At 41.1% G+C, this 69860-nt stretch overlaps 2 non-coding genes across 2 annotated transcripts; both read right to left on the minus strand.

The window, feature by feature from the left end:
* Positions 1 to 41266: 41266 nt before the first annotated feature.
* Positions 41267 to 41339, minus strand: Trnar-acg (transfer RNA arginine (anticodon ACG)). The gene has a single exon. It is a non-coding gene; the product is annotated as a tRNA-Arg (tRNA).
* Positions 41340 to 47126: 5787 nt separating this feature from the next.
* Trnay-gua (transfer RNA tyrosine (anticodon GUA)) lies at positions 47127 to 47216 on the minus strand. Its single transcript is given in 2 exon segments — positions 47127 to 47162; positions 47180 to 47216. It is a non-coding gene; the product is annotated as a tRNA-Tyr (tRNA).
* Between the last annotated feature and the right edge of the window lie 22644 nt (positions 47217 to 69860).

The raw sequence follows: 69860 nt of genomic DNA on the forward strand, positions 1-69860 counted from the left end.
TTAATTAATTGAAGTTTTGCTTACGAAAAAATGCTTTCTACGTTGTAATTGCATAAGAGGATTTTGCCCGCGAAAATCATCTATAAAGAATGTTCTTACTGGTCATTTAGATCAACAGCCAATCCGAATTGAGAGCTTCCCAGGCGGAGGGAGGGGGTGCTGTTTCTACGAGGACACCGCCGAGGGAGTCACTTCCGAACCATTGTACCTAATATATCACGCGAATAAAGCATTCGGTCGTTTCTGTGACTTCCGTTACAAAAGTGCTCGCCATACTACTCCGTGACGAATGCGAAACATGCCACGCAGATTTTTTAAGTTCGACCAGAATATTTCAGAAGCGGTTATCTTTCATACGGAAAAGCACAAAATTAAACGTTCATTTAAATGCTTCCTGCTCAAGTCGCTTTCTATTAGCGATAACCGAACCGAATTTACGTCTCCAAATCTTAATTTTACATATTGTTTGTGAAGAGCGCAGCAGACACACTCATCACATTTTCTGTTTGAAAGTCTGCAGCTGGAACGACGACAATGAAAATGTGCTAGACCAGGAGTCGAACCCAGATTTCCCACTTTATGTAAGTGGTCGCCTTAACTGCCTTGGCTACGTATGCACGCCTCACATCCAAACAAAGACTTCCATTTGTCGTCGTCTGTGTGTCACAATCTGCACGCATATGTTACATACATTCCCATCCAGGACGGACATATTTATTGAGAGTCAATAACTGGTAGTGGTGAACAAATACGAAATTGCAGTGCCTGTGTTATTAAGAAGTATGATGCAATGTTCCTTTGGACGTTCGCTGGTCATTGGGGCTCAATTCGAAGTGAACCTCATCACTGAACAATTCTATTCCAGTCAATGAGATTCCAGGCCGAAGATGGGTCTAGAGACGCACCAGACAGTGGTGGATACCAAACTGGTTGTCCCCCGTTATATGGCCCGACAAACAGAAGTGATGGTCTGAGGTGCCACTTCTTTTCATTGCAGAGCCCCTTCGATTATTATCGGTGGCACTCTGACAGCACAGTGGTCCCTAGACGATATTCTGCACCCTTGTTTTGTTGCCTTTCATGGCAAGGTATCCTGGGCTTACATTTCAGCAAGATAATGCCCACCTACACACACACACACACACCAAGACTTTCTAAGGCTTATCTTCAGGCTTGCTGAACTATACCTTGGCCAGCTAGGTCGCTGGACTTCTCCCCAATTGAGAAACTTTGGAGCATTATGGATAGGACCCTCCACCCATCTTAAAATTTCGAAGATCTAACGCACCATTTGGACAGGATCTGGCACGATATCCCTCAGGAGGTCATCCAACAACCATTAATGAATGCAAAGCCGAATAACTGACTGTATAAGGTCCAGAGGTGGACCTACACATTACTGATTTCCTCAATTTGTGAAGCTCTGTCTCTTGAATGAGTCATCCACTTTTTCTGAAATTTTGAAGATTTGTTTGTCTATACACGTACATCATGTCTACCGATTTGCATCTCATTCAGATAACTCCTTTGTGGTGCTTTTTTGTCAGCGAAGTCAACATCAAATGAGTCGAGTCGACAGGTTTGTTTATTACGATGATGAAGCAGAAAAAATGTGTGTGGTGTTTCACCACATTGGCTGCACGCCTTTCAGAGTCTTGTGTTCTATCAGACGAAGATGACCGTGAAATTGGCGATGAGGCAGAGAGATGCGACGACATGCGAAAGAGCACCAGTCCTTGTCAGCCAAAATACCTCAGTTGAGAGATCGTTTCGTCTTAGAGTGTACTACAGAGATGTGTCATAGGGCAGATGCCACTAACATTTCCTGACCCATAACAAGTCTGAAATTTATCCATTCCAGGCCATGACGCCTTTTTGTAGAATGAATTCCCAGGGAATGTGATCCTACTATTAATGAATGCATACATATTTAGTAATTGGTATTTCTTCTTCTTCTTCTTCTTCTTCTGCTGTTACAATAATTTCTATCTGCATGCATTACATATGAGATGTTCTTGCTTCTTTCTAGGTGCTGTCAATGACAGTATGGTTATGTGGGAAGGGGTCGATGTCGCAGCTGCTGATATCCAATGGAATGATAATTCCCTGACCATGACATTTTTATCCAGCACGAGTTCGTGAGGTATGACAACTGACGATGTGAGTCCTAGTATTATTATTACATTTTTCTCTTCTGCAATAATTTTTACTCGTTTGCATGCATTAGTTTGTTTCTAGGTGCACTCGATAATATTGCAAAGAACGACTATGATCTGGAAGCACTGCTAAGACGCTGTACACCAATTGATACGTCGTCCTTGTATTTTACCAACAAGGACACTCCTGGTTTTCTATACAACTACCAAAAATTACTACTGACATCTGCAAGTGTCTATTCAGTATTGATACACATGTTGGTTATCAATACCATTTCATATACCTCCTTTCCAGAGGTATTGCAACCATCCAGAAGCAGACTTGCACAAACAATACCACATCCAGACTCATCAGTGATGTGTTCACCACGTTAGCCAACACTGCATTCACTGCCATAACCCCAACATAGTCCATCGATGATGCATTTATCGCATCCTGCGCCACTTCAGCATCGACCATCGTCTCGTCAGCATCCGCCATCGCCTCATTCTTGTCCTAGCAGCAGTCCTCTGGTCCATCCTGTTAATGAGCTGCACATCCACATTGAGCTACTGTGGTTGCTAGCGCTTTTGGGAACCAGATCTCTAATGCACACACAGGCAACTTCACGGTAGGTTACCGACACCCTGCTCCTTCACTTAACAAGTATCAGCCCGTTTTGGCAAGAGTGACCCCGGTGTTCCTCAGTTAAGTGCAGTCCAGTTCTATGCAGTGCTCATGCACCCCCAGAAAGAAGGTAGTAAAGGTGCTGAAGGAAGACCATTGTCCAACATATGGGGGGAGGGGGACGGTGACAGTGAGAAAACGCAGGGCGACTATCAGAAAAAATTGGCCATTTCTCCACAATATAGGAAAAAGGGTCCTGTAATGCACTCATCCATATACTCCACATCAAAGTGTACTCACACATCTATGATCCAGTAACTGTGGGGTCCATCTTTATCCCTCTTCCAAGACATATCGCTGCTAAAAAGCGATGTATAAGGGGAGTCAAACGAAAACAAGAGAAATGGAAAAAAGTGAACTGATTATTTCAAAAACAGTCTCCCCATATCTGATAATACATTTACCCCACTGTGACATGCGACATTCAGTGCAGACATTTTATTGGGAAGCCATTACAAATCGCCCATACAGTCCTGATCTCTCCCAAAAAGATTTCCGTGTTTCTGGAGCCACGAAGAAAGACCTTCGTGGACATCAATTTGCTTCAGAGAAAAAAGATGCATGCCTGGGTACAACCATGGTTCCACAGACAGCCACAAACATGTTTCCATGAGGGCATTAAACATCTTGTCTCACAGTTACAGCAATTAATTTTGAAATTATAAACAGTTTACTTACTTTTTCCATCTGTCTCTTATTCATTTGACAGCCCTTTATATTAACATGACCAACAGCCTTGCCGTAATAGTAACAGCAGTTCCCGTCAGATCACACAAGTTACGTGCTGTCAGGCTGAGCTAGCACTTGGATGGGTGACCATCTCGTCTTCCGAGCTTCTCCCATCTCGTGAACTTACATATAGCCAGGAGAGCAGTGTGATGACCACGTTCCCCTCCTTATCTGCTTGCGGGACACCTTTGGCCTGAGGATAACACGGCTGCCGGTCGGTACCATTGGGCCTTCATGGCCTGTTCGGACGGAATGTAGTTTTTATATTAATGTGATATTGCAGTGCCTGTGTTCAGAATTACGATGCAAAGTTCCTTCAGGTATGCATGCATCCGTTGTGGAATGCATGAAAGGTACACTGAGTGACAAAAGTCATGGGATAGCTCCTAATATCGTGTCAGACCACCTGCCCTGCGTAGTCCAGCAACTCGACATGGCATGGACTCAGCAATTCGTTGGATTTTCCTGAAGAAATACTGAGCCATACTGCTCCGTAGCCAACCACAATTGCGAAACTGTTGCCAGTGCAGGATTGCATGATTTCGTGCATGAACTCGCCTCTCATTACGTCCCAAAAATGTTCGATGTGATTGACGTGGGGTTATTTGGGAGGCCAAATCATTTGTTCAAAATGTCCAGGATGTTCTTTGCACAAACTGCTAACTATTGTGGCCCAGTGACAAGGCGAACCGTTGTTTTGGTACATGAAGAGCTGCAAATGGTCTCGAAATAGCCAAACGTAACCACTTCCAGTCAATGAGCTTTTCAGTTGGACCAGAGGACCCCGTCCATTCCATGTAAACACAGCCCACACCATTATGGAGCAACCACCAGTTTGCATAGTGTCTTGTTGACATCTTGGGTCCATGGCTTCGTGGTGTCTGCGCCACATTCGAACCCTACTATCAGCTCTTACCAACGAAAATCAGGACTCACCTGACCAGGCCTCAGTTTTCTAGTCGTCTGAGGTTCAACCGATATGGCCATGAGCCCAAGAGAGGCAATGTAGGTGATGATATGTTCTTAGCAATGGCACACTCATTGGTCATCGGTTTCCATAGCCCATTAACGCCAGATTTCGCCACACTGTCCTAGTGGATACATTCATCGTACGTCCCACATTAATTTTTGTGGTTATTTCACTTAGCGTTCTTTGTCTGTTAGCGTTGAAAATTCTACACAAACGCCGCTGCTCTTGCTTGTTAAGTGAAGGCATTTGGCCACTGTGTCGTCCGCAGTGAGATGTAATGCCTGAAATTTAGTGTTCTCGGCACACTCTTGACACTGTGGATCTCAGAATATTGAATTAACCAACAATTTCGGAAATGTAATGTCCCATGTGTCTAGCTCCAACAGCCATTCTGCATTAAAAGTTATTTCCTCTCGTGCGGCCATAATCACGTCAGTCACATGAATCGCCTGAGTATAAATGACAGCTCTGGCAATGCACAGACCTTTTATATCTTGTGTACGTGATACTACCACAAACTGTATATGTACACATCGCTATGCCATGACTTATCAACTCATTGTCTTCACATTGGCAAATATGGACAACCGTCAGCTGTATAATGGAACTACTACTTTGCGTCATCCTAATCAACTCAGGCACTGTGACATCGTATTTATCCGCCGATACCAGGCAAACAACTTTCAATTAAAATGTCTCCACTGTAGAGGAATACACATCATGGATGTAGGGGTGCAATTTGTAGACACATGGATGGCAACATATGAAAATTTGGGCCTAGCCATGAGCGTTGCTCAGATAACCTAATGGTTGGGCGACTGCTCCCAATAACTGAGAAATCGGTGTTCGACTCCCAGTCTGGCTCAAATATTCATTGTCATTCCGGTACATAGCTGATGGATGTCCATAATCGCAAATACGAATACATTTCATGTAGCTTATATCAATGTCCAAAGTACTGCCGAAGATTGATGAATTTTCCTTTGGATGGTCACTTTTAGCTTGTGATATAAATTATAATGTTCATTCTGAACATACAACTACAGTGCAACGCCTTTGGGACTGGAGAATGGGCCGGAACGCATAAAAATTGGATTATCAGAAAGTACAGAAAAATACGTATTTACATTAAAATAAATAATCTTTGAACTCTAAAATGAATACTATATGTATGTACAGTGTTCTCTGCAATAAAAACATTGCAATAAACTGCATAAACGCTGTTATTATTACAGATTGAAAAAGAGCAATACTGAGCAATACTTTACAGTATGTATTTACCGTAAATATGGTATACACTGATCAGCCAGAACATTATGACCACCTACCTAATAGCCAGTATGATCACCCTTGGCATGGAAGCAGTGAGGCCTTGATGAATCACAGATGTTTTCGATCGGGTTCACATCTGGCGAGTTGTGGGGCCGGAACATCAACTGGAACTCGTCACTGTGTTCCTCAAACTACTCCGGCACTTTCCTGGCCTTGTTGCATGGCGCATTATCTTGATGAAAAATGCCAGTGCTGTTGGGAAACATGATCGTCATGAAATGGTGTACATGCTCTGCTACCAGTGTACGATACTCCTTGGCGATCACGATGCCTTGCGCGAACTCCACTGGACCCATGGATGCCCATGTGAATGTTCCCCAGAGCATAATTGGGCCGCTGCCTGCTTGTCACTGACCCGCAGTACAGGTGTCAAGGTGCTGTTCCCCTGGAATACGACGGATTCGCGCCCTTCCATTGGCATGATGAAGAAGGTATCGGGATTCATCAGAACATGCAACGCCCTGCCACTGCACCAACGTCCAGTACCGATGGTAACGTGCTCATTTCAGTCGTAGTTGACGATGTCGTTTGCTAACATTGGGAAATGCATTAGTCGTCGGCTGCGGAGGCCCATCGTTAGGGTATTCGATGTACTGTATGTTCAGACATACTTGTACTCTTCTCAGCATTAAAGTCTTATGTTAGTTCCGCTACAGCTCGCCGCCTGTCCTGTTTACCAGTCTTCCCAGCTACGACATCCGACATCCGGATGTTGTTTCACATTGGTTTTGCTACACGTTGAAGACAGCTACCACAACACTCATCGAACACACGACAAGTCGTACAGTTTCCAAAATGCTCGTCTGGACCATCACACACTGCCATCGGTCAAACTCAAATAGATCACGCACCTTTCCCATTCTACACGCTCTGACAGCAACGCTCACTGATACTACTTGCTTTGTGCGTGTCTCTGACTAGCAGTCATTCCTCGCCAGGTGACGCTATGGCCTGGATGGGTTTATATCGATGGTAGGTTGGTGGTCATACTGTTCTGGCTGATCAGTGTGTATGTACAGTACTGTAAAAATTGAAGGTAGCCTACACACCAGTAAAAAATTACTTAAGATGGTCAGCTATAGATTTTTGTGTATCAGATGAAATTCTAGACTTACCTGCAGTGTTCCTCCATTTCTTGATCCACAAAATGCCCTTAGGTGCTGAGTTTGAATTCTGCTCGATGTACTGAAGGGCAATATCAAAAACGTTCTTGGCGTCAGGGTGTGAACTCGGGGCAGGAGGTTCGTCATGATCACCGTCCGAGTCCACATTCACAGTTTCTTCACAATTTTTTCCCAAAACAGCAGCAAAAATTTGGTTCTCATTGAGCTGTTCTCAGGTTTCACAGTCTTTTTGACACCCGCTCCTTAACTTCACTGGCAGGGACATTCGGTTACACAGTTCGCGTATGTTTAATGATTTCCGGGCTTCTTGTTGTTTTGCTCGCCTTCGATCTGATCACTTTGGGTCATAACTTCTGGTCAAAGCATATGCCATGATTTTTGCAGTGTGTCACATGTTACTTCCTCCCATGATTCAGCGATCGTATAGAAAGCATCTTTGACGTTGAGGGATTTCATAGCTTCAACACATTACAACCTTCTTGGGACTTTTCTTAAATTGAGCCGATGTACTTTCTGCAATACTGCCTCATTAACCATTATATTACTCCCTGATCCATTGGTTGGGTGACTGATAGGGCAGTTAGTGAAAGGGAGATAGCTTTGTGTCCCCTTTCTTTGAACCCTCCTCAGATAGCTGTAATGTTGCGTTTTCCAACAGCAATAGGTCATGAACAGAAATATCTTCTTGTTTCCAGGTTTTTTTTTTCAACTGATGGAACTAATCCGTCGGAAAACCAAGATTTGAAAAGATTACGGTCCATCCAATTTTTAATTGCAGTAATAAACCGGCAAGGAAGATAAGTTAGTAGTGCTTTTGAATGTCCTAGGTCTCTTACATTTGTAACCTCCCCCTCACTTACCGACCTTAATGACAGTGAAAAATGAAACCGCGTGTACCTAATGGGAGTTTTGGAAAAGCTATCGTCACCGAAGTTAACCTGTCGGTAAAGAGGGAGGAAAGGGTTACATCTAAATGAAAGGAAATGTGCTAATGAAACTGGTGGAAATTAATTTTGAAAAGGGGTAAAGTTAATAAAGAAAGCAAATGTGCAGCCGTTACGTTAACAATTAACTAGCGGTAATTAGGTATTTGAGATTTGGGGGAAATCACGGTCGCCAGTCCTAAGGACATTTACTATAGTAACTGAAAAAGAAAGGTTATTACACATATAACTAGCACTAGAAGCGTGGCAACTGAAGGTTGACACGTGTAGTGTGAAAACTGAAAGTTTGTCAGAAGTAACAAATTTCGCTACACCCTGACTTAATTTAGCAAAAGAATTAATAAAACCGGAAAATCGAAAGTTAATTTAGTGACTGAAGTTAATAGTGAACTTTCTTTCTGAAGCACATCGAAATTCAGTAAAATACGGTTAGTCTTGGACTACCTCAACAATCATTTCAAAAGCTACTTGAATCTACGCAATTTAGAAAGAAGAGATTTAACTTTGAGCCTGAATTAAATGATTCTGAACAATTAACAACAGTAAAATTTAGTACGTACCAAGCTGAGCTGCAGTCACAGGTAAGCTAAAATATGGTAACAAAACTCGCACTCTTAATTTGTGCTTGTGTAATCTGAATATTGTAGCCAGCTAACTGAACTTTGAAATTAAAGCAGTGAAATGATGTTACTTTAATGCTGGCGTCTGAATTTCAACGACACTCGGGTTCATTCCGGAAAAGGAAGGGACCCTGCTTGGTAATGCAATTGGGACAATGAGCAACAAAGGTTCATTCTAAGTTGCTGTAATTTTGCGAGGCAAATGGAACAAGATTAAAAGCTGAGGTCTGCCATACAGTTCTAAAACTTTACGTGCGTCCAGTCTTCCTTGTAGGTTGATTGAAGGTTTGAAGCCGTCGATCGAGGAGGCGGCGACAGTCACTCATTGTCGGCCGTCGCTGTTGCAGAAGCTGGATGTTGGCGCGCCTTCTTCTCGACACGGTCACCAGACGAAACGGGCTCTTGATGTGCACTAGTTAATGTTTCCCGTCCGCGACACCATGTCGGAAACTATCATCGCAAGTCGAGCGCAATTACATGCTGCCAAACCCCGAAAGCGCGGCAACTCGCGGGAGCGTCACACAACACCCCTGCTCCACTCGCTACTCCCGCCACACACCTTTTCTCAGCCCGCGCTCCACGCGGCAGAGTTCACTACCAAAGATCCTACACACTTTGATTCTTCACACGACCTATCGACGTAATCGTTCGATAGCAGTTTTCCCTAGGCAAGACCCAGCGTAAAAATACAAATAATATTTACGAAACAAACCAATTATACATCGACATAATTGTATAAATATATATATACAAACAGTAAAACAATTACAATATACAAAGAGACAGAAATGTCATATCTTGAGGTAACAAAGCAAGGAAAAAAAATAGTACAATAGATGGAAATAGGAGGCTATGCATTTCCGGCGTTACACGTGCCCCACATTGTCTGAGGATGTTCGTGTAACGTAAACAGACTCAGAAAATGTCCCAAAAAAGAAACAGCGGAAATGCATACGCTCAAAACGTCAAAAAAATTTAGCATTCGTCTAATTAATCATAAACCAATTTTTATACAATAATAATTGAGTGGAGATACTCCTAATCTTATTCCACTCTGTCATCTTGCACAAAGTAAAACAGGTTGACAACATATCAAAATTCATAAAAAACATAGAAAATGGTTTAGCTATTCCAAAATCATTAAAATTCGTAACACTATAAGAAATGGAATACTATTTGCAAAATTAATCAGAGTACATGGTCATAAAAAACAGGTATATAAAAATACGCAAACTAATGATTAATTACATAGAATACACATTTTTATGTAACCTTTTCATAATTAATTTTCTCGTCATGTCCAATTAACGCTAAACAAGAAAATAATATACAGCAGATCGAAAAAAACATAAATATTGACAGCAGAATTCTTTCACATCAGCTGTCCGGGAAGAAAAGCAACTCCACATTCCGTACTCGGGAATACAAAGAATGCCGACAGCGGCACAAGAGCCGACAGCGGCACAAGAGCCGACAGCGGCTTCGCCTCGCAAATATTGTTGCGCCCGCCTGTGCGGCACGCTTGATCTCACTCGCCCTTGTAACGGCGTTTCCAGAACGTCCGTTTCACTGAATTCTTTCGGAAAAACTCACTCCCGAGTAATCTCAAGGAGTCCATAAACACTATCACTGTGGATAACTCAACACTGTCCATCATCACACGCATGTACTAGCCTGAAACTTAAAACAGCGTCTAAGTACATCGGCAATGACTAATAAAAACACACATTCATGAAATATTACAGCAAGTTACAAAATCATATTTACATTCCTTAATCTACTGTGACTCAGCTGAAAACTTAAACTAGCAGCTTGGATTTTTCAGATGATTACTAATCAGTTACTCTTAAATCATTTAGTCAAAATTAATTACTTATTAATTACAACTTCTTTATTGACCTCTAGGTCAGGCAAAAGCATCGTAACATGGCACATCCTTAAATCTTACACTCTATATTTACATACTGTACAAATTACCCATTGTGTGGTATTAATCGATCCTAGGTTGGTACAATTTCAAGTCTACAATATTCCGTATACCTAATCGTTTTCCAGAGCTTGGATACTCTAAGCAATAAGCATTTGTGTGAGGTATACCAATGACTTTATATGGTCCATTATAAACAAACTTAAATTTAGAGATTTCATGGTCTATCTCGCTCGATTTCTCATGAGCTTTTACAAGTACTAAGTCTCCGATTGCAAACTTAGCTAAACGCGCTTTAGCGTCATGACGACGTATGCGAGCATCGGCTTTTAGCTTCATTACTTCTCGCAAACGATCTTTTTTCACACCAATATTAATGTCAATCCGTGGAGGGAATTTGATTATCTCTTCCACTAAACTTTTACTTCTGTCATCCAACAGGATTTCCTCTGGAGAAAATCCCGTCGATTCATGTCTCAAGGTGTTCATAATTCTCTCAAATACTGCTTCATATTTGCCCCATGCCCTATGATTGTGATGGCAATAGGTACGGGAAAGTCGGCCTCGTCTTTGTTCGTGTGTTACGTTTGACACACCGTCTACAATACTTTCCAATTCACTTTCTACACTATTGTCAATTCCGAGATTCCTCACATTACAGTAGTTCAAATTCATACCTACGTCAATAGCATCCAGCCAGTTAACAATGTGTATAGGCTGGTATTGCCTATGCACACCGTCTCCTGCCTCGTCAAAACTAACTACTATTGTTTTATCTTGTGACGTACATGTCAAAGTTTTACTTTCGCAATTAATCACTGCACGGTACTTTAATAGCCAATCTAACCCGATAATTACTTCCGTAGTCAAGTCTGGCACGACGACAAACTCTTGTTCAAATCGTGCCACACATATCTCGAAATTGACAAAAATCTGTTTTGTGACCGGTTTACTGGCCTTCCCAGTAGCACCGATAATTTTCACTCCTGCTACTGGCATAACTACGATGCCAGGTCTGTCTTTCAGTAACTCAAATATTTTCCCAGATACAGCACTCAATTCTGCACCGGTGTCAATCAACACGTTTAGTTGTAGGTCATGCATATTAACAGACACTACTATCTGTCTACACTTGTCCTCGGCTGTTTCTTTATTTTCCCACAGTAAATCCTCGTCTATATCCAGGTCATTCCAGAAAAAACCATCCGGCTTTGATCCTAAATCCGGCTTATCTGGCGGCTTTTTCAGCCTCTGTTCAAATACAGTTTTAATTTCAACACGTTTGTCCTGAGGCTTAGTCTGTAGCTTCGCCTCCAATACCGAAACCTTTTCCTGTAACTCGTCAACTAGTGAGTGTTGCTTTGCTATCAATTCATTAATCGTCACCTTCGTTGATTCCACTTTGGTCAGATTAATCTCATCCGCCAATCTACCTGGAGGAATGTGTCCAGTAGTTTCAGCAATTACTTCCGCTAGATCTGCGCAACCCACACTGCTATCGTCTGACCGTATAATGTCAGCTCTAACCTCATACACGTTGTAATCTATGTGCTTTTCTACCAATCGTGTCCGGCTATCACTAAAATTTTCGCAATCTTTCTCCTTAATACTCTCGCAATGTTTAAACTGGAGGTTTGCGTCGGATGGGTCGGTTACTTCTACCACTGAAACTTTTGGTAAAGTCTGCCGGTTAGGGCCAGAACTTTCCGTTACTACTTCAACATCTAACTCCTGCGGGACGAAACACGACGAATATTGCTCGTGCTCCCCCTTAACATCAACTATTTCTAGTAAAGTCTGCCGGTTAGGGCCAGAACTTTCTATAATTTCACAAACACTATCTTCCTGCGGGACGAGACGCGGAAAATCCTGCACGCGCTCCCCATAAACACTTCTCCCATACAGACCCCTATAATCTCTTAGTTCGTCGTATAAGCGACCGAACTGCCTTAACCAGACCTCATCCCTCTCTGCATCCCTTCGCTCGATGACGGACGTTTTATCCGACATCTGATCTCCTGTCAACACTTGCGAATCATTCTTAAACTCAATCTCCAGTTCCGCTGTGGGTGTTACAGCTGCCACTTTATAATCGATTTCCGGAACACTACTTAAATTGTTCTCACTGACAGTGAATGTATTTTCTACTGCCGTGTATACAGCTGATCTACTACTTGTGGGCGCACTCTTTTCTCTTAACACTGGCACACTCTCCCGCCGTTGATTATTCCACACGGAATTTTCATAACGACGACACCTGGGTTTTCTCTTGTTATTGGGCCTGCAAAATTTCTCCACGCCCGCTCGGCCCCTCACCGGCGCGGCTAATGGTTTCCCTGTCTCGTCCCAGCAGATACGCTCCCCGGATGCTGCTGAGGCGGCTGATCACACCCTCTGGCGTTATTACTATTCTGTGAAGCCCGTATCACGTTAGTATGATACTGGTTTCTGTCATTCCTGTTATTATTTGCATTGTACCGATTGTTATTACGGTCCGAACCATTATTGTTATTGCTGCGGTATGCATTATTCCCATGGTTATCATTGTTGTGGTTGCTGTGGTACTCGTTGTTGTTACCACGGCCTCTACCACTGTCGCGATTATTGCGCCAATTGTCCTCGTCCTCAACTCTTTCCAGGAAATCATTCACTGTCCTATAATTGCTTCCTACGTAGCGTTTTGTATCATCTGGAAGCTTCTTGTAGAGTTCCCAGACTATTTCGGATTCCGTGCGGCGATCACGCAAATATTCCAACTTGCGGATCCAGCCCTCACAAAACTCCTTCATCGAGCCGCGCGAATTCGCATCGAAAGGCCTCGATACGACAAATTCGCGCCAGACACTTTGCTGTTTTTGCTCTGACCAGTATTCAGCCAGAAACAAATTTTTAAACTCGTCAAAAGTCAGGTTCGTAATGTTGAGGTTTAAGCCCCAACGCTTGGCATCACCAGCCAGCACATCAATAACCGCATTAATTTTTCTCTCATTAGTCCATGATCTGGGTAAAACCCTTTCACAATTTTTAATGAAATCCGTCGCGTGTATACAGCCTTTTTTCAAGGGGTCGAACCGCTCCTTTTTCGTCAACAATTCCGAACTATGTGCACAGATTGGCACATAGCTCTGTTTTTCGTCAAGTTTCTTTTCTAATTCCGACACTCTCGTAATTACTTGGCAAGTGGTTGTCGCAAGCGTTTCCACTTCCCTCTTTTTCTCTTCGCAGGTATTAGCCTGCTCCCTCACTTTAGTGTCTACTTCGGACACTAAAGCCTTTAAAGTTTCCACATTCTGTTGATCCTCTTTTTTCACTAATTGAATTTGTTCCGTCACCTTATTCTCGATGATCGGAGCAACTGCTTCTCCTACACTTTTCTCGATTCTGCTAATTTCGGAATCAAAACGAGTATTTATGCTCGCAATTTCCGCCTGAACGCCTATCATTTCCTGTTTAAGATTACCGATTTCGGTATTAATTACAACAATATCTTCTTTGATTTTATCAACTTTTGTATTAACAACTCCAACATTGTTGTTAACAACGTTAATAGCTTTGTTCTGATTGTCTAGCATCCGTTCAATTTTTTCAGACTGAGCTTCTTGCTTGGCAGCCTGAGCTTCTTGCTTGGCAGCCCGAGCCTCTTGCTTGACAGCCTGAGCTTCTTGCTTGGCAGCCTGAGCTTCTTGCTTGGCAGCCTGATCTTCTAGCTTGGCAGACAGAGCTTTAATTTCTGCCGATTGACTCTTGATTTCGTTAATCAAAACATTCAATAAATCAGTTAAATTCCCGGAAACTACCGGTTTTACTTCCGTAGCGGCTTCCTCTTTAATTGTCCCCCCGTATTCGTCATCAAGGGGTACAGTTTTGATTTTCGCTTCCGATTCCGAAACATTTTCTAAAGTTTGGAATTCCATTTCTGCTCTTTGTTGCGTTTCGGCGGTCGCGTCTTTCATGCTAGCCGCCTGCCCCTGAACAATGGGTACCGCGGTGCGCGTTTCCCACTGTTCGACCGATTGTTCCGTATCCAAGTCTACCAAATTTTGGCAATTGTTGCCTTCACTAATTTTAATAATTTTCAATATAAATGCCAAACCTCAAATATAATTAGGATTACTCCCACTACTTATTCTCGCTGACGTAACGGCCTGTACGTAACCAGTACTTTGTTACGAGATTTGCACAATGCAAAATTCGTGTCCAGAACAACCTCAAATCCGAAGATTGTCCTGTCACCAGGTCGCCACGTGTAACCTCCCCCTCACTTACCGACCTTAATGACAGTGAAAAATGAAACCGCGTGTACCTAATGGGAGTTTTGGAAAAGCTATCGTCACCGAAGTTAACCTGTCGGTAAAGAGGGAGGAAAGGGTTACATCTAAATGAAAGGAAATGTGCTAATGAAACTGGTGGAAATTAATTTTGAAAAGGGGTAAAGTTAATAAAGAAAGCAAATGTGCAGCCGTTACGTTAACAATTAACTAGCGGTAATTAGGTATTTGAGATTTGGGGGAAATCACGGTCGCCAGTCCTAAGGACATTTACTATAGTAACTGAAAAAGAAAGGTTATTACACATATAACTAGCACTAGAAGTGTGGCAACTGAAGGTTGACACGTGTAGTGTGAAAACTGAAAGTTTGTCAGAAGTAACAAATTTCGCTACACCCTGACTTAATTTAGCAAAAGAATTAATAAAACCGGAAAATCGAAAGTTAATTTAGTGACTGAAGTTAATAGTGAACTTTCTTTCTGAAGCACATCGAAATTCAGTAAAATACGGTTAGTCTTGGACTACCTCAACAATCATTTCAAAAGCTACTTGAATCTACGCAATTTAGAAAGAAGAGATTTAACTTTGAGCCTGAATTAAATGATTCTGAACAATTAACAACAGTAAAATTTAGTACGTACCAAGCTGAGCTGCAGTCACAGGTAAGCTAAAATATGGTAACAAAACTCGCACTCTTAATTTGTGCTTGTGTAATCTGAATATTGTAGCCAGCTAACTGAACTTTGAAATTAAAGCAGTGAAATGATGTTACTTTAATGCTGGCGTCTGAATTTCAACGACACTCGGGTTCATTCCGGAAAAGGAAGGGACCCTGCTTGGTAATGCAATTGGGACAATGAGCAACAAAGGTTCATTCTAAGTTGCTGTAATTTTGCGAGGCAAATGGAACAAGATTAAAAGCTGAGGTCTGCCATACAGTTCTAAAACTTTACGTGCGTCCAGTCTTCCTTGTAGGTTGATTGAAGGTTTGAAGCCGTCGATCGAGGAGGCGGCGACAGTCACTCATTGTCGGCCGTCGCTGTTGCAGAAGCTGGATGTTGGCGCGCCTTCTTCTCGACACGGTCACCAGACGAAACGGGCTCTTGATGTGCACTAGTTAATGTTTCCCGTCCGCGACACCATGTCGGAAACTATCATCGCAAGTCGAGCGCAATTACATGCTGCCAAACCCCGAAAGCGCGGCAACTCGCGGGAGCGTCACACAACACCCCTGCTCCACTCGCTACTCCCGCCACACACCTTTTCTCAGCCCGCGCTCCACGCGGCAGAGTTCACTACCAAAGATCCTACACACTTTGATTCTTCACACGACCTATCGACGTAATCGTTCGATAGCAGTTTTCCCTAGGCAAGACCCAGCGTAAAAATACAAATAATATTTACGAAACAAACCAATTATACATCGACATAATTGTATAAATATATATATACAAACAGTAAAACAATTACAATATACAAAGAGACAGAAATGTCATATCTTGAGGTAACAAAGCAAGGAAAAAAAATAGTACAATAGATGGAAATAGGAGGCTATGCATTTCCGGCGTTACACATTTGCCAATAACGAACAGGGCAAGCTTGCGTTTACCAGCAGCGTTGCTGCGATGAGCAACAATTAGCCTCTCTCTCTCTCTCTCTCTCTCTCTAAATTTAGTTCCTGGCACGGTTTCTCTTTATACAGCGAGCGTTTTGTTTGGCAACATTTTATAGTTTAGGCCTCTTTCGTCTATGTTATAGACTTGGCAAGCATACAGTTCTTTACTTCGACAATTTCAAGACACTTCACAGTAAACTCCTTTGGCGCCTAATATCAGGAGATAGAAATTGAAATAAACCGAACGCCATGGCGGGTTTCCCAGTGATGAATCTAGATTTACTAGCAGCGAACTCAATTTCGGCTTTAGTTTTTTTGTGCACAGTCATTGTCTTTTCTTTTATAATGGGCCTAGATATCGGGGTTCCTTTTCTTCTTTCTTTGTGGAACCACATCCACAACGCATTGTGAAGTAATTCAAGTTTAGGCTTTTTCAATGTTTTGCGATTTCTAACAATGTTTTCACCATGTATCATCACTGTACATAATTCAGTGTCTCCAGTTTCTTCTCCAATATTTTACTGTCGTCACGCCTACATTGAGTTTCTTGGCAATTTTTTGGAGTGATTCCCCTTTGTCCAGTCTTCGTAGCGCTGCTAATTTTCCATTTAATGAAAGAGTAACGTATTTACATTTCACACCTGTTATGTTGAAAAAACAGAACTGTGCAGCAAACATAATGTAAAACAAATGCATACAGTACTGTGATGTCGTAAAACCGCTACACAACAAGCACTGAAAACTTCACAGTGCAGTACTGTACAAAAAACACGGACGACGACAGGAACGATACGAGAGATGACAGAGTACTAAAACGGACAAGTGATAATACACTCCTGGAAATTGAAATAAGAACACCGTGAATTCATTGTCCCAGGAAGGGGAAACTTTATTGACACATTCCTGGGGTCAGATACATCACATGATCACACTGACACAACCACAGGCACATAGACACAGGCAACAGAGCATGCACAATATCGGCACTAGTACAGTGTATATCCACCTTTCGCAGCAATGCAGGCTGCTATTCTCCCATGGAGACGATCGTAGAGATGCTGGATGTAGTCCTGTGGAACGGCTTGCCATGCCATTTCCACCTGGCGCCTCAGTTGGACCAGCGTTCGTGCTGGACGTGCAGACCGCGTGAGACGACGCTTCATCCAGTCCCAAACATGCTCAATGGGGGACAGATCCGGAGATCTTGCTGGCCAGGGTAGTTGACTTACACCTTCTAGAGCACGTTGGGTGGCACGGGATACATGCGGACGTGCATTGTCCTGTTGGAACAGCAAGTTCCCTTGCCGGTCTAGGAATGGTAGAACGATGGGTTCGATGACGGTTTGGATGTACCGTGCACTATTCAGTGTCCCCTCGACGATCACTAGTGGTGTACGGCCAGTGTAGGAGATCGCTCCCTACACCATGATGCCGGGTGTTGGCCCTGTGTGCCTCGGTCGTATGCAGTCCTGATTGTGGCGCTCACCTGCACGGCGCCAAACACGCATACGACCATCATTGGCACCAAGGCAGAAGCGACTCTCATCGCTGAAGACGACACGTCTCCATTCGTCCCTCCATTCACGCCTGTCGCGACACCACTAGAGGCGGGCTGCACGATGTTGGGGCGTGAGCGGAAGACGGCCTAACGGTGTGCGGGACCGTAGCCCAGCTTCATGGAGACGGTTGCGAATGGTCCTCGCCGATACCCCAGGAGCAACAGTGTGCCTAATTTGCTGGGAAGTGGCGGTGCGGTCCCCTACGGCACTGCGTAGGATCCTACGGTCTTGGCGTGCATCCGTGTGTCGCTGCGGTCCGGTCCCATGTCGACGGGCACGTGCACCTTCCGCCGACCACTGGCGACAACATCGATGTACTGTGGAGACCTCACGCTCCACGTGTTGAGCAATTCGGCGGTACGTCCACCCGGCCTCCCGCATGCCCACTATACGCCCTCGCTCAAAGTCCGTCAACTGCACATATGGTTCACGTCCACGCTGTCGCGGCATGCTACCAGTGTTAAAGACTGCGATGGAGCTCCGTATGCCACGGCAAACTGGCTGACACTGACGGCGGCGGTGCACAAATGCTGCGCAGCTAGCGCCATTCGACGGCCAACACCGCGGTTCCTGGTGTGTCCGCTGTGCCGTGCGTGTGATCATTGCTTGTACAGCCCTCTCGCAGTGTCCGGAGCAAGTATGGTGGGTCTGACACACCGGTGTCAATGTGTCCTTTTTTCCATTTCCAGGAGTGTAATTACCTGTAAACGACAATACAGTTGCGAACCACCGCCACGAGTTGGGAAAGGTTCGGATCGAGCACGGTCGGATCGACCGGATGTGACGGACCAGCCGAGGGCGAACGAGGGGGGTTCTAGTGTATATACAGAACTTCTAATGGTTTAAGCATTTAGCTCCAATGGCATTGAGGACCTAGCAAAATCTGAGAGGCAGAATCTTGATTATTCAGCTCATCTTTATGGCCTGCAGGTACATGGTAGCAAGGCATGCAGAACACACAAAATGTCAAGTGTAATGTAGGCAAACCTCTACAAATTTCCAAAGTAGCCGATCAGTGCTCCAGATACGTAGATTTATTATTGTTCTCCGAGGGTGAGGAACAACACTATAAAACTACATTTGATTTTCCAAGTGAATAAAGCCAAATATTACGCTCTGCTTTTTGGATTCGATTCGATTTGTGCCTGTGCAACTTTGGAAAGCTAACAAAACAGTGTATCAGGAGGACATGCCTGTCACTAAAGTTGCATATGCTGATGACGGCACGTTCCAGCTTGTGATAAGGGAGGGTGTCTTTCTATACCTAGATTTGACAGAGATATTCAACAGAATGACATAGCTTGGCACAGACACATTCAACAGTAAACTTTTAGCCACTGCCATAATACACGGGGAGTTTGGGCGTGTACAGTGTTTGTCAGAGTTCAACATCCCTGATTTAAGGGAGAAGGTTAGATTATACATGGACAAAGATGTACATCTGCTCGTGGATAGTTTTCAGAAATTCCAAAATGTATGCTTGGAAACATACATGCTGGATCCTGCCTTATTACACCGACCAAGGCGTTTGTGGGAGACAATGTTTTAAAAAATACGTGTCAGCATCAAACTGTTGATTGATGTTGACATGTTACTCTTTTTCGAATGCAGGTTTTGTGGTGGACTTTGCTCATGTGTTCACAAGTACGAGTAAGTGAGTAGCAATACAAGGCATCTGATAATTTACATCCTTTATTCGGGTGTACAAAACTATGAGCAAGCCAGGCAACTATCTCTGTCGATTGGAGAGTTTCTATGGCAATCTGATCAGCAAATTATCAGACTGGATAAGCTGCAAGATGCGGCTGCAGGATGTGATGTGGGTTATGTTGTGGAGGCAGATCTAGTATTTGCTACTAAACTGGACACACACACACACACACACACACACACACACACACACACACACACACACACACCAGTCCCACACAATAGTTCCATCCCCAAGTCGATGACAACACTGGGGGATAAAAAGATTGACATCATGCACTACAGAAACCTACAGCAATGTCTCAGTTTGGAAATGAACCTTATTAGAGTCACTTGCACCATTTCCTTCAACCAGTCACACCGGTTGAAGTAGTATATGGATGTCGATATCAAAAAGAGGGCACTCGCAAAATGTAATTTCTGAAAGGACTTTTTAAATTAATGAACAATTCAGCTTTCAGAAAAACCATGGAAAATTTAAGTAATCACCAGGAAATTCATTCTGTTTACAACTGAGATGGGTGCTATGACGCAATAGATTATATCACCAAGGCAAGTTTTAAGCAGGCCACTATCTTCAATCAAAGACTAGACCCTCTTGAGGCGGTCGAGGTTTCAGTACAGTTCACCAAGTCTGCCTATGTCGGTATGTGTATACTGCACCTCTCCGAAATCCATGTTCTGATTTCAGTACAAGTTTGTGAACCTAATTTCACAATCAGAAAAAAATTAAAATTTTTGTCATGAGATATAATGATTCTTTTCTTTACTAGCATTAGTATAAATACTATCTTTCTTTGCCTCTAACAAGAATCTCTGCATCTGCCAGTATCAGCGTAGAATGTAATGAGTATATGGAAGCTTTTTCTATGGAAGTACAAAAATGTTGTTAAATTACTTTGGAAAATATAGTTAATAAAACAAAAAATATGTTGAAATGGACTTTGAAAAATTATTAATGGCTCTGAGCATTATGGGACTTAACTGCTGAGGTCAATAGTCCCCTAGAACTTAGAACTACTTAAACCTAACTAACCTAAGGACATCACACACATCCATGCCCGAGGCAGGATTCGAATCTGCGACCGTAGCGATCGCGCGGTTCCAGACTGTAGCGCCTAGAACCGCTCGGCCACTCCGACCGGCGAAAAATTATTAATAAAAACAACAAAAATATACTGTAAAACTTTGAAGACTTGACGGTAAATAAGAAATTATATGCGTTGTATACTTGTTATTTATGAAGAAAGATCCACATTGTGATCCCAAAAATCCTAAACCTTTCACTATAGCGTACAGAACAAGAATAATGTTCACCTAATTGGTCTAGACAGAAACAGGAAAAGGGAAACTTAATTCCAAGTGGACGAGAGAGATCATTATCCGCCCCAGAATTCGCACAGTGGATACTGCAACGCCTCTAGATGGACTTAGAAATTTCTCTACAAAATCATCGGTGTGGACAGTGATAATAATTAGTTTCATTTTAATTCTACGAAAATCAAAATAAAGATGTGATTGATCTACTATCTGTGAACTCTATATCATCTTTGAACGACGAAAAGCGACTACCGACTACTGTTCTATTCCCTTCGGTATCTTTAGCCAAGCACGTAATCATCATTAGTCCACTAGCGTAATTTCATTAATTGAATAATAATTCAGATAACTCCTTTTATTTCAAGGAGTGTGACACTGGATCGTATTGATAAATATTAACAAGGCTCTTTGTAGCTCACCAGTATTTGGTAGCATTACGTTGGCTAGAACATTGTCAGACGCCAACAGCCACAGATCGAATAATCTGAAAGTATCAATCTTGTTATAAAAGTAAATTTACTTTTTTGGCACCAGACAATAAACAATTTTTTTCTAAGTCAGCGCGACAGTTTAAATTTCCCGTGCCTAGTCAAGTTATTGACGTACTGCTAATAATGTATCTTAAGCCCCGTAGGCAGCATAACTGGATAAAAATGATACAGTTTTCAGTCTAACTTTCAATAAAAATAATCAGTTTAAGTTTCAGCATGTTCTGTGTCTAACTGAAGCCATATTAGGTACTTTGAACTTACGTAACGGAACTGCTAATTATAATGTTTCAACTCCCCCCCCTCCTTATCTTAAAGACAAACGTTACTTACAGAAAAGTTTGTTTCCCCATTCTCCCACTTAACGGAAACGTTATAATGCGTGACAATTTTTATGTCATGCAATCACTCAAGATGCGTTGGTGACCTTGGACATGCAACACGTATCAAGTTGCATCCTGATCTTGAATATACTTCATACGATTGCCCGAGGCGTGTGGGCAGAGTGTCGGCGGTTCCCGGAAGTGTGGACATGCCCTTGAGATAAGATTGCTGTCTTTCTTAGAAACCACCCCGCTCCACTACTTACATATACAAAGTAATCTAAAAGTAATTACGATAATTTGAGTAGACTAGCGCTGATCATTATTTGTTGTCAGTATACTTTACACAAATGGCCAGTAGTGGCTGTCTCAGCTTGTGTGTGTATAACATGATTCATTTCGTATCCCTGAAATTACTCCTACATATTAGGGTTTATGTAGCACCATCTGACTTAATGACAGTACAGTTTACCTTCAATACACGAAATCTGGTCATAAATTTTAAGCAGTGGCTGATTTAAAAATTTTGCGCCCCTAGGCACGCCATATTATATGCCCTCCTAAAAAAAACATGTTTTAAATAATAAGTATTACCTGATCACTTCACAAGTGCCGTTTTGGGTGGGAGCGCTGTGAGCTGTTTCCGTACTCCGCTATTTGTTGTTCTGAAGGACGGCCAGCAGTCTAGTCGCGCTAAATCAACATGTAATATGGTTTCTGAACTGTACTACAGACAACAGAAACTAACACAAGGAAAATAACTTTTCTTTTATGGCCTAAAAAGTCAGCAGAGCGTGTACGAGACAACGGAATTTTTTATACGTTCACTTTTATATGTTCTATTACATGAAACCGTTGAAAATGAAGTTACGATCTAAAAATTGAAGCTAACGTCTCTTACATTAGAAATTCATACGTACTTTTACAGAGATGCGTTCAAAATTAAACTGTCGGTTTCCGATCTAATAACTTAAATGTGTAGCAGATTAAAAAACACGTTCGGTATTAATACATGAATCTATAGGAAAGCGTAAGAAACGAAAATAAAGATTTCGGTGCACAAACTAATAACCAAATACAGACGAATGAACACAGAACTGGATTTGCTATTACATAACTTTACGGACTAGTGTGGAAAAATCAAATTTGTTTTATAATCTAATAGTTAACGTGTAAAGCATTAGGGTCTGTGTAGCTAGATGCTGTATAATAAGTATACACAATACCTTTAATTCATGTAAGGGCGGAACAGTTTTGTACTACAGCTACTGCTCTCACCATAGCTGTAACGGTATAAACAAAGCTTTTACGTATTTATCGACAGAACTGAACTGCGTTATTTATTAACAGTTTTTCATCTGAGCGTATTCTCCGGTAACGTATATTTCCGCGATAACTATACATTTCCGCAGGCACCAAGAATACGCATCAGTTTTAATATACTACAATATCAGTTTGACTTGGCTGTACAGCGCCGAGCGGCCTGGGTCATTCGAGTATTGTTTAGTATTGTCGGGCGCCTTCGGTCACGTCTGCACGTAAACCAGGTTTAGTTCCGCGTTCTGCCATCGGCAATTTTAGAATAAACAGGTAATACGTAGTATGTAAATCCAATGACTGTGCTCTAGGTTATAATAAAAATCACATTATAATCTAAAACTTTTAAAACTAATATAAATAAACAAATTCACCAGTCAGCAAAGTTAGCTTTGACGGCAGAAAACTCATATCTTCATAGTTCAGACGATTTATCAGTTAAGAGGATGGCTTCGATGTGAAGAATGGACTAGGCGTTCAATCTCTCTTCAGACAACATAGAACGTAGGTACGATTTCAGTCTTACGCTTTACATCTCTGGAGTAGGTCCTTCCAAACTGTCATCATGAATACTGTTTCTAGTTTGCTGATTCAAGAAAGCTGAAGCCTCATTTCGCACAAGTGGGTTTTCAAACGTATTGTTGGCAATATGTGTGAGGGCATTTATAACGCCCTCTCAGTTTTAATACAGACTTACACACGCTACTTCTCTTGCTGATCAACGTGTTTTTGATAAGCTTTTTACCGTTTTGCTTCCTGGTTTCATGAAAGAAAGAAGTTTATCCCATCGCTGTATAGAAGCAGAGAAAAAAATTACAAAACGTTTTGCACTACATTGAAAACTAAATATGCTTCCCGACAACAGCATGCAGCAGTAGTGCCGACTAAATTCAAAGACTGTGCTGCAGAAGGCACATAATGCGCTTTCGGATTTCGTTCTTTAATGAATGCCTGCAAATCAGTGTAGGTTCTTGACTTATTGCTTGCGTTGTCAAATGACTCGCCTCTACAGTCGGTAATATCAATGGAATTTGTAAACAGGACTTTTAGTAGTTTTCGGACTTGTTCGCGGATTTGGTAAAAACAGAAGGAAACGTTCAACAGGTTCACCATTGTCGTTCACATATCTTAATATGAAAGATAATTGATATATATGTGAATGTCCACAGTAGAATCTACTATTATAGAGAAATATTTGGCCTGTTTTGTTTCACTTTAATTCTTTTTATTCGTTCAGGAAGAAGTTCTATTATTTCATCAAAGATTGTTAAAGAAAGATGACTTATGTTCCTGCCCTGGATTTCCTTATCGTTCAATGTGCTCTGCGAGAAAGGATCAAACTCTGCTACAAGTTCAAGAGACATCATAAATTGATCATTATGTAATGAATGGAATCTTTCAACGTGTCCATGTAGGGTAAGTCCACGACTTGTTAGCTTCTTTACTACTGCACACACCCTTTTCAACACACTGCGACAGTACATTTTTTCTATCTCAACATTTGACTCGAAATGGTTTTGTTCCAAGTGACTTTTTTCTTGCTAAGAGTGATAACTCAGAATTTTTGTGTTCAAGTGAATTCTCATGATGAGATAAAATATTGTAAATATTTTTACAATCTGCAATACCATTCGTAGCAATCGCGATCTTGCCTCCGAACAATTTACTTGGTGCGCAAGAAACAGCACCGGTGCTACAAGAGTATATTAGAAAATCACGCGAAGTTGATTCACCATTTAAAAGTTTCCGGTAAAATCCATTTTGTTCGAATATCTGGTTTTATCGCCTATTGTTCATTTTGCATTGGAAAAATCAAGGTTGCAATTTTTAATTACTGCCACGTTGTAAGAGAATGTCGATTGTCGATTCATTGACACCACGCTGCAGGATCATCACTGACGAGGTTATTTCTTTTTGTAATGTCTGACTGGACACTTAATTTTACGTGAAACTCGAAATCAGGAACAATTTGCCTTTTCTTCATTTTTAACTTTTTGTTTCGTCTGTATTTACTTCTTTTACAACAGCTGCAGTGACAGAAATATCGTCTGTACTACTTGAAGTCGAACCAGCAATATTTTTTGCCAAAAATTTTTGTACTCTGCCAAGCGTTTGTAGAACATTGGCTAATCGTTCTCGCCTTTCCTTCGATAATTTCCGAAATGCCGCCCCGCTTAATTGTGCACGTTTGCTTTTTTCACTGTTATTCATGTTGAGGCACTTACAAAATTGCCAACCAACAGTCAATAAAAAAAATAAAAAATGTAAAAGGAAAGAAAGACTGTATCCAGTTCCAATCGTACTACACTGCACATGAGCACAAAGCTTTTTTCTTTAAACACGGCACACGAGCAAAAAGATTTTTCCTTTAAACACGGAGCGGTGACCTGACCAACTCAGATTACTCGACGTAAGTGTGCTATGACAGAACGACAGTGCACAATAATTTCATTGTCGCCTGTTTCTCTGTTGTCAATGAGCAGTAGAAGCACACCTGCTGACGGCTGATATTCGTCTCGTAAAGAAAACGGGACAGTCCCTTTTTTGGCTCCTATTTCCCGCGTCGCCAGAATTTTAGCTGGGACGCAAGTATGTTCTGAATATTCTTGACACTGTCTTTCTAATTAAAAAAGCAAATAATTTTTGCAATTCCTTGCAGTGAGGTGTGCTGAATAGACTCTCATCCCACATATTCTTATAACATTTTAGCGCTTTCTGTGGGCGAAGAAGACAGACTACAAAGTTTAAGTCGTCTTGTTGGCAGTTGATGTGATGTGTTGTCATTTGTGTGAACAATGCTGTTATGTCTACACGCAAATGCACCTTTTGTTCCAACATAAAATAAAAATAACCTTCCCTCGAAGAAAAAAAAACCTTAGATAAGAAGTTTAATATAAAATTTGCAATGCCACGTACTATTCGATTGCACAGAAGGGCACTTTGATATCGTGCAGGCTGCAGCACAATAAATGAGAAACTAAAGTTGGTTTCTTCTTTTTTTTGCCAAAGCAGTAAATAAATTCTTTTAAATTGTTGTGAAGTGTATTTCACACATTACTAGATATTCTGCTTACGTTCTTTTCGTATAAACATGTGTTTAAAAATGTGAAACGGTCTCAGTATCGACATGTTTTGTTAAATGGGTGTCATTAAACCAAAGCTCAGATATTGAAGACCACAGAGCTTTCATATTAATTACAGTAATAGGGGGTTGACTTGATAGTTCCCCGTAATTTCTACAAGAAATTTAAATAGAATCTGGTTTTACATACTGAAGCCCACATATGTTATAGTATTTAAGAAATTGCTAATTATCACAGCTTTTCAGGGGTCCTGGTATTTTCACGGGGAAAACATGCTAGGGTTAAGTAGAGCTGATAACTTTCTCGGAATAATAACGTTTCACACACTGTATTGTAGATTGACATCCTGACAGCTGACTTCCAATTATCTTGAACAATCATGAAGATGATACCAGGCAGAAACCAAATGCTAAATTTCCATTCAGTCACCGGCCTTAGCGCAGAAAGAATGGGATACAATCAGCTGTTTCATTGAGTCGGTGGATTGTTCAAATGTGTGTGAAATCTTATGGGACTTAACTGCTAAGGTCGTCAGTGCCTAAGCTTACACACTACTTAACCTAAATTATCCTAATCACAAACACACACACCCATGCCCGAGAGAGGACTCTAACCTCCCTCGGTGGATTGTGCTGACTACCGTGCATTTCTTTGAAGTTTCGTGTTGTTTTCCAGTGGTATAATACCTAGGAACCGGCTGCTAATATTATTATAAAGGTGAATATGTGCCATTTCTTTTCCTTCGTATGGGGATAGAGGGAGATATGAACAAAAAGTTCCGAGGGACAATCTAGTAGTTACAAAGAACACAGGTGTTCGCATCTCACATTTTACTGATCAAATTTGTCGCGAAATTGGAACAACACGATCTGATAAGTGATTGTTAATAGCATACAAAATATTTTATAGAGTATAACAAGGATGGTTATTAGGATTGAAGACAGGTTTGTTCTTTTTCAGATTCTGTGACTCCTAAAATGTTGCAATGTAAAGCAATGCTGTTCCTAGCTGATTTCCAAATTTCCGAAAGTATTTATTGACATTTTTCAGCACAGGTACACAGCCAGAATCCCAGAGACAAGTTTAAGGAAAGTAAGTGTTAATTTGTCTCATTGTATAGGTACCAAAACTGGATTGAAACTTAGGTTACTGGTGGTATTGTGTGGTACATCTTTTCTTTACGTTTAATGTCTGTTACTACACAACACTTGCTAATATATACACGTGGCGTTTTAATTGCTAATGTTAAAATGCTACCTACCCAAAACGTTAGTTGCTATATCCCTTATCTGGTGAATACACGTATTATAAAGATGTACAGAACCCTGTTAGTAACCTACCGGAATAATTTCGAGTAAATTTGTCAGGTAACGATACAACTATTAGCCTTATTAGCCTTTCCTGAAAAAATGCGTTTTTTTACATGTTTGTCTTTTACCCACTCTTCTACAATCGTTCTGCAAATTGTATACCATATTTTGTATTCACTATTTATATTTATATAAATACAATATTAAATCGTATGCTAACACGGACACTAATTCCACTATAGTGTAATGTAATATATAGGGTGATCATAATTAAACTTTCAACACGCTGTAGAAATAACACCACTGTCAGAGTGACGTCAAATTGCAACGGAATATCATCGGAGATAGGTGAAAACGTATGGCAGAAGAAAAATAAAAATAGTCGTGGTTAATTTTATATTTTCTTTCCGAAAATACAGTCACATCAGTCTACTTTAATTTAAACCTGCTTATGAATCTGCCGACTCAAAGCGTGACGTCATCAAAACTGTGCTACGGCCTTGAGTTCATGAAGGAGTAGTAGACCGCCAGTGCCCTACCTCACACTGTTCGTCTCTACTTTCCCTACACCACTGTGGTACGTTGTCAACTGTTATCGTTTACACCCCGTATTGTTATTTCTGCCACATTAGGCCAACATTTTCTCCAGGTAACCTCTCTAACCCAGCCATAAATACGGACTTTATATTTCACTTCAGGGCCTGTTTAACGCCCAAGCGAAACAAGCGGCCTCTTGAGGCAAGATGGGGCGCCAATGGTGACCGAGTGCCAAATTTGTATACTGGGGGGTTATCATTAGCATCGAAAACCGACACTGGTTAAAGTACACAACACAAGCAGAAACTTTCCAGTACACATCCATCCATACGTTAACGAGATAATTACTAGCCGCAACGGACTCTCCATTCTCCTAATTTTTATACATATATTTGAAACGTAAACTTTTTCGATTAAATTTCCAATATACTAGGCTCAAATTTCACCACAGCATAGGTAAACAATTTAAGTACGTTACAATTTACTGCACATTCGTAATATTAAGAGTTGTTCTCGCCCGCATCTCGTGGTCGTGCGGTAACATTCTCGCTTCCCACGCCCGGGTTCCCGGGTTCGATTCCCGGCGGGGTCAGGGATTTTCTCTGCCTCGTGATGGCTGGGTGTTGTGTGATGTCCTTGGGTTAGTTAGGTTTAAGTAGTTCTAAGTTCTAGGGGACTGATGACCTAAGATGTTAAGTCCCATAGTGCTCAGAGCCATTTGAACCAGTTGTTCCCGTATCGTCCTCACATTTGAAGGCAATAATACAGGGTGTTTCAAAAATGACCGGTATATTTGAAACGGCAATAAAAACTAAACGAGCAGCGATAGAAATACACCGTTTGTTGCAATATGCTTGGGACAACAGTACATTTTCAGGCGGACAAACTTTCGAAATTACAGTAGTTACAATTTTCAACAACAGATGGCGCTGCGGTCTGGGAAACTCTATAGTACGATATTTTCCACATATCCACCATGCGTAGCAATAATATGGCGTAGTCTCTGAATTAAATTACCCGAAACCTTTGACAACGTGTCTGGCGGAATGCCTTCACATGCAGATGAGATGTACTGCTTCAGCTGTTCGATTGTTTCTGGATTCTGGCGGTACACCTGGTCTTTCAAGTGTCCCCACAGAAAGAAGTCACAGGGGTTCACGTCTGGCGAATAGGGAGGCCAATCCACGCCGCCTCCTGTATGTTTCGGATAGCCCAAAGCAATCACACGATCATCGAAATATTCATTCAGGAAATTAAAGACGTCGGCCGTGCGATGTGGCCGGGCACCATCTTGCATAAATCACGAGGTGTTCGCAGTGTCGTCTAAGGCAGTTTGTACCGCCACAAATTCACGAAGAATGTCCAGATAGCGTGCTGCAGTAATCGTTTCGGATCTGAAAAATGGGCCAATGATTCCTTTGGAAGAAATGGCGGCCCAGACCAGTACTTTTTGAGGATGCAGGGACGATGGGACTGCAACATGGGGCTTTTCGGTTCCCCATATGCGCCAGTTCTGTTTGTTGACGAAGCCGTCCAGGTAAAAATAAGCTTCGTCAGTAAACCAAATGCTGCTGCCCACATGCATATCGCCGTCATCAATCCTGTGCACTATATCGTTAGCGAATGTCTCTCGTGCAGCAATGGTAGCGGCGCTGAGGGGTTGCCGCGTTTGAATTTTGTATGGATAGAGGTGTAAACTCTGGCGCATGAGACGATACGTGGACGTTGGCGTCATTTGGACCGCAGCTGCAACACGGCGAACGGAAACCCGAGGCCGCTGTTGGATCACCTGCTGCACTAGCTGCGCGTTGCCCTCTGTGGTTGCCGTACGCGGTCGCCCTACCTTTCCAGCACGTTCATCCGTCACGTTCCCAGTCCGTTGAAATTTTTCAAACAGATCCTTTATTGTATCGCTTTTCGGTCCTTTGGTTACATTAAACCTCCGTTGAAAACTTCGTCTTGTTGCAACAACACTGTGTTCTAGGCGGTGGGATTCCAACACCAGAAAAATCCTCTGTTCTAAGGAATAAACCATGTTGTCTACAGCACACTTGCACGTTGTGAACAGCACATGCTTACAGCAGAAAGACGACGTACAGAATGGCGCACCCACAGACTGCGTTGTCTTCTATATCTTTCACATCACTTGCAGCGCCATCTGTTGTTGAAAATTGTAACTACTGTAATTTCGAAAGTTTGTCCGCCTGAAAATGTACTGTTGTCCCAAGCATATTGCAACAAACGGTGTATTTCTATCGCTGCTCGTTTAGTTTTTATTGCCGTTTCAAATACACCGGTCATTTTTGAAACACCCTGTATGTTAGCCATGTTTGGGATAAGCATGAGCACGGTACATTTTCAGCGTTCCTTTCCAGCGGTACTTTTAGCAACAACAATAACATGATTTTGCTTTACTGTGTCTTATGAGAGTAATAGTTCCCGGAGACAGTTCCGCGAATATTTTTGATACTCATCGTAATTATGTAAGTACGGAAAGGCATAGAGCATGTAAATGATTTGGTGTGAGAAGTCGGTTGTAATGATTTTAAGTAGGGCGTGGGTTTTCAGATGCTAAAGATCACGAAATTATTTTTTATGTTTTAAAAATATTGGAAATATGTGACAAAAAAGGAAAAACGTTTAATTGTAATTGTTTATTTACCTGAAGATGAACAATATGCATTACTCACGAGTGCACTTCATGCTACGTCTCCCTGATTGCTGAAGAATTACAATACACCGATGAGATTCAGCCTGGTGTTGTCTTCCGAAAATGACTGATAATTATCCTGAAACACTGCCTTATACTTGGAAATTGAGTACTGTACGTCACAACATGTCAGTCTGGTAAATTTATAGCAGGGCACATCGCTCTCACACACACACATCGATATCCTCTTCATAATGGCCATCTGACACATCTGAAACTTCACACGTAGTTTGAAACCCAATATTAGTTTCACAAACATGTCGGAATTTATATTGTAACAGTTGTGCTCTAGACCTACTAAGACTTAAGTTTTCTTTCGACGTAATTACCATGCCGAACCGATTCTGACAGAAGGATCCGTAGCTTTTCAAGCTTGTCAGTTATGCTTCTGAAGAAACACAAGTTAACAGACACACACTATACGCCAAGTCTTTTTTAACACTGTCACTTAACATTTACTGAAGAATTCCAACTGAAGTTTCATCTTCGTCCAGAACACTAACTACTGAGGTAAAACCATCAAAATTTACTGCATGATACTGGACTGCAGCCAGTCAAGTTCCTCACCGCGTTATTCCTGGGGTGAGTGAAGTGGTACGATGGAGATTTTTTGTCTTGAATGCGTGAATTCTTCTCGGCGACTTAAGAAACACTCTTTTCCCATTAGGAATCTATTTATTCACATTAGGATATACTGTTCTAATTTCATCACGTATTCTGTGTAAACCATGTACAATGCACGTACCATGGATCATTTTAGGAAACTAACAACAAGACCTGCCACTGTTTTCATAACTATATGCAGCAGCCTCTATTATTAACAGTAAAACACTGTCGAACTTCACATCATCTGGCTATAAAATTTGCCTTGCTTCATTAAATAGCCTCGCAACGGCACATGGCTCACAGAAGTCGTTTCTTGGCTTGTTAGGAAAATATTTCTTCGAAATCACTTCACTTCATGGTTTAATACGCCGACAATGACATTCACAGCTTTCCTGCCAGTAGAGTTTCGGTTCCGCCTAACGTAATCCAAATTTTCTTATTTTCACCTACAGAACGAAATTGTCATACCGGTATAGGTTTTTGACAACACTTTGGAAGATACCGCTCAACGTTGACTCTTCGAAAGTGTCAAGATTTGAATATTTGGGGAAACTTTCCTAACACTACTATTTACCTTCGAAAGTGTTATGTCAACTAACACAGAAGTACTGATGGGGTCAATCGACTGTTTTTAACAATCGATTGGCTATTCGCCCAGTCTTATTTCAGTCGGACTGAGACAACCGAATGAAACTAGTCTCAGCAGCCATGTCAGCCAAATGACTTTTCACTCTCCGTGTTTGAGTGGTTACATTCAGTGAGAGAGAACCGACTGAAACAAGTCTCCGTCCGTTGCGACCGTTACACGATGTTTTCACTCACTGGGTTTGAGTGATTTTACTTACATACTCTTTCAGCTGTTTCGACTATGCATGAAACATGACTATTATAGGGTTGACAACTTTTTTTTGAGACAAAGTATCTTATTTCAAGGAAATGTGAATAAAAAGTATATTTATAAAAATAAAGTACATTCAGAATATTTGTTAGTTACTGGAATACGAATATTCGTAATTGTAGCATTAATACAAGTTTTTGGTTGGTTTAGAATTTTTAATACCTGGCTTTGCACTGTAAATTTGTATGTATAGAAATGAACAATCACTTTTTAACACATTTTTATTTTGTCAATTTCTTGTCTTTCTCCCGATACAAATTTTGCAGTTGATTTTGAACTGGTTTCTCGGTAAGCTAGGGATTTTGAGCTTTCAACATAGCTCAGAAGTGGATGATACTGTAATATCAACTCGCTTTTGAGTCTACTGTGTGGCGGACAGTACTTTGTTTTTTCGCTATGTCTGTTCGGTACAAATTATGCAGTTGATTTCAAACTAACTTCCCGACTTTAAACTTTCAACTTACTCAGAACTGGATGACAATGCAACATTAAATCGCTTTCTTTTCTGGTAGGTGACGAATAGTATGTACTTTGTGTACGACTGCTATTTCCCTGTTTTCTTGTTTCAGTCGCGAATGTTTCGCGTTTATGAACGATTGTTGTTATTCTTTTAATTTCTCTATTCTTTCTAGTTTTTCCATTCGCCGTCTTCTCGCCTATGAGAAAGCAATATATTGGTTCACTCATTTGAAGAGAAATTGAAAAACCTGAAGTTTAGCATATCGTCACTAGGCAATGAAAACCTCGTAACTCAAATTGGTCAAATTTTACAGGAGAAACAAAAAACTAATTATAGAAATCACATGGGGACCTGATTAGTCAAATGTACAATACAATATGGATCCAGTCATTGGTACATAAGACTATTATGCAATTCAAATTGTCTGCCAGTTTTTGGAGTTACGAGGTTTTCACAGTTATTTTTTTTGTATTGATGGAGATAAGAGACATGTAACGACTGCACGATTAAGAATTGAAATGAATGAATGTTTAACTTGTTTTAAAACATGCTTACTTAAACTTTGCATTATTTGTGTATTATGGAACATCTGTAAGGATACATTGTTATGGGTATAAAGTGAAATGAATAATTTCACATTGATCAAAATATTGGAATCTGGATGTTAATAAATTACAATGTTTAAAAAAACATAGAAACAATGTCGTTAGCTTTAATCAAACTTATATTACTGTAAACATTTGTGCAGTTTATTAACATTTATTATTGTTACTATTACTGCTACTATCACAGTCATAGGTGGCTGTAAACAAGTTTATTTTCGGCTGCATTTTTTTAGGCACGGCCATGTTATCTTTACAAATTTGAGGCAGTGTGTCATAAAATTAATGCACATCCTTAGGAAGGGCCAGCTTTAGTGGCTGCAAATGCGTAAACTTTTCTGCACTGATCTTTAGTGGTGAACTGAAGAGAGGGGGCGCTGTTAATGAGCTGGGTATGGTTGATATCCTTCTTGGAAGTGGTTCCCATGTATCGCTGAATTTCAATTTATATTCCATTTTTCCAGAGGGATCATACTTCAGACACCGGATATCAGTCACTGTTGGATCCCCAATGTTGGTTCCTGGTCGAATAGACGAATACAACGCGAGTTTATCATAGGACTTAAAAAATGTGTGGTCCAAATAATTGACAATATAAGGTCTAGGACTTTGTCTTGCGGTAGCACAAACTTCTACATAGCCATCAGGAGTATAAATGTGTGTTTTTTTTTTAACTTCCTTTCTATGGTGGAGAGCATAGAATCACACTCCATTTGAGTGTGAACTTTCTCCAGAAATTTTTGCACTATTGTAATGCCTTTCTGATTGGCGAGATATGCCAGTGCATTACCCATGACTGAGTTTTGATTCTGGTACGTGCATCCGTCGCTATAGAAAATAGCTTCTGATTCATTTTGGACGTACGTTTCTATAAAATGCACGCGTATACTGGCAAATTCCGAAGCTGTTAGTCCACCTTCACACTCCTGCCAAAGGTAACAATAACCATCGTTACTTTTTAAATCACAGATGGTAAAGTTGTGGACCTTCAGTTTGCTTTTATAGTACAGTCAGACGCTTTTAGTCTGGGAGAAAGCAGAAGTGCCTGAAGGTCCATAGTAAGCACTCCAGCTGGTCTTAATTTATCACTATTTTTCGCTTCCCTTGCCTTAGTTTTTCGGGCCATATGCAAAGAGTAATCACTGTCTGAGAGATTGCCTGTCTGGTGAGAACAACGAAGATTGCACTGGTCCTGTGTAGGCGAAACAAAGTTAAGATTATTTTCATCGAATACCTCGCAGAACTGTTTGTAAGCAGCTGGGATTTGTCCTCTTTTCTTGCAAAATTCTATATATTCCCTATGTAGTTCTGATTTACTCTGCCAGTTAGGTTCCAAGTAGAGTTTTGTGGAAGAACGACGGCAGTAATGTGATTCCAGTTTCGGTAACTCTGCAAAAAAATCTGATGCTGATTGTCGTCCACCTTAAACTTTTGTTGGTCTCTCCTGCATTTGAGGCCCTTCTGCAGGCGTTCTTCCTGATGCACTAGATGGCCGTGTTATGACACTCCATTCGCCTGAACAGAAAGTATTTAGAAACATAGTCTTGCAGACAGTTTTTCCTCTGTCCTATTACAAAATTGTAATATAGTGTGTTAGAACGGTGAGAGTTACTAAATTCTGAATTATTTCTGCGTCTTTCAACTGGAACGTATTAGACATGGCTTCTAACAAAAATTTTTCTTTCACCCCAAGACATATCATGCCAGAAATGATTAAATATTAGCTGTCTCTGCTCTTTATCATTACAATTCCTGTTCCGATTTAAGGAAGAATGTTTACAAGTACACCGTGGTTTCATTTCCCTCCTACTTCTGCTCATTGTTAGTCTCTTTTTGCATTACTCATCTTTTGCATTCCTGACTAATCCTGTCCTGTAATACGTTTTTTTTCTTTCTGCAAACTTTGAAGTGATTGATTTTCCTTTTACAGCTCTGCTTAGTACTTTTTACTCCATCAACTTCGTCATCGTCGTTTTCCATGCTGTTGTTACTGCTATGGTCATTTTTGTTTTTATCTGTATCATACACATCACTGCTGCCACTGGAGATACCATCCTCGCTGCTGTGTTCGAAAAGACTTTCGAACTCAGAAGTGGAATTCGCCTCTTTATTGGCTTCTTTTTCCGCATTATCTGTAAACAATAATGTTATCAATAATATTTAAATAATTTAATCATCTCAACTTTCAAACAAGGATCTTGCTTGAAGTTACAACAATACGAACTACGGTATACCTTCATTTTGTAGGTCTAATCTTTGTTTTGGTGCAGGACAAGGAGGAACCTGACTAAAATCTTCTTCCGGTGATTTTATACGATATGATCCGTTGTCGGCTTGTTTCACAAGGTGAAGAGTGAATTTACTCTTTTTACCCATAACTGAAAAAGTTACTGTAGAATGTATAGGATTCTGTTAAGTTCTAAAATTAGAACCTCGGACGTACTGAGTGCAGTCTGCTTTACGTACGATCAAAAACTCTTAAGTCAACATTGTATTTAACGAGGTTATTATTAATTCTGTATATTAAAATACAATACATAAATACCTAGAAATACTAACACGTACCTGTAGCAATAAAGCGGTGTTGGGTCTGTCAGTCAAAAAGGTTACTATCACATCAAAAAACGTTTTAATCTCGGAGCATGTGTTCGCCCTGCACATTAACAATGGCAGTTACTGGAGATGCGAGGTTTACAGCACAAACTACACATCGCTGGTAATGTGAGTTTTTCATTATTGCCGCTAGATGGCGACACCGTTCAACTCGAAGGTTTCAACAGGCTATGTGGCATATTGTCTACATTTGGTAATGGAGTTACGTGGATTTCATTGTCAGATGGAATTACTAGTTTTTCATTGCCTAGCGACGATATGTCGTGCAGTAACCTCGTCAAAATGTTTGAAATAAACTATAAAATTTCACACATGCGAGACTAAATAGCAGAAATAACTAACTAGAGAAACATTTGAATGTAACACTGTTTTAAAACGGACTAAGAAATACTAAATAATCTCTCCTGGCGTCCTATGCCATACAGATAGTCGTGAAAATTTGTGCTTGTGAATTTTTAATAGCTATGACACTATCTGTACAGCCGAAAATGTTGGGCGTACGTATGCAGCTGGCGGCAGTTTCCTGTACAAAATATTTACCTTCCAAACAAATAAATGGCTGAATATTCAAATGATTTTGCATTTGTTGACTCATCGAGCATTGCCTATAAAACGGTATACAATCTCTCGCTAAAACGAGGCGAGGTTCCTTTCTTTTTCATACTTCCTTAAAGGAACCATTGCGCTCACCTTTGCTCGCCCAACTTGGGCTGCAATACGTCCGGATTTCCCCGGATTGGTCCTAATTTTGAGGGCGTGAAAATGCGCGCTGGAGGGATTTTTATAGAACTGTTGGGGTAAATCTCAACCTTTTTCGTGCCTGTCGAAATTAGATTGAATGGAAATAGAGTGTCATAAATCTTAGTTAAAATTCGTTAAAGGAGGAAATAAGGATAGAGTTTCCTCGTTTTAGTCTATTAAAAACCCAGCGGCTAGCTCGCTTAGACGGTCTCCTATGCGTGTACAGCACATTCCAAACTTGTCTTTACAACTTTGAACTCGTGTATTTCAGAAATGGGAATAGATAGAAAGACCAGCTTGCGGCATTATGCTCATATACACTTTAAAGATGCTTTTTCGTATCTTGCCGCGTTATTTATTGACTGAACACCCCCTAGCAGTTGGCACTGTATGTGGAATAGTTTGTACAGACCAGATCCGACACCCATGTCCTGCGAATCCACATCACACATTTCTTTTTCTTCGGGCGGTAATTGCTCGCATCAGAGCAACAACAGGACGACATACGCCGGGCATCGAACTGGAATATCGCTTAGATTACCTGTGTGCTACAGACGACGCACGCATTTAATGTGACCATTCGTCCCCTTTTTTCGTTATAGTCACGACTTTTCTAGCTCTGTCCCGAATTTTTTCAAAAGCAGTTTTCGGGGCACCTGTTTGTCACGGGTTTATCAATTGTGAAACGATTTATTCCGAATTGTATGTACATTTCACCTGTATCGGTAATGTACTTTTTGTAACAAAGTGATAGTTTGAATTTATTACGTTCAATCCATACTTTTTTGTAATGTCAAAATTGTTAACGTGTCTTGAATTTGGCTCTAGAAAATATGGCTACCTTAACACACTGATCTCTTCCGCGGCTAGCAGAACCTTAGGTGTATATGAACATTATGCCGCAAACCGCGCTTCTCTACCTATCTCCATTTCTGAAATCTAGCTGATGAAAGTTGTGTACACAATTTTGGAACACGCTGTATCTTCCATACTACTTTATTGAGACAATGAGAAGTCGCCGACAATGGGCGATCGCATACACGACGCCGCCGTGCCCGCCAGACAACAATTGCCTTCTGTTATTGAGCTGTATAAAACTGATTTCATTTACGTTCATTGTTCTTATTGCAAATTAGTACTACGTCTGAATGTGAATGACTTTATAATGCGGTATCACAAATCCTTGTTACTCTCATGTGTAATTTATAACTGATGATGGGTAGGTGGCGCGCGCCCGCTGGCATTGTTATAATCCGTTCAGCATAAGAATAAACCTGATGTAAACAAACACAAACGAGATGATTGGTCAGAAGCCGTAGCACACGTACACTGGTGATGTTACGCTCTTGGAGGAAGATCCTAGTTATGTATTAGATATATTATAACTACGTCAACTGAAACTTTAAGATATTCAAATGCATTAACAGCCATCAACGTATTTCTTAGTCACGCTTTAGCTACGTAGTTTTTACTTCAAAAATCGTTTACAGTCACAGCGTCTGCAGTGTTGTGCTCTGATTGGGGGCTCTGATTGTCGCGCTGTTAATGCACAATATTAAAATGGCTAAGGCTGCTTTCTGCTCCGTAGTTAAACACGCGCGTGTAACACGGTTAAAAAGTGCCGAGAAACAGGCTGTTCTTAATGTTTTTCATAAATTTACGGAGATAATCGGCTTTGAAGTTTTCCTAGCGTTGTATACTATGCAGTTGCTAATCCCACCCACATTGAACATGTAGCGCAGTGAGTAGCGTTGCAGTAAGTATACCAATTGCGGCTCTTCGTGCGTTGGTTCAAATCTTACCAGTATCTTTTTTTTTCTCCTTCAGTTTGAAATATCTACAGCTCATAATTATAAAACTCATTTTTTTATGAATAATGCACGTCTTCTTGTTTCTAATTACATACTGGATGCGAAATTCCTGTTTACATTTCAAATACAAATTCTTAATTATCGATGTTTTATGTGAAGCCTGTTCATAAAAGTGGTTTAAATTAAGAAAACATAACAGTTTAATTTTTAAGGCAAAAATGAAAAACCAAATCCTCTTTATCTGGACTATGGCCATCGTTTTATACCGCAGAGGCAGGTAAGTATCGTAGAAACATGAAAAACAATCATTTGCACAGCATCGAGCATATCATACAAATGCTGCATTTTTACATTTGCCTCTGTACCATTACAATATGAACCCAACAGAACAGATCTGGAACCAAGCTGCGGGATTTGGCCCGAGAACTAACAAGATGTATTGGAACAAACTTACGCAGCTTTTTCACACGTCACTGCCGAACGCTGGCGGGATATAGAATGGCTCGTCATAAAGGAAGAGAGAATGCTGCGTCTGGGTGGCTTCGTGGATTCTGTTGTTGATAGGCTCGTTATCAACGTGGCAGGTGACGCTTCCAGAACTGAAGTTTATTTCTCTGTTTCGGATAAGGAAGGAGCTGCGACATTACCAGACAACTGACTGTAGTTAATACCTTCAGTGGCTTCAATATTTAACTATACGGTGAAATCCTTCAATACTCTCTAACGTTACACACAGCTTATGCAGAAAAATTATCCGGTGGTTAAGTCAGGAATTTTCATCATTCTTGTTTTTAATTACAATTTGGACGTTAGCTAAAAACGATAACGTGTTGCGGTTTTTGTCTAAGGAGAGTGTTGTGGGAGATTTACAGTGTAATTTTTCATTCTCCTTAAAAATTAAATGACATTCGAAGCAGTATTGCTCCTCTGATCGTCTCTTTACGTGTGAACTGCAACTGGCCACTTCACTGCAGGCTAGCTGTACCAGCTGACCGGCCAGTGCTGCCTAAGTTAAATGCGCCGGTAAAGCTGTTGTCCCTTGTTATCGCTAAAGTCGATGTGCGCGTAACGCACAGCACAAAACGTGCCTCTATTATCGTACTTGACAGTACTATAGACAGCTTGGCTGCCGTCCCACGTCACACGGAAATCCAATGAGGTTCCAGCAAACGCGGAAGAATACGTAGTGCAATGTTTACATCAGGTTTATTTTTATGATGAACGAATTATAGCACTGAAACGAAAGCGAGGAAACATTCCCCATCTTACGTCCTCTCTCTCCGCTGAACATCGTGACCAACGGCCAAAATACCATCTACAGACTGCGTACCCGGGAATATAATCCGATTTCACACCCATGTCCGGGATTTTCGAAGTTTTTAACCGGGGTCAGCAATTAAATGATGGCAGGCCTACCCCAGCGATACGTCAAGTTAATTTGCTACCCGTTAATGACGCCTGGAACAATTTAATCCACAACAGTATATGAACCAGTTTTGAATGATGAAAGGAACAATTACTCCATTCAGTTCATAATTAAATGAACATGGATACTTCTTATGTTAACTTTGGCATACCCCTGAGATACGTCTTCACTTAGGACACCCTGTGTCAGTATACTGTAGCTTTGCTTTAATTCAGCTAATTAAAGGAGTGCAGGCAGGTTTCACTCAGAAGAATGAATGGATAACTCCGTCATCTAAAACAGTAAAGAATGGTTTCAGTTAAAAGAATGAGTGCATGGTTCAACCGACAGAAAAGCTCGTTGTTTTCACTTGAAAAGAAAGAATGAATAATTCAGTCAAGGCAAAAAGCTACAACGGTGTCTACTCTTTACATTCTATTATTCCCACTGACTGCTTTGACTCGGAAAAAAAATGAATAATAATTCAACCGACAGGTAAAACTATAACTTGACACGATTGTTTTCAGTCGGTTGCTTCCATAGACTAGTTTCACTCAAAAGAATGAGTGAATAATTCAACCGAGACCTGTAACTACAACCGAATGAGTCGATTGTTTTCATTCAGTTGTTCCTATCACTACGCAAATGCCCTATATAAATTTCCGTACTAAACTGAAAATGTATCAGGTTCTGCAGAAGAACCTGGAACTGTATCATTAATTATAGGTTTTTTCATCATCATCAGGCGCGAAACTGTTGCGATATGTTTCTTGACCTCGCGGTGTTGGGTAACTTGTGATCACTGTTCAGCCTTTGTTTCTTTCCCACTTTATAGGCAGAACAGCAAAACACGTCCATCTGAACTAAAATTACCCTGCAGTTCTGCACGATACCGCTGCATTCGACAACCTCCTGTTGCTTTTACTTTAGGCACTGTAGTATTCCCTTGTGCTTCACAGCACCAGAAACGAATAAACATGAGTTGATAAGAATTTGCGAAATGTGGTGCAATATGGCTAGGGACAAGGAAAGCCCGTCTTCCCTGGTGAGTGCGGTCGATAAGATGATAAACACACAGCTGCAAGCTGATACACAAAAACAGAACATACATTCTACATTTAGGGCATCGAATATATTTTATATGAAACTTACATAGCTCACACGGTCTTCCTCGTTTAAGTAACACAAAACAAATGGGAAAGATGTAGCATATTGACAAAAAATTGTAAATATGTGCTAATAACCGAAAAACAGGAAGTTATGTAATTATAGAAAAATGTTTAAAATATGTATTTGCATAACATACTATATCTAGCCATTGACTCAAGCAGCTACAGACACTTCCCATAGTTTCAATTTAAAACGTGATATTTTAATACTCATTCTTACAAAGAAAGTTCTGTTGAAATATTAAAATTTCCGACCCTGCCAGGATTCGAACCTGGAATCTTCTGATCCGTAGTCAGACGCGTTATCCGTTGCGCCACAGGGCCCCTATACTTCAAATTACTACCTAAGTAATTCTTATCAGTACAAATTGTGGCTTTCATGTTTCGTCTCTTCAGTTTCATAGTTCAGTCTAATAGTCTTTATCTATTTATACACACTGCTGAATAAGATTATCCGTGCCCCGCTCCAGCGAAGATGGATGGGCGTGGATTACAGCCGTTTCGTGTACAGCTGTCGTGGCAACTTGCAACGTTATGTGCGGTAGATCTATTCGTTCTGGTGGTGATACGACTGAAAAGCGTTAACGTAATAATAAATAATGTAATCATTACTGTATTTAGTTTGTGATCTTAGAGTAACAGAGGAAGGAAAGCGTGCTCTGAAAACATAACATTGTTGATAATTAAAACAAATTTCCTCCTGTAATGTAGAGTCTAAATACATCCTGTGCCTACGAAATATAACATATCCCATAAAGAAAGAATGATAGACAGTATTATTATGCAGCCATTTGCCCCTTCTTTTAAAACACGTTAGTCTGATGTACATAGCGACGCAAGGTAACAGACATTACTTAGCGATGGCTAGCATTAAGCTTTATATAATGACATAAAATGTTATAGTTGATAGGTAATTATGTTATTTTTGTTTATATTGGCTCCTTATAGTTGCAAGATTAAATATTTTTTTGATTCTTTGTATTTTCATTAGGTTGTGATGCGTTCAACGGCACTTGGGTGCAATGTAATAAAAAATGTTTTGACGAATTCTCAGTTTAAATATTTTTTTTGATTCTTTGTATTTTCATTAGGTTGTGATGTGTTCAACGGCACTTGGGTGCAATGTAATAAAAAATGTTAATGACGAATTCTCAGTTATCTTAACACCGTACAGTCAGCGAGTTGCGTCAGCAAGATTGCTGTTGCTCAAGGAGTCTATCAAGACGTTATGTCCCAGAAAATAGAAGCGCAAATCGGTCATAGCTTTTTTTATTAACATCACCATCAAGTACAAAACAATTTTCCTTTTTGCAGAGAAATGAATTATCAGGGTAAAAATAATCGTCCACTGCAGGATCACTTGAGATACTCTGTGCTGCTTATAAAAGCTTGCTGTTCCAGTCAGACATGAACTGTGCCACAACGGCAGGTTTTCCGCTAGCAGCAGCCGATGGCATCTTTTGCAAAGAACATGAACATCTGCTACCAACTGCCGCAGCAGTGCAGCGAGGCTTCAGTATAAAAGGAACGGACTAGTAAGAGGTCTTTTTCAATAAATGCAACAACTTAGCCACGTACGTTGCTGATGGCTTCGTAGTGCGTTATGCGTGGAGGCTTGAAACACGGTACGTTAATTGTTCAATGGTCATTGCTTGAGCTGCTACAAATGGTGGAGCTTAGTACTGCTACAGTGGTGGAGTTTAGTACAAAGGTACGTGGTTATATGTGGAAAAAAAATGTTTATATACATATTTCGTATTGCACGCCTTTTCCCCGTGCGGTTTACAACAAAACAAAACACGTACACGTTTCACTATTAATAGTTAGGACGTGTACTTAAAAACTGGAAATGGCGGCTTTCGGGTAGGAAAGGGCGGAAGCTGGCATAAAGGTGGGTCCGCTAGATGACGTGCACAATGACAGTTGTTAACAGTTCGCTCCAATTACAGGTTGGAGGTGTGTCTCCTAATGTCGTACGGCAGTTATTTGTGAGAATGCAGCGTGGTCAGCCTCACTGGGTGAAGAGCAAGCAAGTACTACGGCGTACAAAGAAATCCACATGTCTAATCGCCAGTCTGCAAAGAAATTAGAGCGTTCCAGTTCTGTTATTGATAATTTTGTCAGGTTGGGTGCACGCTATGGCAAACATGACCGGACACGAAAACTCAGCATCAGATACGCGTTTGATTATGCGCAAAGCAAAAGTCGACGGCTTGTGTCCTCAACTCACTTCCAGACGCGATAGACATATCCTGGCTCGCGGCGCTAACCTGGCATTCAAGAAACGGCTCTGTAAGCCACCTTCAAACGATGCGCATATGGACGCTCGGCCGAAGTTTGCGGAAGAACATATGTCATAGACCGTAGAATGGAACAAAGTAATTTTTAATGACGAAAAGTAGTTTAATTTGGATGGCCCAGATGGTTTTCATGATTACTGGCGTGGTCTCCGTACAGAAGAACACGTTCGGTGAATCTTTGGCGGTGACAGTGTTATTATCTGGACAGCATTTTGTGCTGATGGCACGTACAACATAGTATGGCTGTACCCCAAAATTAAGTCCGAGGATTATACGGAAGTGCTGGAAGCTGAATTGGTTTGTATGTATTAGGAATTTGACGATGATAACACACTATTCCAACACGATAACGCTGGTATTCACAGATCTGCCAAGACAAAATCGTAGTTTCAAGATAAAGGTATTCCAATTCTGAGCTGGCCATCGAGAAGTCCGGATTTAAATCCCACGCACAACATACGTCGGGGGGGGGGGGGGGGGGGGCGTCCTATGGTGTGGCCGAGCTGAAAACTGCAATTCGAGTGGAGTGGAATTCAGTCTCCGAAGAAGAGATCACTGCCCATATACAATCAATGTCTACGAGGATTTTTGCAGTTATTAGGGACAATGGAGAATCGAGTAAATATTAGGTTATAGTTGTAATCTACTGACAATAGCTCTCACACTTTAAGAATATTCTCGCGGAAAATGGCATTTTTTCGAGGGTATGCCACCTAAGATTTTTCAGTACTTTCGTTACACAGTATTTCAAACGACATTACCAAATCGGATCACTGTCCTTTGTGTAAGGTCGATGTCCTCTGTTCGTCCAACCTTATTACAGTTCAGCAGTACAGAAGCATGAACCGAAAAACGTTTCATTTTGATTTTTTTTTGAGAAAAAGTGCAGTTTGCTCAATATCCTACCAGGGAACTATAATTTGCTTTATATCCTACCAGGGAACTATAATTTGCTTTACCTGCAATTGAACGCCTGCTTGTTCTATCACTACAAACTGCCACTCCATAATATTTGTGTCTCAACAATTCTGCAGTGAAGTTGCCGCGCTTTTGCATTTTGTGCAGCGCCTAATCGCTTTCTTTATATTAAGAACTGTTTAACAATCTGCACCATGCTGTAAATTTGTTAGTGTTTAATCTTGTAGTGATTTACAAAGGACAATTTCCTCACAGATAACTGCGTCCTCTACAAAACTTTCCAGTCATTTAGCAGGTGCATACTTCATCACAACTACCACACTTCCGGTTATTGACTCCTGAACTTTAATATTTATAACCTTTAATCACATTATCTATTGTGTTTCAGCTAATTTCCAAGCAGTTTAGTGACTTTAAACCAATCTCTTGACTTGTGTATGTGAAGGCATTGGCACTATTTGTTCAGAAATGTAAGTTGTAAGTCCCTGCAACACGCCATGCTTTCTCTTCATTGTTTTTATTGTCAACTCATAACAGATGTCTGAAGATTAGTCGTAAATGCCCGCTTTTACTTTCTTATCCAGCTTGTCGACAATATTTGCCTGATAATTTGTAATTGCGTTTTTGAAAATAATCTGCTGATATGAGTGACTAGATTTTGCGTTAATAACTGCGTCAGCGGTAGTCTGCTTCCTACACATTCCCTACTCCTGTTCTCCACTGCATTAAGTAATCATCACGCGAGGGAAATTAATTTGATGGTTTCGATATCAACGATAAATCAGATATTTGCACGTATCGAATCATCATCTTCGCCACTTCTTTAATGTCTTCTGCACTGCCTTTATACAAAGAGTCATCAACATACCTATACTAATAAATAAGTATTTCAATAATGTAAGGGGGTGGTTTAACAACAAAGTTACAGGTAATCGTTAAAAATTTTCGCTATAATACTGGCAAGACTGTTTCCTACTGCCAGCCCTTCTTTATGAACGAACATTTTCCCTCTGAACTTCGAAATGTTGCAAGAGGTGATAAAACTCAAAATCTAACAGATTTCCAATATTTCCCAAGTACTCTTTTTTATGGCGAATTATATTACCTTTAAAGGAAAATGTGCCAGGTTAGTGTCCCGATCAGGCGCACAGTTTTAGTCTGCCAGTAAGTTTCAAATCACCAGTCTCCACTGCGAAGCCATAATTCGTTCTAGACCTTTAATGATATTTATGGTTTTGTACAAAGGATCGTAATGTTGACACTAACTAAGCAACATGAATGTGAAATTTTAACTTTTCTGTTCGAGTTTTCAAACCTGTGCCTTTTTGTAAGCTATGGGACTGAATGTGTAAAAGTTACTTAGTTTCTTATTTTTAATTCGCGTAGAAGTGCGTTCTCAATTTTTACTGCAATGCTGTCCCTCATGCAATTTTTTAACTTAGCCACTGGAGTTGCTACGTTGCCTTTATCACTAATTTTCTTTATATTATTACTTCGAGATATGACATTGTGTGAACTTCCCTGTTCACAGATAGCAGGCCAATTCGAGGTCCAGAGTTTCCCTGTGAAGTAACAGACTGTACATTTTATCCAAATCCTCTTTTATCCTCGCTACATCTCATTAGATTAGCGACCACCTCAGCCCTTTAACCCCCGCCCCTCCTCTTGAAATGTGATGTAATTTGTAGATGGCCTTTTGACATATGTTAATTTCGAATTTATAGTTATCGGCGAGTTAGATGTGGTGTAATGACCTGTATAAACGTACGTTGTAATACAGGATAAGTTTTCAGAAGTTAAAGAATTACATTGAAAAAACTGTACTTTCAACAAAACTTGTTTTCAAAATATATCATCCTCTTCTGATTTTAATGATAGTTTCCAAAAAGTGAATATAATACAGTAGATCGAAGTGAAAGTTTAAGTAGTTGTATTTATGCAAAAAAGTAGCTTTTATTTCAAAATTTTTATTTCGTATAACAAGTATAACCACGCCACAATCTCCCAGTAAGAGCCAATAGGGAGCAAACGAAAGAGAATACACAACAAAGAATCGAGATTTTTTTCAGAAGCACAGGCAGGAGGAAACAGTGAATCTCCTTCTGGGCTCGGACGCTGCCGGCGCGAGCCGAATCATGATGAATAACGGCAGGTACTTTTCTCAGTTGTTATTCTTACACTTGACATAGTTTCTCGTGAATATCGAGACCACGTTGGAATACGAAATTTCCTGTTCCTCCTATGGACCACCATTCCACAATTCTTTCTACAGCCTTCAGCTGGCTTATTTCTCCAAGCGTAGTCTGATCCGGAAGGACACTTATCTTTCTTATGATCGGAATCCTGCGAATATCGGACACCAAATTAGGCACACTTCAGTGATAACTGAAAGCAAACGCTGTAAAGAGCACTTTGCAAGAATTGCAGGTTGCACTGAGTGTATAGCAAGTTATTTTGAAAATGTGAGATAAGCAAGACGGTGGTGGGACTTCAGTAGCAAGGAACCGTAGTTGCGGCTTCAGCCAGTAGTGTTTATCAGCCATGTCTTACTGTATAGTACCTGTGGGAGATTTACCATTATTTATAATTCGACCCAATTCAAATGCATTCTTTAACAAATGTACGTCAAAATATCATGTATCATTCATAAACACACAAAAGCTGGACGATTTCATATTTTTATATCAATTTAATAACATTTGTGTTTTAGTATCCTACGACGACACTAAAAATAAAATGGAAACATCACTTTAGCGATGTAAATGTACGTAACATTTCCAAGCTCAGCGTTTCGTCTGGAAATTCATAATCATTTAGCGCAAATGGTGATACTAAATTGTGTCTTTTACTGAGCGGAAAGGAAGAGTCTTGCACATACAAAAATTAAAAATATTCCTTCGGGCCGGATTTGAACCAGCGACCTATGGATTTCCGCGTATCATACCACTACAGTCCACCGCTCTACCAACTGAGCTACCGAAGGAATGTAACAGACGTATTACATACACAGCTGGTCCTTGGGCAGATACATCATTATGAAGTGTGATATTCTTATTGGTGGATGGATCATTTAGTGAGAACGTTCTTTTGCTTTATAATCTCTCAACATATTATCGACGATTGGATTGAGAAACTTTACCGCCTGGTAAAGTTTCGAAACATGAAACGTGCAGTATGTTTAACCTACCTATCGTCTGCCACAGGTTATTTGTGATTAAATGCATAATGCCACTAATGAATTTTGCCCATAGATTAACCTTTTATTTAGCTTTTTTTAACGATGAGTGTTTGAACTTTAATATACTCCATTCTTCCAAGTATGTGAGGTAGTGTTGCATAAACTGTCAGCCAAAGTGTTAGTCTCAAAGTCTGTTTTCAATTGTCCGAAAACACTACACTTGAAATCAAGCACAGGAACCTGAGGTGGTCAAGATGAATGGCACTATTCTTTCTTCCGCAATGAAGTTCCAAGTACCTCTTAGAACGACATATTTAAAACAGAAGTTCACTTAGAGTTTACACGACTTGCAGACAACGAGACTAAACAATACTTTTCCGTTAGCTTTAAGTGGCCTGTCGCCATGGAGGACACCCGCCAGAGAAACAAACGAAACGACACATGCACGATGTGCGTCGGAGAGAGAGAGAGAGAGAGAGAGAGAGAGAGAGAGAGAGAGAGAGAGAGAGGGGGGGGGGGGGGGAGCGCATCCAACAGATTTTTAAAAAACTTGGGGAAGGAGGGATGTATATACGTTCCAGGATCTTTCATTCAACACACACATTTTATTAACTATAAAATAGAAGAAAACTATCACGTATATTACTTGAATATTTAAAGTTTTTTTTATTGATTTGGTCTTCACAAACCCATTGGTATGACTGACACTTTCTCAGATTGTTACAAATTCATATTTTCGACTTTACTATAATTTTACATTAATATAATATGAAATACGAAACGTGACTATAATTCTAAGTGGAGTATATGAAGTAAGTTCATAGCACAAGGGGATTAGTGAGCTTTTTAAAGAATACTCATTAAACGAAACACAAGCAAGCACCTCTTCAAATAAAGATTGTTTCTCTGGTGACATAGATAAAATACTTGACATTAAGAAATTGCCACCGTATTTTTCATTGTTTGTGGATATTCAACTTTTTTGTAAATGTAAACTAAATAAAAAACAACATACACAGAAAATTGCTTTACAGACTTATTTAGAAGTTAGAAGGAGGAGAGCGCAAAATCACTAATTTAACAAATGGATAAGCATGAAACAATACGTAGATTTGCATATCTAACTAAAATAGCTCTTCACTGGCTACATGGTGAAAACAGTAACTGGAAAATAAAGAGAAAAATAAACTGAAAATCCACTTTCAGCGGCTCTCTTCACAGTTCCCCATCATTATCAGTATACACACGGTATAGATTATTCTTGTATCGGTGTTGATAGCGGCTGGAGGAGCAGAGTGGGGTGGTAGATGTCAGCTTCAACTGCACGGTTTTGGGATGGTGGTTGCATGGCTCCATCTGAAGGGATTGCTGTCTTGAATGTTGTCAAGGATGTGTTTGTAGTAAGTTTATGAATTCTTGTCGGTGGTTGTTGGCAATAATGAGAAAGATAGACCTGTGAATTTTCACTGTTGTTTTTATTTCCTTTTCTCCTCTTCCAGTGTTCATACTCACATCTTTTGACGGTTTCAATATTTTCATCAGTTTTGTACAATTTCATTGGTGTACTGCTCGTGGTTCTGTTCTGATGTGTTCACTTTCTCCGCATCACATAGAATGGTGAGTTATCGCTAGTGCCTGTATCTGCCTTGCAACGGCATGCACCGGCACGCCCTCTGAGCGATTCCTTTTTCCCTGGCAGCCTGGTGCGGCTGCGGCGGCGGCGGCTTTTGACACTGCAGGTAGAGCTGCCGCCTGCCGTGTTGTCATGTCTGCGTCTCCTGTGCAGGGGCCCGCCGGACCGTTGCTTCTCTTCTGCTCACCGCCCGTCGCCGCTTTTACTCCCAGGGCCGGCAACTCTGTTTCCGAACACATCATGGCACTGGCGAGTGCTTTTTCCCTAGCGAGGCGAGCAGACCGTCTCCGCGGGCACATGCTTCGCATATGATCCACGGCGTCACAAATGGAACAGGTTGGCGGCTGCCCACTGTATTTAATAAAAGCTCGGTACCCACAGATTATTTTGAAAGACGGGACGTGTTTTCTTAAATTAATTTTCACGGTACGCACACCATTTTCAACGGGGAATCTAAATGTTTTAGGCCACTTATCTCTTGTAACTGTCAGCACCCTGCCGTACATGTTTAAACATTTGCTAATTTCTTCATCCGGTATTTCGAATGGCAAGTTAATTACCTTTATTTTCCTAATACCAAAACCTACGAGCATTACAACAACGTCGCTCACCGCACCGTCTATATGGCGAAATTTCAGAATTCCATTGCTCTCTCTGGCCAGTTCCTCGCACTGTACGGCACTAGACAGTTTTAGGAATAGAGAGTTCTGCGCGAAATCAAATCGGACGTCTTTCACATTTTTTTTCTCCAACTTAATTTCTTCAAAAATCCATTTGTGAATTTCAAGAGCAGAAGGCGTTTTAAACTTCCTATCGAACGCGCACTGGACTGTGTTCACAATGCTATCAGCTGACATTGTATCAGAAAATGAAATTCAAATCAGTAGAAGGGTACTCGCCAAGGCGACGACTGTGCAGCCTGCAGGTGCCCTGTGCGTCCTCGGTCCCAGCTGACTGGCTCCGCACGCGATGGTCACAGGCTGGCCGCCGGGCAGCTACTGACTCTCGCACCCTCTACCTGCCAGAGCGGAGGAGCGGATGAAAAAATTACGTCGGCCTTTTACTTAAACTTACACTCTGGCAAAAATTAAAGCAACAAACTGCTATTCACCCGTCAAGTGTCTAACTCACGATACTATCATACAGACTCTCAACAGATGTCTGTACGATCGTTTTCTGCACGGAAGACGGCAATCCGATCAATAGACAATCACGCCAACGATGACGTCATGGCACCTGCCAACGGGCTAGTGTTTGCAGTGTAGCCCTACATCCACAATCGCTGTGTACACACTCATAGACGGTGCAGTATGACAGAGAAGACGCCTACCACTCTGCGGTGGAGGGGCCATAGGAAGAATAGAAGCAGGGCAGTCGCAAATTCATGTGGCCCAATGGCTTAATATGAATCTTTCTGTTTCTCGAATGTGGCAACAGCTTGTAGAGACCGAAACTGTATCCCGAAGACGAGGTCAGGGCCGACCACGCGTGACATCAGAAACAGAGGACCGTTATTTGGCTCTAAGGGCACGATGGTACAGCCTCAGCACTGCACGGCAACTAGCATCTGACCTTGTAGCATCCACTGGACGTGTTGTATAGAAGCAAACGGATTCCAGAAGGCTTCGGCAAAGTGACCTTTATTGTCGGGAACCTACTGTATGTCTTACTAGAAGTGAGCGTCTAGTGTGTCTTACTAGAAGTGAGCGTCTAGAGTGGAGTCATAAACATGCCACCTGTACGATCGAACAGATTGCCAATGTTCTTCTCACAATGAGTGCCGATTTGGTCTGGAGAGTGACTCGGCGGATTCGCATCTGGAGGGTACGTGGAATAGGATTTCGGGACCCAAACATTGTAGAAAGAGACCGATATCTTGGAGGATTCGTAACAGTGTAGGCCGGGATTGTGTTGACCACTAACTCCTCTTCCTGAAATTAAACGGGTGAACTGGCAAGGTTTAACGGCTGTCAGTTATCGTGAGGAGATCTTCGGACTTCAAGTGCGGTTATTGAAAGATGGTATGGGCCCAGACTTCGGGTGATACCCGAACTCAAGAGCACTGGTGGGTGATTATGTCATTGAAACTGAAGATGTTGCACGCATGGCGTGGCCTGCTGTCTCTCCCGATTTGAATCCCATATAGCACGTCTGAGATGCCCTAGAGAGACGGGTAGCATCAAGTCAGCATTCACCAACCACTCCCCTAGACTTGCAAGCAGCCCTGCAGGAAAAATGGGCATTATTGCCTTAACACGTGGCAGATGACGTCATTCACAGCATGCCCCGTCGTTGTCAGGCCTGTATTGCTGCCTGAGGTGATCACACCCATACTGAGCACATTAACCAGTTGCCGGAATGTGTGTGCAAATCCGAAGAAGATTGTTGCCTACCTTGATGCAAGTTGCAGTTCACGTTCTGAATTCTTTACATTGTTTCTACCTTACTAACGTTTGTTGCTTTAATTTTGGACACCAGAGTATTTACTAAAATAACGGAAAATGCTAAACAATTTTAAGTGTATTGTTGAAACAATAAGTAATTTTATTTACATGACCATTTCATTTTCAATCTCTGTTGGTTGTTATTTAATATTCTTTGTTTTTGTTTGTTGTCTCCATGCGTTTATTTGAGAATACATTTAGGAAATACATCACATGCATACCAGGCAGGCCAAGTTATGTTATTGTTGTTGTGGTCTTCAGTCCTGAGACTGGTTTGATGCAGCTCTCCATGCTACTCTATCCTGTGCAAGCTTCTTCATCTCCCAGTACCTACTGCAACCTACATCCTTCAGAATCTGCTTAGTGTATTCATCTCTTGGTCTCCCCCTACGATTTTTACCCTCCACGCTGCCCTCCAATACTAAGTTGGTGATCCCTTGATGCCTCAGAACATGTCCTACCAACCGATCCCTTCTTCTGGTCAAGTTGTGCCACAAACTTCTCTTCTCCCCAATCCTATTCAATACTTCCTCATTAGTTATGTGATCTACCCATCTAATCTTCAGCATTCTTCTGTAGCACCACATTTCGAAAGCTTCTATTCTCTTCTTGTCCAAACTATTTACCGTCCATGTTTCACTTCCATACATGGCTACACTCCATACAAATACTTTCAGAAATGACTTCCTGACACTTAAATCTATACTCGATGTTAACAAATTTCTCTTCTTCAGAAACGCTTTCCTTGCCATTGCCAGTCTACATTTTATATCCTCTCTACTTGGACCATCATCAGTTATTTTGCTCCCCAAACAGCAAAACTCCTTTACTACTTTAAGTGTCTCATTTCCTAATCTAATTCCCTCAGCATCACCTGACTTAATTAGACTACATTCCATTATCCTCGTTTTGCTTTTGTTGATGTTCATCTTATATCCTCCCTTCAAGATACCATCCATTCCGTTCAACTGCTCTTCTAAGTCCTTTGCTGTCTCTGACAGAATTACAATGTCATCGGCGAACCTCAAAGTTTTTATTTCTTCTCCATGGATTTTAATACCTACTCCGAATCTTTCTTTTGTTTCCTTTACTGCTTGCACAATATACAGATTGAATAACATCGGAGAGAGGCTACAACCCTGTCTTACTCCCTTCCCTACCGCTGCTTCCCTTTCATGTCCCTCGACTCTTATAACTGCCATCTGGTTTCTGTACAAATTGTAAATAGCCTTTCGCTCCCTGTATTTTACCCCTGCCACCTTTAGAATTTGAAAGAGAGTATTCCAGTCAACATTGTCAAAAGCTTTCTCTAAGTCTACAAATGCTAGAAACGTAGGTTTGCCTTTTCTTAATCTTTCTTCTAAGATAAGTCGTAGGGTCAGTATTGCCTCACGTGTTCCAGTATTTCTACGGAATCCAAACTGATCTTCCCCAAGGTCGGCTTCTACTAGTTTTTCCATTCGTCTGTAAAGAATTCGTGTTAGTATTTTGCAGCTGTGGCTTATTAAACTGATTGTTCGGTAATTTTCACATCTGTCAACACCTGCTTTCTTTGGGATTGGAATTATTATATTCTTCTTGAAGTCTGAGGGTATTTCACCTGTCTCATACATCTTGCTCACCAGATGGTAGAGTTTTGTCAGGACTGGCTCTCCCAAGGCCGTCAGAAGTTCCAATGGAATGTTGTCTACTCCGGGGGCCTTGTTTCGGCTCAGGTCTTTCAGTGCTCTGTCAAACTCTTCACGCAGTATCGTATCTCCCATTTCATCTTCATCTACATCCTCTTCCATTTCCATAATATTGTCCTCAAGTACATCGCCCTTGTATAGACCCTCTATATACTCCTTCCACCTTTCTGCTTTCCCTTCTTTGCTTAGAACTGGGTTTCCATCTGAGCTCATGATGTTCATCAAGTGGTTCTCTTATCTCCAAAGGTCTCTTTAATTTTCCTGTAGGCAGTATCTATCTTACCTCTAGTGAGATAAGCCTCTACATCCTTACATTTGTCCTCTAGCCATCCCTGCTTAGCCATTTTGCACTTCCTGTCGATCTCATTTTTGAGACGTTTGTATTCCTTTTTGCCTGCTTCATTTATTGCATTTTTATATTTTCTCCTTTCATCAATTAAATTCAATATTTCTTCTGTTACCCAAGGATTTCTACTAGCCCTCGTCTTTTTACCTACTTGATCCTTTGCTGCCTTCACTACTTCATCCCTCAAAGCTACCCATTCCTCTTCTACTGTATTTCTTTCCCCCATTCCTGTCAATTGTTCCCTTATGCTCTCCCTGAAACTCTGTACAACCTCTGGTTCTTTCAGTTTATCCAGGTCCCATCTCCTTAAATTCCCACCTTCTTGCAGTTTCTTCAGTTTTAATCTACAGGTCATAACCAATAGATTGTGGTCAGAGTCCACATCTGCCCCTGGAAATGTCTTACAATTTAAAACCTGGTTCCTAAATCTCTGTCTTACCATTATATAATCTATCTGATACCTTTTAGTATCTCCAGGGTTCTTCCATGTATACAACCTTCTATCATGATTCTTAAACCAAGTGTTAGCTATGATTAAGTTGTGCTCTGTGCAAAATTCTACCAGGCGGCTTCCTCTTTCATTTCGTAGCCCCAATCCATATTCACCTACTACATTTCCTTCTCTCCCTTTTCCTACACTACAATTCCAGTCACCCATGACTATTAAATTTTCGTCTCCCTTCACTATCTGAATAATATCTTTTATTTCATCATACATTTCTTCAATTTCTTCGTCATCTGCAGAGCTAGTTGGCATATAAACTTGTACTACTGTAGTAGGTGTGGGCTTCGTATCTATCTTGGCCACAATAATGCGTTAACTATGCTGTTTGTAGTAGCTTACCCGCATTCCTATTTTCCTAGTCATTATTAAACCTACTCCTGCATTACCCCTATTTGACTTTGTGTTTATAACCCTGTAGTCACCTGACCAGAAGTCTTGTTCCTCCTGCCACCGAACTTCACTAATTCCCACTATAACTTTAACCTATCTATTTCCCTTTTTAAATTTTCTAACCTACCTGCCCGATTAAGGGATCTGACATTCCACGCTCCGATCCGTAGAACGCCAGTTTTCTTTCTCCTGATAACGACATCCTCTTGAGTAGTCCCCGCCCGGAGATCCGAATGGGGGACTATTTTACCTCCGGAATATTTTACCCAAGAGGACGCCATCATCGTTTAATCATACAGTAAAGCTGCATGCCCTCGGGAAAAATTACGGCCGTAGTTTCCCCTTGCTTTCAGCCGTTCGCAGTACCAGCACAGCAAGGCCGTTTTGGTTATTATTATAAGGCCAGATCAGTCAATCATCCAGACTGTTGCCCTTGCAACTACTGAAAAGGCTGCTGCCCCTCTTCAGGAACCACACGTTTGTCTGGCCTCTCAACAGATACCCCTCCGTTGTGGTTGCACCTACGGTACGGCTATCTGTATCGCTGAGGCACGCAAGCCTTCCCACCAACGGCAAGGTCCATGGTTCATGGGGGGGAGTTATGTTATAGGGCAATACACTCTTCATATATTAGTTATGTTATAGGGCAATTAATATATGAAGAGTGTATTCCAAACACGAGGGAGGGGAAAAAAGCAGAAGGACGTTCGACATATAGATACACGGTAAGGTGACTATCCTGGCACCAAAACGAAGATAACAAAGAATGTCGAAGTACTGAATTCGGTCTTGCGAAACTGTTTCACCGCAGAAGATCGTAATACGGCCCCTCCTCTCAGTCACCGTTCGAACGTCGAAATGGCATACACTGATAACCGACTGCGGAATAGAAAAGTAGTATACTCGCTTGGTAGTGGAGAATGCCGGACATTTGCCACACTTGCCCCTGCGCCAGGTAGCGATCCCTCAGGTAAGGGACGCACTTCCTCGTACTACTACTGTCCGCTTTCAAACCACCGTCTCCACATCTTACTCGATACAACCAGTACGTAAGGGACCTCCTTCTTCGACATCTTGGCGAAATACAGAGCTTCTTTTCCGAAATCGAAATATTTATAACTTTTGGGAAACGAAAGCAATACCGACGATTATGTCAGCATAAATATAGATTCCTCAGTGTGCGGTAGCTTCCTGTCACGCTTACTGATTGCGATAGAAACAGTCCATCGCCATGGGAGCAGCAAGAAAGAAACGATGTAAAGAGAATGCGAATGTACGCTAATCATTTCTTTTTGATCACTGCATTTGTGCCTACTTTAATTACTACAACTGCATGCCCAAAACACAACAAGGAAAGAAGAAATGTGTATGTGAATGTTTGAAAAGAAGAACGACATACTCTATATCAATTTACTCTCTAAAATGCGATATCCCTTGTGGTGAAACATTAGTCAATAAAGTGTAGCGGGACAATGTTCAAAACATGACTGAAAATACTCGTACGTTCACTAAATAGAAATAAGAACATCTATGATTGACATGTCATCTAAAGTCGACGTACAGTTTTAAATGTAAGAAATAAGCAAATGAAGTAATACAGAGTGCTATGCTTGTAACGTACGTTGTTCTACATTGTTTAGCTCTGGTATTTACAGGGTCACAGAGAAGGCATCCTAGGTTTTGGAGCGAAAAGCCGTAATTGTAATGATCTACACTACAACAGAAACAAGAAGCACAACTTAAGGAAAAATAATGTAATGTGTATTCCAGCTCACAAGCGACATTGAAGCAGATAGTTCCTGTGACTTAGTAAGGGCAGAGATTACATTCGACAACCGGAATAAATAACTGGCTCCCTTTACTGACCCCCAGTCTCAGATGAAACAGTTGCTGAACAGATTAAGAAAACTTGAGTCTCATCACAAATAGGAACCCTGTTCTACAATTATAGTTGGCAGTGACTTAAATCTACCTTCCGTATGTTGACAAAAATACATTATCAGACCCTATTGAAGATAGAAAACAACTTCTGTAATTGTTTTAAATACTTTTTTAAAAATTGAACAATTAGCTCACGAGGCCATTCAAATTGTAAATGGTTACGAAACACACTTGACCTCTTAGCCACAAATAATCCTGAGCATCACGACGGATACAGGGTTTATTGAACACAGTCGTAACGAGGCTCAACTCCGTAACAAAGAACATACTGAACGCGAAATATAGCTATTTATAAAAGCAGCTAAAAATTCTGTTGACTTCTTTCTAAGAGAGTCTCCAATCCTTCCAACTATGTAAGTGAAGACCATATGTGGCTTATATTCAAAGAAATAGTATCAACAGCACTCGAGAGATTCATACCGAATAAATTAATAAGAGACGGAACTGATCCCCCATGGTACACAAAACGCGACAGAAAGCTGCTGCAGGAGCAACGAAAAAGGCATGTATAATTTAGACCAGGGCCGCACAAACACGGAAAACTGCACGCGTGCAAAGCGAGGTGCAGCGAGTGCCTGCACAGTGCATCGGTTCAGCTCGGCATACTTCGCCTCAACTCGGCTTGCAAGGTGAGGCCGACGCTGTGCGTTGCCGAATGCCCTGCAAGACGGCTTAGTCAACATTGGAATTCGTAAGCGCAAGACAATTACCGGATAATGGAACCATCTGCTCCAAAAAAAGGGAAAATTGCTGAAAGTCAATTTAAACCGGAGTGGGAACTCTCCTACTGTTTTGAGCGTTGTAACGATAAAGCCAAATGTCTAATCTGCGGTACACTAATTACGTGTGTCAGAAAATCGTCTATTGAAAGGCAATACAGGAAATTGCATTCAGAAAAGTATAGTGATATAACAACGGATGCCAGAGAGTAAGAATTACGGAAGTTGCAAACTCTTGCAGAAGACAATTCTGTATCTACAAACGAGGTTTGTTGCAAGTACTTTAGCATGTATATTTTGGTTAAAGGTCATGCGAAACGAAATAACATTTGTTTTTATTCCTTAGTTTTCGTTTTGACATAAATTATTTCTAACATATCTTTTTTTCTCTACTTTAGGGTGAAGAAGGTGAGGGGTGTTGCGAAAGGACTCTCAGAGCTAGTTACAAAGTTGCTCTACGTTTAGCAAGAGCTGGGAGGCCATTTATGGACGGGCTATTAATAAAAAACATTATGTTGGACGTAGTAGAGACAATGAATCCCACATTAGCTCCCGCGTACATCAGAATACCACTTTCCAGAATGACAATACATCGGAGAATCAACGACATTGCTGAGAATTTACATGAACAACTGGCAGCCAAAATTGAAAACTTCCTAGCGTACTCCATCGCACTCGATGAGTCCACGGATATTAACGATACGGCACAGCTAGCAATATTTTTGCGTGACGTGGACGACGACCTACATGTAACGGAAGAGCTCCTGGATACGATTTCGTTGAAGGACACTGTTATAGGGACGGATATTTTAGCAGCTGTTGAAATGGCAGCTGAAGGAATAGGACTCCCTTGGGAAAAGCTGTTTTCCGTAACCACAGACGGGGCACCAGCAATGTGCTGTAAAGCAAAAAGGTTTATTGGCCTACTGCGGAGAAAACTTAACATGCCGAATTTACCTTCCGTTCATTGTTTTGCACACCAAGAGGCTCTTTGTGCGAAAGTTATCGGTCTTCAAGATGAAGGTAGTGGTGCGTATCGTGAACTACATTCGTTCTGCCGGCCGCGGTGGTCTAGCGGTTCTGGCGCTGCAGTCCGGAACCGCGGGACTGCTACGGTCGCAGGTTCGAATCCTGCCTCGGGCATGGGTGTGTGTGATGTCCTTAGGTTAGTTAGGTTTAAGTAGTTCTAAGTTCTGGGGGACTTATGACCTAAGATGTTGAGTCCCATAGTGCTCAGAGCCATTTGAACCATTTTTTACATTCGTTCTCATGGACTCACTCATCGTCAATTCAAAGAATTTTTTATTTCCTTTGAAGAGAAGTATCTAGATATTCCCTACCACGCTGAGGTGCGCAGGCTGAGCAAAGGGAAAGTGATTTCCCGAATTTTTCGACTACGCCACACTGTGGCTCAGTTTTTGGAGAGCAAAGGACGTCCGGAGCCACTTTTTCATGACCCTGAATGGGTAGCTGATTTAGGATTTTTAGCAGACATTATGGCTGTCCTAAATGATTTAAGTCTGAAACTCCAAAACGAAAACAATCTCATCAACGATATGATCAGCAAAATAAACGCTTTCCAGTATAAACTGAAGCTCCTCAAAAACAATCTTTCAGAGAAAAATACGCAACACTTTCCTGAACTAGGTAAGAAGCTAAGTGAGAGTCAGCGCTGTTCCGCAAAGCCGAGGAGTGGGGGGGTCTGCACCGTCGTCAACACAGCGCAGCCGTCTTCCGCACTCTGCACTGTGCAATGCACCGGTGCATGCACCTTGTGCGGCCCTGATTTAGACGAACGCAAAATCTCCAATATTGGCGAAGTTTTACCGAGGCTCGAAATTTGGTGGGCATTTCAATGCGAGATTCATGTAATAGTTTCCACAACGAAAGTCTCTCTAGAAATGTGGCGGAAAATCCAAAGAGATTCTGGTCCTATGTTAAGTAAACCAGAGGAAAGGCTCAGTAAGTACCTTTACTGCGCGACGGTAATGTTACCGATGAAGTGGGGTTACTAAATGCACTTTTCCAAAATTCCTTCACCGAAGAAGACGAAGTAAACATTCCAGAATTTGAAATGAGAACAGCTGCAAACCTAATATAGAAGTAGATATGCCTGGTGTTGCGAAACAAATCAAATTCACTATCAAATAACTGAGGTGCCTGAACTGTCAGTGACAGAGGAAATCATCAAATATCTTTTCAAAAAGTCCCTACCGTATACGAAAAGTAGGTCTAATACGTTTCTGACGTTCAATAACAATTTTCAGTAGTAGCTCCTTGCCTAATTTCAGTTGCTTTTACTGGCCTGTTTAAAGATAATCAACAATTTAGTAAGGAATTTTAATTTTTAAAGGACTATATATAAATGTACTTAAATAGATTTAGATTTACATCTACTATAAATGTTTGCAGCTAAACTTAAATAAAAAATATTTGAAATGCCAAAATTGTCAACCTCATGATCAGATCAGTTTTGGGATGTCAATTTTAGGTTCAATTCAAAGGTTCAGTTCCCATTTTCTTTTACAAACCTTATACTATCAGTTTAACGAAGCAGGATATTTTAGGTGATAGTTGCGACTCTGAAGCTTAAGAAAATAATTTTAGAATCACAATTATTTAATAGTATGGCTATAATATTAGAAGGTAGAAAAAAGTTATCTTAACGTGACAACAATAGGAGCTCTTACTTAAAAAGGAAATTGCTATTGAAAAAAATTAGATGTAACTGTAAATTCTGGTTACAGGAGGATCATTTGAGTGATGTTTAATGTTGGCTTCGTTAATTCACTGCTTCTTGATTACGCGCTAGTAAACCTAGCTGGGACCAGCATCGTTAAGCTATTTAGGGATACTTTTGTGAGGCTTGAAACACACACTAATTTTTACAATAAACGCTGATTCCCATTACACTTTGCACAGACTTTGGACTGTCAAAATGATAAATGACCATTTACCATTTTGGCGTGTTTAAAATCAGCCTAAACAGGCTGAACTAATGTACACTCTATTTACAATTACAACTTAATATTAGCGCCGATAATACTGCTTCAGTGTTTTAGTAATTTTAACTCAGTAATCTACGAGGTCTCAGTGGTACTCATAGTTTTAATGCATTATTTTTAACGTATTTTAGTCCAGTTTCTGAATATGGGCAATGGCTTTCAAGCAAGGCCTAATGTTGCCAGTCTCTTCATAATTCTTTACGATTCTCTCTATCCTGTCGTCCAGCTTCAAGTACTACTTCTTCCTCTTCTTACCTTCAAGATTCATTTCCAATTTCATATACATGCAGTTTGTGAGCTCTGCTTCCTTTTTCAAGCACTCCACCAAATAGGTGATTCTAGGGTAAGGGTTTCCAATAATACTATTTATTTTGTTGTGCCATCCTTCAACAGCATTCGTTGTTCGGTGCCTTTTTCCATAGCAGTTCCACATTTCTATTGGGATATCTTCATTGTCTAGCCAGTTGTCCAGAAAGTAGTCAAAAAATTGAGCATTCCGTTATCAGGAGCTTCTGCATGAATCTCAATCCATCCATTGCTTACGTCCTCCGGTTTTACAAATGCCAGCGCTGCACACAAGCTGACGTGAAGTCTTAAATCCTCGTTCTGGCGGTACTCCTCAGTTAGACCGAGAACTTTAATTCTCCTCCATAAACTCTTCTACATGTGGAAATAGCATCCATTTATTTCAATTGTGGGAATAACTTGACGAATGGCCGATATCGCAGCTGCCTCAAAATCGACATTCACTTCTTTAGGACACCACTCAGGGATTCCCTTTTTTATCAGATGAAACAGACGAACGTATGTGTCTTTCTTCTTATTTGGGAACAGTGCAAATACAATAGGAAGAATGTTTGTTTCTTTAATCGGGCCTCCTAAGTCTACGTGTATGGTGTAGATTTGTGCGAACTGCTTGCTACAGCTCTTAAAATTTCCATCCGCAAAAAAATGGGAACATGCTTTTAAACTTTCTTTTCCCTTGCTTCGACTAAAAATCATTATTCTGTCTTCTAATCTATCGTCTTCTAGAAGAAAACCAGTGCCATCTTCCATTTTTAATAGACCTTCATGAAGATCAATTTCATAAGAGTTAGTAGGCTCTTGTTGGTTTCCCCGCGCCTGACTCCGTCGACGACGCATGGTTCTCTTCATAGATTCTGAATTCGGCGTCACTGTAACAAAGTTATAACCTTTATTATGAAGATTTCCCATTTCATCCGCGTAATCTCCGATAACTGTGTAGTTTCTTCTTGAGACCTTCTCTTCGCCCTTTCCACTTGCTTTCTCATTTCCAGAGCCACATCGTCAGGTGGTCCACAGAGATGTTCTGATACGTTCAATATTTCTCCGTTCTTCGAAAGCAGCTTTCCCTTGCAATGATCCGCTTTTCGGCGTAAGCATATCCACGTAACAACACCTTCTTTAGATTCCCTCTGTTTAAGATACGCGTAACCATTGTAATGAGCAGAAGGCGTGCCCTTCTCGTTGTAATAACTTCCATACTGATGGTCACGTTAGGAACTTCGAAAGCAAACTGAGTGTAAGGACTTTTGTTGCGACCAGTGTGCGGGTTCGGTGACCGTCCACAGGCATTCAAGGGTTGGGTGGCGGGGAGGAGGAGGAGGAGGAGGAGGAGGAGGAGGAGGCGGCGGCGGCGGCGGCGGCGGCGAGGGACCCGACCCTTCGGAGCAGGTAAAATCGTGGCAAATGTCCGGACACCGGTAGTGGAAAGGTATCAGAACCAGATGAGATACTTCTAAGACTACGCAAAAGAACCTGCTCCCCTTCTAGCGGCGGCTTATGCTACATGGCTGGGGCAACGAAGGGTACTAAGCGACTGGGGGAAAAAAAGAGCACGTCATTCCAGTTTTCGAGAAGGGTCGTAGGACAGATGAATATAGTTCTATGCCTGTATCGTTGACGTCAATCTGCTGTAGATTCATGGAACATGTTTAAAAAAGACGAGCCTACCGAGTATTTGACAGATTTGCTACTACACGATATTGCAGTGCCTGTGTTGTCAAGATAGACGCTGCAATATCGTATTTATCCGCCGATACTAGACAGCGACTTTCAGTTACAATGTCCTCCCCTGTATGGAAATTATATGTGTGTAGAGCAACTGTTTCAGCGTGATGATCGGCCTCATCTTAATGCTGCTGTTAGGCGTGTTAATATGGGCGTTGATGGCGGAGACATGGCTCACTCTGCAGCGGTGCCAGATGAATCTATCAATCTAGTTTCACTAGGCATGGTCTGCCCTTCAATAGGTATGGGAAGGGGAGGCTGACAAAGCTTATAGGTGACAGTGTAGTGGGTAGCTGTGGGATCACTCATGGGAAATTCCTGTTGTAGTTGGTGTTAAGACCTGCACGCTTTTTAGACTGAAGCCAGCTGGTAGGTATCGCTGCTTAAAGGAAGTCCCTCTAATAAAGGAATCTCCTTCAAAGGAGGCCAGATATCCAAGTAGTGAAGGAATTAGCATATTTCATCATAATATAAGGAGTATTATAGATAAAGTAAGTGAACTGACATTCTTGGTAAACAGGAGCACCCACGGACGTATACTGTATATTGGGGGGGGGGGGGGGGGGGACAGGGGGTCTGGACCCCCCCTTCCTTAGTTTACACTAAAAACACCAATATCAGAAGCATGCCCGCTTTTGAAACCCTGTGCCACAAAATAGTCTCGCACTGCGCTTGGTTGACGCAGTGACAAGCCATGGAGGAATGAGGCTGCAAAAAATAGCTGTGCCCTGCGGCGGGGTGTCTAGCCCCACCCTCACTATGTGTGCAACAGAAGAGAGTGCAATCTTGCCAACCGTAGCGGAATTCCGCTACGCGTATTGGAGTTTTTTGGCCTTCGTGGCGTAGCGGCGAAATTCTGAAATTGATAAAAATGTAGCGGAATTCAACGTTCCTTGGCGAAATGTAAAACCCTCGTAAATTTTCACTGCTAAATACAAAATATGTAATATATGCACGGGAATGCAGCTACCGAACAGTCTTTCTCCATGATGACAGACATTAAAACTAAAAGACTTATTAAGCTTCCAAAATGAGATTTTCACTCTGAAGCGGAGTGTGCGCTGATATGAAACTTCCTGACAGATTAAAACTGTGTGCCGGACCGAGACTCGAACTCGGGACCTTTGCCTTCCCTAGGCTGTGGCTAAACCATGTATTCGCAATATCCTTTCTTCCAGGAGTGCTAGTTCTGCAAGGTTCGCAGAAGAGCTTCTGTGAAGTTTGGAAGGTAGGAGACGAGGTAATGGCACAATTGAAGCTGTGAGGGCGGGTCGTGAGTCGTGCTTGGGTAGCTCAGTTGATGGAGCACTTGCCCACGAAAGGCAAAGGTCCTGACTTTGAGTCTCGGTCCCGCGCACAGTTTTAATCTGTCAGGAAGTTTCAACATCCAAAACAGGAACCGTTATTGATCATTATTATATTTCGTACACAATTACGGAGGAACATTTCCGTAAGTTTGAATAACGTATCAATTATTATCTGAGAACTGAAGGTGATCAAAATATTGCTGCATCAACAAATTCATACATTTCACTGTGATTTTAATAAACATTGAAACGTTTCACACACACGATGCTAAAAAAAACCTTGTAAATTCCTTACACCTTAGCCAGTTCAGATTCCATATAAAGAGAAAAATTACCTGTCGCATCAAACTACAAATAATAATAAATCGCTAGGCAATGAAAACCTCATAAGTCAAATTGGTCAAATTTTACAGGAGAAACAAAAAACTAATTACAAGAATCACATAGGGACCTAATTAGTCAAATGTAGTGGTTTCTGCTACACGATATGGATCCCGTCATTCGTACATAAGACTTTACTATGCAATTCATATTGTCTGCCGGTTTTTGGATTTACGAGGTTTTCAGTTACTTCTTTTGGTAGGATGGGGATAAGAGGCATGTAACGAGTGACGGTTAAGAATTGAAATGAAAGAATGTTGAATTTGTTTTAAAAAACACAAACTTTGCATTATTTCTGTATTATGAAACATCTGTAAGGTTACATTGTTACAGATATAAAGTGAAATGAATAATTTTACATTCATCAAAATATTGGAATCTGGTTGTTAATAAATTATTTAGCTTAAATTAAACTTTTATTACTGTAAACATTTGTGCAGTTTATTAACATTTGTTATTGTTACTATTACTGCTACTATGACAATCCCAGTCATAGGTGGCTGTAAACAAGTTTATTTTCGGTTGCATTTTTTTAGGCACAGAAATGTTCTCTCATTACAAATGTGAGGCAGTGTGTCATAAAATGAATGCACATCCTTAGGAAGGACCAGTTTCAGTTGCTGCAAATGCGTAAACTTTTCTGCACTGATCTTTAGTGGGGAACTGTAGAGAGGGGGCACTGCAAATGAGCTGGGTATGTTCGACATCCTTCTTGGAAGTGGTTCCCATGTATCGCTGAATTTCAATTTATATTCCATTTTTCCGGAGGGATCAAACTTGAGACACCGGATATCAGTCACTGTTGGATCCACAATTTTGGATCCTGGCCGAATAGACGAAAAACGTGTGGTCAAAATAATTGACAACATGAGGTCTAGGACTGTCTTCCGGTAGTACAAACTTCTACATAGCCACCAGGAGTATAAATGTGTGTTTTTTAACTTCCTTTCTCTTGGTGGAGTGCATAGAATCACACTCCATTTGAGTGGCCTTTCTCCAGAAATTTTTGCACTATCGTAATGCCTTTCTGATTGGCGAGATGAGCCAGGGCATTACTCATGACAGTTTCGTTTCTGGTACGTGCATCCGTCGCTATAGAAAATAGCTTCTGAATCATTTTGGACGTACGTTTCTATAAAATGCACGCGTATACTGGCAAATTCCTAAGCACCTTCACTCTCGTGCCAAAGGTAACAATAAACATCGTTACTTTTTAAATCACAGATGGTAAAGTTGTGGACCTTCAGTTTGCTTTTATAGTACAGTCAGACGCTTTTAGTCTGGGAGAAAGCAGAAGTGCCTGAAGGTCCATAGTAAACACTCTAGCTGGTCCTAATTTATCACTATCTTTCGCTTTCCTTGCCTCAGTTTTTGCAAAGGATATTGATTGTTTGGGAGATTGCCTGTCTGGTGAGAACAACAAAGATTGCACTGGTCCTGTTTAGGCGAAAGTAAGTTAAGATTATTTTCATCGAATACCTCGCAGAACTGTTTGTAAGCAGCTGGGATTTGTCCTCTTCTCTTGCAAAATTCTATATGTTCCCTATGTAGTTCTGATTTACTCTGCCAGTTAGGTTCCAAGTAGAGTTTTGTGGAAGAACGACGGCAGTAATGTGATTCCAGTTTCGGCAACTCTGCAAAAAAATCTGATGCTGATTGTCGTCCACCTTAAACTTTTGTTGGTCTCTCCTGCATTTGAGACCCTTCTACAAGCGTTCTTCCTGATGTACTAGATGCCCATGTTCTGACACTCCATTCGCCTAAGCACAAAATATTCAGAAACATAGTCTTGCAGAGAGTTTTTCTCTTTCGTTCTATTGCAAAATTGTAATATTGTGTACTAGAACGGTGAGATTATTAGATTCTGAATTATTTCTGCGTCTTTTAACTGGAACGTATTAGACATGGCTTCTAGCAAAAATTTTTCTTTCACCGCAAGACATATCCTGCCAGAAATGATTAAATTTTAGCTGTCTCTGTTATTCTGTAATATCCTTGCAACTCCTGTTCCGATTTAAGGAAGAATGTTTACAAGTACATCGTGGTTTCATTTCCCTCCTACTTCTGCTCATTGTTGGTCTCTTTATGCGAAACTCATCTTTTTGGATTCCTAAATGATCCTGTCCCGTCATACGTTTTTCTATCTGCAAACTTTGAAGTGATTGACTGCTTTTCCTTTTACGAAGGTGCTTAGTACTTTTTACTCCCACAACTTCGTCATCGTCGTTTTCCGTGCTGTTGTTACTGTTAATGGTCATTTTTGTTTTTATCTGCATCATACACATCACTACTACCACTGGAGATGATATCCTCGCTGCTGTGTTCGAAAAGACTTTCGAACTCAGAAGTGGAATTCGCCTTTGTATTGGCTTCTTTTTCTGCATTATCTGTAGTGTAAACAATAATGTCATCAATAATATTTAAATAATTTAATCACCTCAACTTTCAAACAACTATAAGTTACAACAATATAAACTACGGTTTACCCTCATTTTGTAGGTCTACTCTTTCTTTTGGTGCAGGACAAGGAGGAACCTGACTAGAATCTTCTTCCGGTGATTTTATACGATATGACTCTTTGTCGGCTTGTTTCACAAGATGAAGAGTGAACTTACTCTTTTTACCCATAGCTGAAAACAAAGTAGTTACTGTAGAATGTGTAGGAATCTGTTAAGTTCTAAAATTTAAACCTCGTAAATCAACATTCTATTTAAAGAGGTCATTATTAATTCTGTATATTAAAATACAATACATAAATACCTAGAAATACTAACACGTACCTGTAGCAATAAAGCGGTGTTGGGTCTGTTAGTCAAAAAGGTTACTATCACATCAAAAAACGTTTTAATCTCGGAGCATGTGTTCCTTCCGCACATTAACAATAGCAATTACCGGAGATGCGAGGTTTACAGCACAAAGTACATATCGCCTGAGATGTGAGTTTTTCATTATTGCCGCTAGATGGCGACACTGTACAACTCTAAGGAGGAAGGTTTCAACAGGCAATGTGGCATATTGTCTACATTTGGTAATGGAGTTACGTGGATTTCATTGTCAGATGGAGTTACGAGGTTTTCATTGCCTAGCGACCAATTACTATATTAACAGCAACTATTTGAATGAAGGTCCATCACTGGACACTGTCGTCCTAGCTGTCGCTGATCGTTATATGGTCCCAACTGGAAAGATATGGAATATATTTGTTTATAGCTTAAATTATTTATTTAGCCTGTATATCGTCAGGGATCATGTAGACCATATCATAAATTACATTTGAAACTGTAGTGGAATTTGGATGTGCTCGTAGCGGAATTACTTTTGGATGCAACACTGAACGGAACCAATTCAGTGTGTTCTGTAGCTTCCACTTGGGCAGTCACAATTAGAGTGACGAAGTTTCGGGCTTCATGCGTTAAGCCAGCTTAAACTGTGCGTGCGTGTGTTTAGTTGTTAAAAGAGTCGTGTTTGAAGAAAAAAAACTAGGAAACGGACATTATTGTTATTAGTAAGTTAGCAGAAAGACGTAAAAGGCTAAATATAATACTTCAAATTAAAGTAATTAATGTTAATTTAAAAATAAACTTACGACCTGAAGTTACAGCAAAATGCCAAAGTGTCAAAATTTAAATACAAAGACTACTATAATAACATTATTGCTTAATATAAATGATTAATAATGATATTCAAAATATATAATTATCTCCAATGTTAACTTACAATTAGTTCCTTTTTCATAAATACCTCAACAGCTACAAATCATATGTTTTATTTCAAGACGCTTCGATCAATTAGTGTTACTCCACAGTTTTACCCGCATATTTGTGGGTTTTTTAATTTCTGCTTGATTGTCTATTAGCGTTAACAGCAAAACCTTTTTATGTGGTGGGCGAAGACATGTTTACCTTCCTAAATGATAGTGTTGGATACTCCCCCCCCTCCCCCTGCAAAAGCTGTAGGTACTTTCCTGGGAGCGCCACTGAAATAATATGACAATTCAGAGGCTTCCTTTACGATACAGATTAGCTGGCTGTTCTTCGAGTTCTATGTGGAGTGGGGGAGTGGCAATGTACCGGTACGTAAAAAACAGTATTTCATTTGGTCCCTAGGCGTATCTCGGCACTGCACTGAACAGGTACTTGAATGTTGTGCAGGGGCAGTTGGATTTGGTTGGTTGGTTGGTTGTTTGAGGTTTAGGGAATCGGGAATCTCCGAACACTGCTTACAGTGGGAGACACCCAAACACTCACCGCCCTGCCCCAACACCAGAGAGAGATTAAAAACCTTAAAACTGAGAATAAAAACCACTTTCCCGGAGGAAACCGAGAACCAGAGAGACCATCCGGGAGTCGTCAGCTAACATCAAAGGTAAAGTGCGGGGGAGTCTGTACTTAGCACGCAGAGCCAAAAGAAGGGGGCATTCAACCAAAATGTGGGCTACTGACTGGAAGGCTCCACAACCACATAGTGGGGGTGGCTCATCACGCAAAAGAAAACCATGGGTCAGCCTGGTATGGCCAATGCGGAGACGAGAGAGCAGTTGGATTTAGTGAAACTAAACTTCTAATTGTTAATAGGTCCCTAACTAACTTCAGATCATTTCTGCTCAAGCTAGACATGGTTCTTGATCCGCTTTATCAGAAATACCAGAAATTAATTACATGTGGTGACTTCAATATTAATTTTAAATGTGATTGTGCAAGAATAAGAACGTTGGAAGATCTCCTAAATTCATATGATCTAATGTAGATTGTATTTTTTCCAAACAGGATGCAAGGGAATAGTAGCACAGCAATAGACATTTTTATTCATTCCTCATTACTAGATGGGCAGTCTCTTAGTAAAAGAGTGAATTTCCTTTCATACCATGCTGCACAAATTTTAACACTGAAAGGTTTTTGTACTCAAACAACTGTTATATATAATTACAAATTATGTAGGAAAGCTAATGCAACGGCAATGGAAAGTTTTATAAACCTCAAAGAACAAGAGTGGTTGGATGTTTATAGTGCCGATAAAATAGATGATAAATATAATGCTCTCCTTAACACAATTCTCATGCTCTTCGAAAGTTGGTTTCCATTAGAACGTTCTAAACAGGGTACTAGTAGTAAAAGGCAGCGTGGGTGGCTGACTAGTGGGATAAGGATATCATGCAGAACAAAGTGGGAGTTATATCAAAAAGTTAGAATTAATCACAATCGAGATACAGTAACCCATTACAAACAGTATTGTAAGGTGCTTAATAATGTTATTAGGACGGAAAAATTCTATGTAGTAGGCGAATAGAATAGCTAATTCACAGGATAAAACTGAAACCATACGGTCACTTGTGAAGGAAGTGTCTGGTCAGCAGCACAAGGGCGACATTATAAAGTCAGTTCGTAGTAAAAATATTTCTGTTACTGATTCGTTAGACGTATCTTTTCTGAGAATCGCTGGTAAATTAATTAAAGGTTAGTTTCTAGTATTACAGGGGGAAGGGAGGGAGGAGGGAGCCGGGAGGGTGGGGGGAAGTAGAGGAGTGACGGTGAAAGAGGGGGGGGCGGGGGCAGGGGCAGACAGAGAAAGAGGGGGCAGACAGAGAAAGAGGGGGCAGACAGAGAAAGAGGGGGCAGACAGAGAAAGAGGGGGCAGACAGAGAAAGAGGGGGTGGGGGCAGGGGCAGGGGCAGACAGAGAAAGAGGGGGCGGGGGCGGGGGCAGGGGCAGACAGAGAAAGGAGGGGCGGGGGCGGGGGCGGGGGCAGGGGCAGACAGAGAAAGGAGGGGCGGGGGCAGACAGAGAAAGGAGGGGCGGGGGCAGGGGCGGGGGCAGACAGAGAAAGGAGGGGCGGGGGCAGACAGAGAAAGAGGGGGGCGGGGGCGAGAGGGGGGAAGAGGGGGGAAGAGGGGGGGAAGAGGGGGGGGAGAGGGGGGGAGAGGGGGGAGAAGGGGGGAGAGGGGGGGAGAGGGGGGAAGAGGGGGGGGAGAGGGGGGAGGGGGGAGAGGGGGGGGAGAGGGGGGAGGGGGGGGAGGGGGGAGAGGTGGGAGAGGGGGGGAGGGGGGAGAGGGGGGGAGAGGA

Source organism: Schistocerca cancellata, chromosome 2 (genome assembly GCF_023864275.1).
Source record: "Schistocerca cancellata isolate TAMUIC-IGC-003103 chromosome 2, iqSchCanc2.1, whole genome shotgun sequence".
NCBI lineage: Eukaryota > Metazoa > Arthropoda > Insecta > Orthoptera > Acrididae > Schistocerca > Schistocerca cancellata.